This window comes from Tetrao urogallus (assembly GCF_951394365.1).
Source record: "Tetrao urogallus genome assembly, chromosome: 4".
Lineage (NCBI taxonomy): Eukaryota > Metazoa > Chordata > Aves > Galliformes > Phasianidae > Tetrao > Tetrao urogallus.
The window spans coordinates 13,722,997-13,776,348 of NC_136817.1; the positions used below are offsets into that span (position 1 = coordinate 13,722,997).

A 53,352-nucleotide genomic window follows, 5' to 3' on the forward strand; every position below is an offset into this window, starting at 1 on the left:
AGCAAAATGTATTGGGTTCTCTGTGTACTATGATGCATGAGTATGGGTGTTGGCGGTAGGTTATTGCTGCTTGTTGGTAGGTTGTTTTTTTTTTTGTTTTTTTTTGTTTTTTAAACACTATTGTGCAGTATAGAATATGTTGATGAAAGGTTTGGTCAATACAAATCAGAGCAATTGATCTTTTGTTTACCACCTATAGTTTTTCTTGAATTCTCTTTAGAATAAGTAGGATAAAAGCCATTCCTTTGTTTTCCTTGGATTCCGCTGTTTCCATCTCCTGCCTGTTAATGCTTTTCTGATGAACTTTCCTGCTGTTCTGCAGGAAAGATACCCAGTGGAATTAGGTGGAAAAAATCTGAGATTACTTCTGGCTGGACTAGTCCTTTAAGCACCTCTTTTAATTTTACCCATCTCTATTTTCCTATTTTATTTCTATAATTCACATCGTCCATTGAGCAAGATGGCAGGTTATCTGCAGCGCATTAGCTGACACCAAATGACTGCACAAATAAAAGCATTATTCTAGATGTGCAGGAATTATTGTAAGAAAAGTGTCCTGATCATTTTTGTAGCTAGTTTTGAAAGAGTGGGAGGAATGCGTAGGCACAAGTAAAGCATGACTCAGCTATGTGCAGGGAATGTCTGCAGCGGTAAGGCTGCTTAGTGAGTCAGGGCAGGATGTCTGGCACTTAGAGAACATGCCAGAGACACCTCACTGTGGGGGGGCGGGGTGGAAGGGAAGAGGACATAGTTCATTGCTCTGGGGTGTTGTTGCGCTGCACGAAGTGGGAAAATGCTTTCTTCCTTTTAAATACTCGGCCTTGAGCTGAAACTGCAGGTTTTGCTCTACCTCTTCAACTTCTCTGCGGTGTTTAAAAGCAGCTGGCAGTGCAACAGCGTGGCTTAACTTAGCTGATGGTTAAGTCTATAAAGGGTTGCTTTTGTTCTCGGCTGTTGGTGGAGGAGAGTATAACAAAGGAGGAGTTTTTCTTGGGAAATGAAAAAAGAAACAGCTGTCACTTCCCAGTGTAACTGCAGATTCTTTGCATTGGTTGTTTCATGTGGACTTTGGTTATTCATCTGATCTCTTAGGATGTTCTTGTAAGTAACATTTAGGTGCTGCAACACCTAGAAAGCAAATGAGATTCTCTGTATCAGATCTTAGCTCTTGTCCAAAGCAATTCTTCAGCGAAGTGTTCTGCATAAGTGAAGTTTTGGTGCTGCCACTTGAAATTAAGCAGTTAGAGGGCTGAGACATGGAAAAGATTGGAAAACTCTTGAGTTTTGTTTTTTCATTCTGTCCTTTGACTCTCTCTTCACCCCAATGCATAAAGTCTTTGAAGCTCCCCACGTTCAAGGACCATTTCAGTCTTCTTGAGTTTTGCAGTGGGTGAGAGCAAGTCTCTAATGAGGCGAATGTATGAGAAAGTAACATAATGCACTGCAGGATTCTTGAATGTGCTAGAAGTGAAAACACTGATGTAATATGCTCTGTTTTTACAGTCAGTGTTAACAAAGTGCCACTGAGGTAGTAACTGCAGCACTGGAAATTAGATGTGCTACTATTACCTTTAATGCCAATTGTGTCTTTGTGAGTTAGGCTACTTGCTGCTTGTTAACCTTATTACGTGAAACTTCTTTAGAGCTGCCACTCAATTTCTATGCTTTCTTTACAGCAAGTTTTAAATTTAATTGAGCCAGAGAGAGAGTGTCATTTTACCTTTTTGTTCTTTTTCTCAGGGTACTTTCTATGCTCTCCAAATATGGTGCACACATGGGCATGTACAACTGTAGTAGAGGATGACTCAGTAATACACTGCAGGCCTAAATTTGCTTTACTGAATAGTTTACAAAAAAGAATTTTTAGTTGCCCAGCTTAATGGGGATGTGCTTGACAGGTCTGTTTGCAATCTGGATGCAAAATTCTTCATAGTGAATTAAATGTGATTGTGTATGCAGAGGGAAGAAAAATAATCCTGTTTGGAGTTGTCTTTTATATATACAAGTTTTTTTCTTTCAAATCTTCTTTTAAAGATAAGTAATATCAAGATTTCATGCTTTGCTTTTTTTTTCTGAACCTGTAACTGTGTACAGATTTAGGGATTTCATGCAGTTGTTTTATTTGGTCACCTGAAAAAGCCTATAAGAAATCTTGCTAATTTTGCAGTTTGTTTCATGTTTGGTCACAATTTGTGCAGTGCAGACTTTGTGTGTAATATGTGTTGAACATAAAAATGTAGAGTCAATTCACAATTATATATATTCAGATGATCTGGGCTGTGGAATATTTGTACTGTAGAACCAAAAATAACTTAGGTATGCTAGAGGGGGTGTGGCGTGGCTCAGCACTGCAGAAAATCCTGCTTTAATGTTTCCAGAGTCAGTTTGTGTCTGGTAATAGTACAAACAGTTCTACATGAAACAGAGCCAAAATGAACAACCAGTTGCTGTCTCTGTGTGCAGCCACCTTGTACGTGTGTTCCTGGAAGAGGAAGCAACTGGGAGGTTCCGTGCTGCGATGGCTGCTGTGCCTGAAGTTAGCTCAACTTCACCCATTGTCACTGGTAGCCCTCATTCTGCTGAACCTGCTCGAACAGCTGGTGTGCTGTAAAGCTACTTGATCACACTTGCTTAAATTATTTGAAATAAGAAAAGCAGACTCTTGCTATTAAGCAGTAGTCTCGCTGGAGAGCAGCGTAGCCCAAACACTGCAATATTTCAAGGAGCTGATTTCTCAAGGTTAATTTCTACATGACTCTCTGTTACAGTAATCTACAGTTTTGAGGTTGGCTATGGTTATTGCCAGTACTATAAAAATGTCGTGTAAGAAGGGCTTACTCAGTGCCACTTCCATGCAAGTGAGTAATAACACAAGCATGAGGGTGGAGAAGGGTGTATGCCAGATTTTTTTTCCATTAAAAAAAAAAAAAAATAGTAGAAGAAATTATTCAGAGCTTTCTCTTGCATTGAAATTCTTTAAGTGGAGCCTGTGAAGAATTAAAAAGAACTGGAGAACAGGAACTGGTTAGAGCAGGGCTGGGTTAGGTTTGTACTTAGGTCTTCCTTTTGAGTTCCAAGATGGATGTGTGAATACACAACTTGTGCCCAACAGAAAAAGGGCTCACAGCAGCCAGAAGTGAGGGAGAAATCCACCTGGTCATAACAGCTGTTCGACCCAATCTGTCCCTTCTTTTACCTGTCCTGTCTCTGAGTCTGCTGTTGGATGCGATTAGGGAAAATATTGAGAGTGCGGAAGTTCCTGTAACTTAGGTTAGGGATAGCAACTGGCACAAACCACTCTGATCCCTGCCATCGTTGCCACCTGGAGTACATGGCAGGCTGTCACCCAGAATATTGCTCTTCTCTTATAATGGTAAATATATTGACTGTTGAAGGCTATGGATTTCTGTGTGAGTGTCATAGTTACTGATGCTTAATATTTCAAGTGCGCCACCTCTTGTAATCCCACAACATAGAACACTGATTTGGGAATGGAGAATGCATGTTAAATTAATTGAATGGTTATTAAAAAAATATAATGCAGGAAGCAATGCATTTTGTTCTGGCCAGAGCACATCTCTTAAGTGGGATTATGTTTTGCCCCACTTGGTAGGGGAAAGAGGGTGTGGGCATGCTTTTTAATGAAGCTTTTCAGAATGTGTCATTCTGCTACAGGCTGTAGCCTCCTTGCTTCTCTGTATTTTGTTCTGTACTTATGCTGTTGCTGTTTTCCTGGCCACAGATATAGCTGTGTAACATTTGGTTTTTCAGCACCTACTCTACTGTTAATGAATGTGATCATTTACACAGTGTCGCTGTAGTATTGGCACGCTAAATAATTTAGTGAGCTGTGGCAGGTAGATAGCTCTGTAGTGTCTATGTTACTATGGCAATATATTTGCTTAATGTAAATATTAGTCATTCTGACCATATGAATCTCAGCTTCTGACATTATTAGCTGTATTTGGGAGGTAGGAATCTGTGTATCTGGAAGAAAGGTTGTTCTGGAAATAGTAATAGTTTTAAAGATTATTTGTTCATAATTCCTTCTGCTCTCTGACTGAACTACATCATCTATTGACTGTAATGAGCAGAGCAGAACATTTCTCCTATTTCTTTATAATAGAGCTGTATTGCAACCACGATCAAGAAATATTTAACTGTATTCTGATTCCCTAAAAATTCAGCTAACTGAAATGAACAGAAATAGGATCATGAGGTCCATTAACTTTGTTTTTGGTCACAGAGTCACAGTGGTTCTAGAAGCACAAGACCTTAAAATCAGACCTGGAAGGAAAATTCCCTCAGGTACTGCATCTAGTGCTGTGGCTTGAAAACAAAGCTAGGTATGAAGGGCTCTTCTGTTACCTTTACAGATAACGTCAGATGTAGAATTATTCAATAAATCTCTCATTTGGTAGAAAATTTACATAAGCAATGTGTTAATGAAGTTTACATTTCTTAATTTCTTAATGCGCATGCGTTTTTTTGTCCCATTTTGTGGATGATTTCCAGGGAAATATAACTACTTTCTGCAGAGTCTTGTCCTGAAAGCCAATTCATTCCTGATTCTATGAATTACTCTGTAATGAACTGCCAGCACTTTTAAGTCAATAAGTAAGAGTGATTTAAAAATATATTTATATCTTTCTGCTAATGTTCTTTTTTTATCTTTTGTGTTTTATACTGCACAATACAGGCACGCAGTTTGTTACTTGGCAATCTATATAAGACTTCCACCACTTCAAACCACAGATAATAAATGATACTGAATATAAGCCTGTAATAGTCATAATATTATTTGTACTGTTTTAGAAGCTTATTTGATCAGTGTTGAAAGGAAGAGTTGGCTTGAGTGCACCCACCCCTTGTTTAGAATTTTGTGCATGTATATATGTAAATAAATTTATATGTATTTGTATATGTGTATATATATACACACAGATATATGCTTTAGATGCTCTGCTGTTTATAGGTGCAGGAAAATACTGAAGCATTTAGATTCAGTATACTTACTAAGTATTACACAGTCAAAAGAGTAATTGGAGTGGCTTCTCTGATTATTCTTTTAGTAAACAAACCGTAGTCATAAAATGGCTTGGGAAAAGCCACATCTTCTGTAATGTGTTGAAAGAAAAGGACTGCAGAGCTGTTTTCTCCCTTGTGGGAAAATAACTGTGTAGAGAGGGAAGAAATCTTGTGGGATTACTCCGACAGGATTTTTCATTAGAGAAAGAAGCTTCTGCATTTCTGAAGGTTCTGCATTTCGATGGACAAAGGAAAGGCAGCTGATGTCATCTGCCTGGACTTGCGGAAGGCCTTTGACATGGTCCTGCACCACATGCTTATCTCTAAATTGGAGAGAGATGGATTTGAAGGCTAGACTATTAGGTGGATAAAGAATTGATTGGATGGTTGTAGCCAGAGGTTTGTTATCAACAAGTCTGTGTCCAGCTGGAGGCCAATCAAAAGTGGTGTTGCCAAGAGGTCCATCTTGGGACTAATTCTCGTCAACGTCTTTATCAGTGACTTAAGTCTTTTAGGTCCCATGCAACCGAAGCCGTTCTGTTATTTATTTTGTGATTTCCAAAGAGATTATTATCTGTTCTTGAGCCAGGTTGTTGGAAATGATCCTTTGGGCACCCAGCACTCTTTTCCGAGCACCTCTGCTGATGCTGGGCTTCAGGACCTACACATACTGCCAGGAGCTGGAAGAGGCTGGTGGAGCTCCCCTGGCTTGGCTGTTCTGTAGCACTATAGCTGTGCTGATTTGTTGCAAAGAAGCATTCCTGTGGATGGGGAAAAGAGCCAGTGCTGAAGTGGCCTGTTCTCATCTTTTGAGCTTGGCTGTACCAAGGACTTGAATACACATCAGTTTTTACTTGTGGATTCCTATCAGCAGAGATGCAGAGGAATGCTTTATGTCATGCCATATTCCTAATCTCGTAATTCTGAGCTACGCTGCATTTCTTTGCTTGTATTGTTGAAATATGGTATGCTTGTACTTTAAAGCAAGGCTGAGGAAAGTGAAATGGTTGGTATTAGAAGCTGAATGTTTAAAGCAGCTGAAAAATTGAAAGGAACAAAAGCATGTTCCGAAAAGCAGTTGCATTTAAGACTTTACGTATGATTTGCTGAGCTAATTTCTTTTATTGTCATTCTAAGTGCCTTTTCACTTTTCTCTAGAGAAGTAAAAATTCTGGTAGTTCTTCCGTGCCTTTTGTGAGCATAATGAATATTTGCTTTTACATATTACCTTACAAATAAGAAGTGGAACTGTTTCATCTGCAGTGTTCTTATTCCTTTCTTATCTTTCTTTTTTTTACGTTTCACTTTGAAAAGATACTGATGGCTTCTTGTGTGAAGAATGTCGGTCACGTTCTTGGTTTAGGATGAGGAGCCCCCAGAGGACCTGTGCTTCTTAACCGTGTCCTTTTGAACTGGCAGTAGTGAGTCCTGGTGCTTTTACTGTTGGCCTGTGGATAGCTGGCAGTTAATTATCCCATCTGTCCTTCTTTCTATTGCTGTCACAGGACAGACTCATTGTGGAAGTTAATATGGAAGGAATGTTATGGCCCTTGTGATCTTACGTTGTCTTTCAGTATGATAGCTGTCCATTTAAGCGCTCAAGATACAGCATAAAAAATATACAGGATAGTGTAAGGCCTAAAGTATACTTTTGGTATCCTTTTCAGTAAATGGTGAGTGTTTCATGGTAGAAAACATACATATGACGGAATACCGTGAAAAAGATAATTTAAAAATAAACCTACAGCCTCCAAATTTCTGCTGTTAATTTTGCCAGTACCCCACTGCTTTTTTTTTTGCTGGGGATTAGAGAGCATAAGCCAAGTGTCATACAATACATTGTAGGTACAAAAATACTTGTCACTTAATCCTCATTGTTACTGCAGGAAAATGGACAGATGGTACTGAAATCATAGTAACAAGTAATGTTTACCTGCCAGCTGCATGGTTAGAACATGTCTTTGGGCTTTTGGAATAGTAAGGAGAATGACACAGAAGGGTTGTGCTTCTAACAGCATTAGCTCTACAGGTGTATATTTCCAGGTGCAGAAAACTTCAGAGCTACAGTACTGTTTTAGAGTATAGTTCTAATAGGCTGCTTGGTTATTTCAGTTCAATGGCATTCAATGGTATAATTATCTTTTCTAGACATTAATAAGTAGGTTTAATATTCAAACCATGGTATTAGAGATAAGTGTGCCAATGAACCTTATCAGTGGAGCAAAATGTAAATTTTAACATGTTTATCTCATTAGTCTTTAATAAGACTGTGCTTTGCAAATCATTGCTGCATCATCTACTGATTATATCCTCTAATCTCCAAAGCAAAATGGCACTCAAATAATAGCCATACATTGCTTGAAATCCTCCCATCCATTTTCTGGGATACTTAATGTATTTTTTTCCCTTCATTTAGAGGGCTTTGTGTCATCTTTTCTGTGCGATGCCAAAATACAGAAATAAAGGTAAGATGAGAATTCATTACTTGTAGACCTTGAGCTTAGAAACTTTTCCCAAACAGGGGTTTCCCAAAGCTCTGGTTTTTAGACCAGAGTTCTGAATATGATTTTGTGTGCTGGGTAAGGACTCAGAGAGCTCTCTGCGTAGTTGGAGCTGCCAGACTGTCAACTGAGTAACAGTGACTTGTTAAGTTAACAATAATTGAAGCCTACCCAAAGTCTGTTTCTCCTATGATACAGGAGAATCTGAGCTGAATGATTTGCCTTAGGCTCACATTGAACTCTTGCATGTAGGCTGGTTCTTCTGTGGCCTTTTGCATCAATTTTTTTGGACAGTTGTGTCTCCAGTATGCTACTCGGAGCAAGTAAGAGGAAATTTAAGAGAGATGTGAGAATTCTTCTGGCAAGTCCACTTAATATTTTCTCATCAAAGTGCTCATGCAAAATTGTCAGATTCCAGTGGAGTTTGTCAAGCCCATCTTGAAACTTTCAAGGCTTGAGGGTTTCCCAGGAGATGCAAGGTTTGGTAACTGTGGCAGCACGCTTCACATTTAATTCTGTGAAGTCTTTGTTTTGAAAGTTTTATTCTAATCTTCTCAGGTTGGTTTCTTTAATGATTATACCAGTTTGTAGAAAAATATTAGAATTATGCTTCATATTTCTCTGAAATGCTCCATTGTGATTGGATCTGTTGTTTAAATGGTTGCTGGAAGTGCAAGATTTATTTCTTTCTTTACCACCTTGTGTGAAATTGGTGCTTAAAAACCCATTGTAGTACTCTGAGGGATGTGAGATGGGACAACTGGTGTGGTGCTGGGTTTTAACTGGAGTAGCTACAGCCCTCGGGGGTCCACAAAATCAATTTGCTGCTTCTGGTAGTAGGTTTACAATGCTAGCAGTCGTACATCATAGTACCGTGTTGTATTTTTTTTTGCATTCATCTTCTTGATGGTTGCATTGGCAGACAGGTACATTGTTACAGGGAGAACTCAATTTTTCCCATTAGGAAAAATGAATCTTGGCTCCCAGTGCTGCTGAGTTACAGGTTGTGGTGGCATTGTAGCAACTCCACCTATAATTGTTGAGTCCACCTGTTGTGAATTTTCAAGTGTTGGCAACTGTGGTACTCGTTCTTTCCAGTTAGCTTGATTGCTGTGGCATGTGTAATTAATTGCAGGTGGATGTACTTTTAGTACCTGCACTTGTGAAGAGAGTTTTCTACCATCTTTCATTAATTTGTCATTAGACATATATAGTTGGCTCAGTGCTGACTCAGAAGTAACACAGTTTAATTTTAGTTAATTTTTCAGACTGGGCACTTGATTGTATGCAGATTGTCCTTTGAAGTCATTGCAGCGACTTGGACATTGCCTCCTCGGACAGTCAGCGACTCTCTAGTACTGGAGGTTAATGTTATTCGGAGTGCAATATGTTTGAGAGCAGCAGAGGTACCCAAGTGCTGGCTAGTGGAGAGATGTTCAGAAACAGTTCTGAAGTGCGTCGTCACTGGAGTGCCCATGGCGTGAGTTATGATGCAAGTAATGTGGTGTCTGGGGAGAGAGGGATTTGAAGATAAAACAGTAAGATGTGGAAAAAACAGAGAGCAGAGATGGCGGTGGCTGTTGTAATGGCTGTGCACTTAGTTTCAGCAGAGGTAAGTGGTAAATGATGATAGTTTTCCATATACTACTACTGTCCATAGTTGATGTATCAAATGAAAAAAAAAGATTTGACGTGCTTTCTAGTTCTTAAAGCCTATTTACTCTTGGAAATCAGAGAGTAGAAAAAGATTGTAATCTAATTTCAAGAAGTGTGTGCTCAGGAATAAAGCTGGAGTCATACTTTGGAAGATGTTGTGGTTATGGTTGACTAACATTGAAGGCATGTGCGTACCGACCAACTGTTGTGTACCTTTTCTCACTGTTTCTGCCTTCAACTTGTACTTGGAGCTCTGAGGATTGTTATGTCATATGTAACTTTGCCTCAGGCGACTTCAGAGAACATGCAGACTGCAGTTTTTCAGGAAAATGAGAAAGATGCGTTGAAAAAATTGGGCCAAGGGGAAGTGAGATGGGAAAGGCACTAGATCTCAGGTATAGAAGATAAGAGTACTACTCAACTACTTATAAAAACAAGAACTGAAGAAGTGTTGGTGTGACTGTAACTTCTACAGCTCCAAAAGCCTCAGAAGGACGGATGGCAGCAGGAGAGAAAATCAGCAGCGTTCCTGGAGATGTGCTCAGACGTTTCCCACTTTCGGAGGCGTGCCCACAGGGATACAAACAGTGTATCGCAGGTGGGACTTATGCTTTCCCACGCCTGTAGTTGTGTTCTTAGGTGTTACAAAATCAGATGGGAGAGGTTGTGGTTCGACTTCATTATCTGTCCAGTGAAGCATTCCTGCTGGAGCTGGCATCCGGCTGTTTTCATTACTCAGCTATCGGTTTTGAGCATTTCAAGTGTTAGAAAGTTTAAATAGTAAATGAATTCTATTTTCCATGATTTATGATGTTAACTCCACCTTTTGGTAGATGCCATCTCCTTGCAAAATCTGCAAGGCTCTTTGTTTTTTCAGAGCACTCTCTTTTTCAGATGTGTCGTCCTCATTTGCAATTCAGAAAGGGCTATTACTTACCCTCTTTTGTGCTCTAGGGTGTGGAGGTTGCTAATTTATCTTCATTCCTCACTGGACCAGAAAGATGTCTGTAATTCTGTTCACATTTATACAAAGATTCAAAGGTGAGACTGAAAAATTATACCAAATTGTCATGACAGTGTTAGATTTCTGTAATTCTTTAGTTGTTCCTTCACTTAATTGATTTTATCTTAAAGCTAGAAATATGCTGGAGACAAGTACTGTAGAGAAGTGCCATAGCGACAGTTCTTTTTTTGCCAGTGCTATCATATGGCTTTCTCATTATTCTGACAGAGATGGACACAAGAATGGAAGATGCTGGAATTGCTTTCAGTTTCCGGATAGGTTGTAACATACTCTCATAACAGAGTGGACTAATGCTATGAAATCAGAGATGAAGGATTAATTTTTACTCTGCATAATGGACATCTTAACGCTGTTTACACTTAAACAAATACTTTTACTCCTGGGAAAGCTTGAGAAACAAGAAAAACACCTGCCACCTGCATAACATACAATGAAACTGAGCAGAAATGGAAATGTAAATTCAATAACAGGATTTTTCTTTGATGTGAATTTTTATGCTCTAATAAGAATGCCAACAATCTTCTTTGGATTTTGCTATTCAACAGCACATGCGTTAAAAGCAGAAAATTCCAAGTATGTAGAGAAAGCCAAAATCTGCCCAAATCCACTCAGCTTGCAGATTTGTACTGGAATTTTTAAATAAGTGCACTGCTGCAGGAGCAGAGGAAGGTTTTTTGTGAAGCTGTGCTTGGAGATAGGGGAAGTGTTACTTTATGGAAATTTTTGACTTTGCAGTAGGAATTTATGTGACATGAAACTTCAACTTTCCGTGTATTCTCTGAGCTGGAGTAGAAGGTGAGAGGGAAAACAGCATTTCTGTGTGATTTCCTATGAGACCAAATACCTGGGGTTTCAGTATTAGGTAGCTGGTGAATTAGGATTTCCTAAGAAGCACTTGTTCTGCCTTTGCTTTTCTTTCTCTTTCTCATCCTTGTTCTTCAGTGAACAGTGTGCCATAGTGATTTGTGCATCTCATCTTAAGCAATAACGTTTATTCAGTTGTTATCCCCAAATTAGGCAATTGATAGTCATAAAAAGGAAATGAAAAAGGGTTTGCAATTGCTTTCCTCTTTGCCAAGCATGGAATGTAATTTAGGACAAAGAGAGTTCACTAGCTTCTGGAGCTTTCTCCAAGCTAAATTGCAAATGCCTGATACAAACAATGGGTGGTTACACGATGGTCTGTTCTTTCCGTTTTTCCTTTTATTTTTCTAAAAGAAAAAAGTGTAAATCCACTGGATATAATATTTTATTACAACTGTCTACCTAATGTCAGGTGATGCATAGTACATAATATGAGGTATGGAAATGGCCTTTCAGGTTTTAGTAGCTTATAAAGCGTAGTTGGCTTGCTGGTTAATTTGTGACAGGCATGTGCCATCCTACAACGTACTGAAGCAGTTGTCCTGAAGCTGTGCAGCGATGTGCTTTTGGCCACCCCTTCATCCATTAGTTCATCCTGGCACTAGCAGGTTATCGCTTCAGAGCGTAGGAAAAAATTTTGACTTGGCTGGTAGTCATCTTGAGTGGAAATTCTCTCTGAAATGAGTACTTTCAGGTAATCATGTGCAGAAAGACAAATGAGGATTTTAAGTCATCTAGTCAATTATTATAGTCCGTGTACTATAATGAATATACTGAGAGAGTGGGAGGTTTTTACTGTGTAATAGCTAGCTGCCTAAATTTATACACAGTTGTAAAAATATTTTTTCCTAGGAAAAAAACAACTTACTATTGCAAATGAATTCCTGAGAGGAGAGAGAAATGTGCTTTGAGAGTAAGTAGTATGTTAACAACCGTGCAATATTCATTCCATGCCTAGCAGTTTAGATTTAAGGGCGTCTTATATCCTATTCCTGGGCTTTTCATTTGAGAGAGGCAGGTAAAGAGAAGAAGTAACACGTGCAAGTGCATGAGAGAGGGGAATTCCATGTGCAAAGTGGAAGTTCTTCTCAGTGAAATCTTGATAACAATCCTGTGGGGAAGCTGACTGGCTTGTTGATTTATTGATCAAGTAATCAGGGTGACCTTTTAGTGGTGGTCAGATGTTAACTCTTGTGCTTGGGCTATATTTAGAATCTGTTGAATTGTGAGATTTTGGAAGGAAAACAGTGTTTGTGACTTCTTTATCATGAAGTAGAGATACGCAGAAGGTTACAGCAAATATCTGCATTTGATGGTGGATGAGTGCTGAAAGCGTGCGCATCATCTTTAACGTCCCTTTCTATACTTGGGAACATCAGTCTTGGACGGCTTACGCTTATTATACAGACTAGTTTGACATGTTATGCAAATCACTAGAAATACTGTTTACATAGTGCTAAAAGAAACTAAATGGTCATTATGAGCATTTCAACTCAGGCCATTCTATGATTTTATGATTCTGTAACTTGACAAGGGATTCTCTGCTGGGCTGTTCTTACAGTGTACTTTTCAATAAAATAAGTACTTCTGTTGTTTGGGGAGTTGAGCCCTATAATCAGCTGCGGAAAGAGGGTTGAAGATTTACAGACTTGTGAAGGAAAATTGAAATTGGCTGTCCACTGCCCGTCCAGTGGCTGGGTTTCAGTCTCATCATTAATCTAAAACTACTCAGTTCAACTCTGAACTGATAAAAAATGATTAAAATAAACCGTTATTTTTGTTTTTAGTGATGCCCGAATTCATACCAATCTCTTCTTCTATGTTTGGCATTTGATAATTTTTTTTTTTTTTCATTTTCCCTAATTTTTATGCAGTATTATCAGGCCGTTTGTCCTCCCCTCCTTAATCAGAGTTAGCTTTAGTTTGCAAGGAATAATTCAACATTGCCATTACTGCAGCAGTTTGGCCTTGCAAAATAATCAGGAAAACCTGCTAATCTAGTGGAAAATAAATCTGCTTACAGTGAATACAATGAATATATTATTTGTAGTACTGCTAAAACAAGAGCATAGGAACTGTAGGTAGATGTGTATCTTGAAATACACTATCTCTTCCAAATAAGTTTCCTTTTTCAAGCATGTACCCTGCTTTCAGGATTTACTTTGTTGCCACTTAAGTTGATACAGTTGTGTATACTTTTTGGAACAGTGCTTCAGACTCTTAAGTCTGAAGCTCACACAATCTATTACTGTTTTGTAGGCTACAAAGTCCTGACATTTTAAGATGGTTTCCAGGTTGGAAATATTTGCTTCCTTGAGGGAATTGATTTGATTTTAAAGAATTTAGTGATGTTGCAGTCTTGTTTGTTGCTGTCTAGTTAATTTTAAAATTAAGGTGATTAAAGGCTGTAGTCTTTGCCACTGCGAAGGGAAGATCTGCGCTTTCTAAGTTTCTATTCTGATAGCTGGGCTAGGTGCAAGTGAACCTAATGTTTGCTAGAGACAAGTTGTTTTGTTTTCAGCTAATAATATAAACTGGGTAGTTATGCTCTTTGTTCCAACCTTCAGTCATTTTTATCAGCATTAATGAAGAAAGCCTCCCTTATTGCTCTTTGCTAGCTTAAATAGTTGGCCAGAAGTTTGTGATTTGACTTTCTGTATCATTTTTTGATGACTATTTCCCATGTGATATCTAGATGTGTAATACCACATTCTTTTATTTAAATAAACTCTTACACAGCATGCAGACTCTACCTTGAAACAACCTCTAAGTTGAAAAGTCAAACAACTCAAAACTAGTAAATTCCAGAAACAAGCTTGTCTCTGCATTGTTAATTAAGTTCTCTCGCTGCACCTTATGATACCATCTTTAATTACATGATCACATTAGTTTTTCCAAAGCTGCTTCCTTCATTTCATGCACAGGACAGATCTGCTCAAGGGGTGAATTGGGGTTGTACAGCAAAGGGCACTTCTGCCTGCAGGGGTCTGCTCAGCTGCTATGGAAATGGGAAGATTTCTGCTTAGAGGAGAGGGCTGATGAAGGGTAAACTGATCTGCAGCGGACAGGTGATGTAAATAATGGGAATTAAACATTCCTTTGGATTGTTAGATATTATATTAGGCAAACTACTTGGAGCAGGCTTTTTCTGGTGCTCCTAGGAGATGTCACCAGAAAGTATGTATGTGTTGAACACACAGTATTGTTTTGCAAGCAGTGTTACTCAGAGAGATAAATGATCCCCAGATTTATGCTGTGCCCTTCATGCAAGGAATTGTTTTTTCTTCAGAAGGGGTAAACTCTATCATGTTAATTGTATTGGATGGGTGGGAGTGTTTAGGAAATATGTCATATGCATCTTGCATGCAAGGGCTGGGGGTTAGAGGGAAGTTCCTAGTATGCAATTGAATCTTGAACATGTGAATATACAGAGAAACAAGATGACATTTCATTAGAAACTTCTGTTTTTTTTTTTGTTGTTTTTTTTTTTTTGTTTCTTTTGGTTTTTTTTGTTTTTGTTTCAGAACTACTAATATTGTAGCCTGGAGTTTTTTGGGCTATTTTAAACACTGCAAAATTTGCTGTTGCTTTTGTGGCAGTCTCTCTGTTTTGCTGTTTTGAGAAGATATGCTCTACAGAGCATACCTGCAAAGAGCAGAGGTGTCTGCTGCAGGGTGAAGATAACTATCTTGTAGGATACATGCATAGGAATATCTACTATATAAGCAAAGAATTGCTTTACAAAGTGTGGCATCGTATGTTACAGAAAACCCCATGATGTATTTAACTAAGCCAGAGAATATCCAGGTCTTCTGAGATCTAATGGAGAGGGAGGAAAGCAGAAAGTTTCAAAATGCACTCTAATAAAAACAATTTCTCTATAATATACATAAGCTGTAGGAACATGTTCTGCACTTATTGTCTTCCTAAACTCTGGAGGTTTTTTTTTTTTTTTTTTTTGCTCTTACATCAAATTAAATTCGTCACCTAGTTGGTTTGCAAAGAAGAAAAGGGTATGAGTATAAAGCTGATGGAAGGACAAAAAAAAAGTGGAAACTGCAACTAGAGCAGAAATTGGCTCTTGAAGTAATAATATGTTCTCTTAAGCCTCATAAATATCTGGAAGATATCAGTCTTCATTTCATTTTAAATTTCTCTTGCAGATTTGAAACTGCTTTGATACTCAGATAGCTAGGATATTAAATAATGGATGAAAAGAAAGTGCCGATGTTTGGTCTTATTCTGATATTCCTTTAAAAATGACGTCTCAATTTATTTGATCTTGAATATGTGAAGGGTTTTTTATGTCCTTTTTTCTTATTATTGTTCTGTGGTGTAGATAGAAGTACATGTTTCTATCTGCATATGATATTCAACAGTTATTTCCAACTCTTTATGGTGTGCTCTCTGACAGAAGCATTTAAATATTTGCAGTTGTATCTATTCTTCTGATACTGTTTTTAAAAATGTGGAACTAACTTGTGCTTTTTTACTGAAGTAGTCTATTTAACATTGGTTATTAAGGCACTCTGAACACAGTTGTGCTTACATGACAGAAACATAATAGAAACAAAACTGTATTGCAAACCTACAATGCTTACTGCATGAGCTTGACGTGTATTTGAGTAGCGCCTTTGTTCAAAAGACCTGCTTCAGGATTGAAAACTATTGTATGAGGAAAAATCTAAGGTGGTGGTCACATGTAGCGTGCTTACAAATTTCCATCCTCCAGTTGAATTGAAATGAAAAAGGGTTTTAGTGGTATCTTGAAGTAGATTTTTGTGTGCATGTATGTGTGTGTATATAGATATGTGTATATAGACACTCATAAAATTTATGTGTGAAGATGTGTTTTGTTTCGTGTTTTTTCTTAAACAGAGTCCTGTGGATACCGAAGCTCAAAACGGGATATTGATCTCTTCATGATGCTTGGACACCTTTCACTACCAACAGGATTTTCCAAGGAAATTCAGCATGGCCTAGTGGGTTGACCTTTGGAAACATTATAATGTCCTCTGGAACTAGTATCAGAAAAAATCAGCAGGGTCTGAGCCTGCAGGGGGTTGACCCAGAAACCTGTATGATAGTGTTTACAACACACTGGGCACAGGTAATGCTACTGAGTTTTATTGATTTGAAGTAGGTTGTATTAATGAGAGTTTGCTTTATTCTTACTTCTGGGGTTACCCTGAGTTTCTGAGGAATGCACATCTTTCGTGCAGAACATGATGTTGAACTGACTGCTGCAGAAAGGGGCAGTAGTGTTTCTGAGATAATTCCAGTGTTGAAGAGGTGCTGTTCAAGAGCCATCTTTTGCCACTTAACTGCAGTTAAGCTCTCATGTTGGGGCAGGAGCTGTTGTTCCATTGTGGTTTTGTTGCAGTTATCCTCCACAAAAGGACTAAATGCAGTGGCTTTTTCACTGATAATGAGCTTCATTGATTGCATGCAGAACGGAATATAATGCAGGGGTTTGAATGCTGGAATAATTATTACTCAGTCTTGAAATGTATATTGAATGTTGCAAGAGTTTTGGGGCAGTGGTGACCATTAGATATCACTGAAGATGTGGCAAAGAGGGAATAGCTATGTGGACTTCTTTACTGCTGTGAACCACCTTGCGGCATTGATGTCCTTGAGCTCAGTTACTCAGCATGAAGGGCCCTGTGATTTTTAGTCCTCTCTGACAGAGAAGCTTATTGCAAATATTAAAACTCAATTTCTGAAGTCTTAACCTAGTTTTTTAATGCTTAAGAGAAGTCCAAGTTCTCAGCAGCGAGACAAGTGGCAAATTCAGGTCCTTATAAAAATGGGGAAAGAAAACAACTAAATTTCAGTCTAGGATATCCAAAACATTTATGTGTAGAAGGTTTGACTGACAGAAACTGCAAGTGTAAATACAAAGTATATCATTTTGTTTTAAGTTCTGTGTTACAAATTTTGAGGTCTTTTTTCCCCTTATGTTTATACGTAAGTGAATATTTTTAAATGTATGCTCAAATGATTGATCTGCTTTTGTTTATTTTTAGGTTCTAAAAATCTTAGAGAAACATGATCCTTTGAAAAATACTCAGGCCAAGTATGGTGCAGTTTCACCCGATGAAGCCAGCACTGTTCAGAATTATGTGGAGCACATGCTTTTCTTACTCATTGAGGAGCAAGCAAAGGATGCTTCCATGGGACCCATTCTAGAGTTTGTGGTCTCAGAAAACATAATGGAGAAGCTTTTTCTTTGGAGCCTGCGGCGAGAGTTCACTGATGAGACAAAAATTGAGCAACTCAAAATGTATGAAATGCTGGTAACCCAGTCTCATCAGCCTTTGCTACATCACAAGCCCATCTTGAAGCCTTTGATGATGTTGCTGAGTTCTTGCTCAGGAACAGCTACTCCAACAGTGGAAACAGAGTTAGTTGTCCTCCTGAATCAGCTCTGTTCTATAATAGCCAAGGATCCTTCCATTCTAGAACTGTTTTTCCACACCAGTGAGGACCAAGGAGCTGCCAATTTTCTCATATTTTCCCTCCTGATTCCCTTCATTCATCGAGAAGGAAGAGTAGGCCAACAGGCTCGTGATGCACTGCTCTTCATTATGTCCCTGTCAGCAGAAAACAACGTTGTTGCAAACCACATAGCAGAAAACACTTATTTTTGCCCAGTAAGTTGTTCTTGCTTGATCTTCAGTGTTAAACTAATCATCTTTATTCTTCTTGTCCTGTTCTGTCTTTTCTGATAAAGATGTGTTGTAACGTATTACTTCTTCTATTTCTGCTAACAACTGTTTCACAAACATAGTGCTGTTTAAGCCAGGCCTGACTCCAGATGCAGTCCTGCTGCTTGTTTCCATACCAATGCAGTTCCTTTCCTTTGGGTCCATGCAAATAGGCCCATTTATTTATTTATTTGCAGTCTAACAGTGAGTATCATTGGAAAACTAATAGGAGTAGAGCAGAACTCTTCAGAGAAGGAATCTGATCTAGCTCACCCTAAGAACCCTGTAAAATTTTTGGGAGTGAAGGGATTCTCAGGTTACTGATTCTGGTGGCGAAAATTGTTTACACCAGTTCTGTATACCATACTGTAATACCAGTTGAACAGTCCTGTAAATGGGAGACTTGCTCTTTGTCAAGGATCATGAGGTTCCAATGGCTGTCTTGGCCATAACACCATCATGCTATGTAGTCTATTACAAAACTTGGTAGTAATGTTGCGTTATTAGATCTGGCAAATCAGTTGTACTTCGTGAACAGAATATCTTAGTGATTAAAAAAATAAATTATCTAACAGCTTTGTACTATTGCACCTGCTTCTTCATGCTTGCTCACAAAAAGTGCTTTGAGATCTGCAATGGATGGATTCAAAGCCAAGTATCATTCTGCAGAGAAGATGTTCTTCTGCATTAGTTTTTGGCCTGCCCTTCCACCTCAACATTTGTACAGCGGTTATTCCAGCCACAGGTCCCTATTTACTCTCACATTACTATCTTCCTTGAGAGTTGTGCAGGCTTACAGTCTGGAGGAAGCCTATAAGTTCCAAAATGAAACTTGTAAATGGCTTCCTTTGTCAGTTGTAAATATTGCATCAGGCGTCTTGTGCTGAGAGACTCCATTTGACCCTATTTAATGGATACTGCTAAAAATATGAACTTGGTACTTAGATTGTCCCTGAGACAATCCTGAGATAAAATTATTGGATTCACGCTATAACTTTCATAATTACATCTTCCAATTAATTAAAAAAGAAAAATCCTTTTTACACTGAAGATAAAAGCCAGCTATATTAACCTTCAAACAGCAGGGAGCCATGATTGACAATCATTCTAATTAAGATGGCCTCTTGTCAAAATGTGCTAAAATCGGACTTGTCTGAACTGTAATGAGGCTGGCCTAAGTCTGTAATAAAACTTTAATGCAGTGCTATAGAATTAGCTTGCTGGCACAAAATCTTTTTTGTGTTTGAGTGTGATGGGCTCAAGTGCTGGTTTGTTCTGGTGAACAGCAGTGACGTTGCTGTGTATCGCTGAAATCATAGTAGGTGAGCCCACATCTGCACCACAAAACAGGTAGCACGGTCCTTTGCTGCTATGGATTGCATTTGAGTATGATTGTAGTGAGGATGTCTCAGATTCCTTGGCTAATTGGTTGCTAATACACTGATTTTTCTATACTGCCCCTTACTGTGTAGTGTAAACATGCCTCAGAGGTGAAGTGAGGTAAGGACACTTCACTAAAAAATGTTTTTAACATGGAATGTGCAGACAAAATGTTAGGCAAAGTTATCACAGGTTTTTTTCTGTATCTTTGGTCAAATTGTTTTATGATGTTTTGACCTACAGGTTTCCGAAGTCTGTGATATAAGGTGTTATGTGTTTGTTATTATGATAGGAAAACAGCGTTTACGTAGAATTTTGAGCAGGATAGCATCTCACAGCTTCTCCATAACACTTTGTCTTTGTAAATACACCACAAATTGGTAAAGTAGATATTAAAGCAGAAAGAAGCGTGGCTGCAATGAACTTGAGAAGTTCAGGCTATACAGATACAGAACTACAGGTGTAGGAGGAAAAAGAAATATTAAAGGCAAGATATTGATATAAATGTGTAAATAAGATGGCTGGGTAGCAATTGATGACATATTAACAACACAGCATGTTGTTTATGTAATGTGTCTGAGACAAATCACAGTCAGTCACACAATGTCTTCCATGAACCAAGACAAAGATCCTAGTTGAGGAGATTGTTCGTAAAGCAGAAAGATTCATGACCCAGTGGTGAAAAAGGAGCTATTGGAAAGGTTTGTAAAAGTAGGACTGTAGGACTGCTGTGACAATTCGAAAATAAAATATCTAAAATCTAGAAATTGGAAAGAATGCTGTCTAAAGTAAAACAAACAAACAAAAAAAAAAAACAAAACCCATCCTTACACTCCTGGGATGTGAACTCATTCATTTCTTTCCCTTTATAATGATTTTCATTGATGATTGTCATCTTCTGTTAAAACTCCATGTAGCCTGTATTTGTGTATTATTTAGTATGCCTTCTTATAAAACATGGAGAGTTCTGCTAATAATTTCAAACAGTAGTTGTATTTATACCATATTTTTCTAGGAAAATTTTCAAATGCTTTTTCTCTAAATAGAGGAAGCCATGTTCCTCAGTGCTTTAGAAATGTTATTTCACATAGAGCCATTTGCTACTTCATAACAAAAGTAATCTGTCACTTGTTACTTCAGTAGGTCAGACAAACTAAAGAATTTCTCACCTGGAGACGTGGAGTGATTGTGAGCTTGCTGCTTTAGTTGCAAGTAGTGTAGTTTGTCCAGAGTCAGTATCGTGCTTCAGAACTAAAATTCCATGTCAAGGAGAAACGCATCTGGAATGCTGTTCTGAAAATCAGGTTGCTTTCTGTGAGTGTGTGTTTATGAATAGCAATTGAGTTCTAAGCAGACAGTGGAAAACCAAGTTTGCATTAATTAACTAATAGCAATACAAACGAAACTCAAATTCTCCTTTCAGAATTTCTTCCTTCCTAGAATTTTCTGAAGTCTGGGTTTGTGAGTACAAGTGTGAAGGGCACTACATATATTTTAATAGGTCTGCTGAGATTGTCGTGTCTTCCAGCTTTGAGTTCTTCTACCAACGCTGTAGAAAAAAGCTTTTTGATTCAGAAGAATGTGATTAAACAAGTAAAGCTTGTGCTCAGTGGCTTTAGATTTTTGGTTTCTTAGTATATTTCCTGCAACCTTTTATTGTATTTATTTATATATATATGTAAACACAAACACATAAATACAACATAAGTGTTTTACATATATCTGTTTGTGGAAAAAGTAGTTTTTTTCATGATATTTGCTTAATTATGCCAGAAGAAATCCTTCAATTTACGTGACTTTAGGAATAGATAAGGTTTAGAAGGACTGCTTTTGTCCAACTAAGTGAGTTAGCATATGTAATTGGTTACACTTGCATGTTATCAGGACCTAAATCCCCTTGGTTGTTGAGCTGTACTTTGTCAACGGTTTGCTTTCTAATAGATGAAACGTTTGTGTTTCCTCTGGGCTTTAAGTTTATATCCATGTAGACATCAAGTAGCTGTTTCTCAAAAGAGGAAAAATTCCTGCAAGAGTCTACTGTATGACAGCTAAGAAGATTTCCATCAGGTTGTGTCTTTATGTCCTTAAAATTAGGATCATCTTAAATGTGTCCTGAAGTTGTAGAAAATTATGTCACAAGGGTAAAAATTGTAAATAATATTTTAAAAATTTCCAGCTTCAAGTAATAATAATAATAATTGAAAGCTTGTTCTGAAACTGCCAATACTCAAAATATATTCAGTACCGTGTAAAAAGCTTGTTGGAAATTTGCCTTTTGAATTGTAACTAAAACTTATAACTGATGTGCATGTATCAGCTATAAGCCTTAATAGCACTGGAAACTATGTCTGCATAGTTACTTATTTCAAGTTTTTATTTCTTCTCTTTTCTTCCAAGTGAATAAGGAAAGGTCGATGAAAAATTACATGTACTGAGTATTTTCTTTTTTGTGACGTGGACTCAACTGAATACCAGTGTCTGTGAATAAAAGTCAACATGTATCTGTGGCTACAGTGAGGCTGAACTTTTGTTGATGGGAATGCTTTCCCCACCATTTCTATCTTCTCTTATTTCCTACTGAAAAAACTTCATGGGTGCATAAGTAGATGGTAACATGCAAATCACCCCCATGTAACAGACTATAGAATATGACAGTGATTGCTTCTTCTGGAAGAGGTTGAAAGGACATGTAAAATCACTTCATAACCATTTAAAAAAGAAATTGTCATTTCTGATAAAGAATGTAAGACAACCTGCTCTTTCCCATCTCTTTCTCCCAGATACCAGCTCCTGGAAGAATTATATTATATAGAAGACTCTTTAAAATACTCATGTTTTTCTGCCACATAACTCTTTCAAGAGGAAACTGAATTAATCATAACACTCTCTCATGCTACTAAAACCAGCAAGACAAATGATTTGTTGTGTGGCAATGCTGTTGAAACAGATGAACGTTTGGGAAGCTAACTTATTTCTCTTCTGTTTTTGAAATACAGGTGCTGGCAACAGGGCTAAGTGGCCTCTATTCATCTTTGCCTACAAAGTTGGAAGAAAAAGGAGAAGAGTGGCACTGCCTGCTGAAAGATGACTGGCTCTTGTCACCTGCCCTTGTGCAATTCATGAATTCTCTTGAATTTTGCAATGCTGTGATACAGGTAATGGAGCAAAGTTGGAACAGTGGTTTTATAAACTCTGCAGTTGTTTTTTTTTTTTTTTTTTTGTGGAATTAGAGAATTTATTTTCATTTATTAGTTATGCCAATAGACGTTATTTATGAAGGGAAGGCTTTGTGCTGCTTGTCCCAATTATAAGGATAAATTAATATGTTTTTGGTTTTCAGATGACAGATGTCGATGAATTCAGCATAGCTGATCAGACTCTTGATATTTTATCACATAATTGGGAACATCTTCTGTATTTTCTGTTGACATGGAAAATAAATCGAATGCTTTTAAATATGGGGGGGAAATAGTCTTTATCCATTTAAGCATTAAAAAACCTCTTTCTCTATATTTAAACTCTCACAATAGTATATAAAAGAAAATAGTCTGTTTCACCTTGCAGTGCGCACTGCATTAAGAAGAATGAAGCCAAACACCTTCTTAAGCAGAATTTAGCTATCTTTCTAGGAATATAATGTCATTGTAGATTGGCCTGCGTAGAATCCACTCTCTGTTCGTAATGATTATTTCTTGATTAGTTTTTATTTTTTCTCCCTCTTTTTCTGTCTTTAATACCTTACTTGGTATTGCTTTTAAGTATATAGAGCCTTATAGAGCCCTAATCCAGAATTTTATTTAAATACATTGTAACTTCTATGCAAATGGTGGACATTTGTGTTACTTGAAGAAATAGCTGAGTAGGATTGAAAATTGAGTCACATTTACTTTTAAGTAAAAGATACATTTTAGTGAGATGCTTGCAAAGTATAATTGCTGCTGGGAAAGTAATCCCTCCTGTTTCTCTGTGTGGGCCTACCGTGTCAGAGATGGATGTTGGTGCTACAGCAGTTGAGGTTGAAGCTTCCTGCTAAGGTTCTGTTGTATTTTGTTGCCATGGTGGGTGGTGTGTTTATTCTTATCCCGATAGCTAGAGAATACTTGTATTTATTTACTATTGAAACACAGGTAAACAGCTGTCCTGTTTTTTCTTGTTATAAAAGGACAAATTAATGATGGCAAATCCACCTTCAAGTGACCCTGACAAGGTTGCAAGAATTAAATTTAGAATCTCAAGTCTTTCCTTGATGCATGGGCATGCAGTCTTTACTGTTGGTCTGTTCATCTTTGTCAACCTGCAGGGAAATCGAGAAGTCCTTTTCTCTAACTTTGGCAGGCTTACTCTGAGTAAACATCCTTGCTGTATTTTCCTGGAAGAACAAAGCATCTTTAAAAATTCACATCATAGAAAATGTTTGAGTGATGGATAAATGACATGTGTTTTTTAAATGGGAAAATGTTTTGGTAATGGACAGAAGTATTATCTTCCTTGTCTTGTTTGTAGTCTCACTGCTATTGTTCTCTGTCTTTCTCTTCCATCTCTCTTCCCCTTAGGTGGCGCATCCCTTGATACGTAACCAGCTGGTGAATTACATTTACAATGGATTTTTAGTGCCAGTAATGGCTCCTGCACTCCATAAGGTCAGTGGTGAATGCAAGCACAACCTGAATTAACAACAGGCAAAAGCACTGTGGATAATGCCCGTGTAAAGACACTATCGAATACAGTATCAGTAGTGAGTTCTATATAAATGAGCGAATGCTTTCTTTCCGTACTGTTTGTTTACATTATACCAGGTATTAAGCAAGAAGTGGATAAAAAGCATTTAAGATTCTCTTAAGAATCTTAAGAAGAAATGAAGTAAAATATTTTTGTTGTGCTAAGTTGACATGCCATCAAAATCGATGAACTTTTAGACAGAACTTCATGATGGCAGACATATTTCCAGGAGAATTTTTTCCCAAAAGGGAAATGTTCAGTTAGGAAAAAATCCTCCTGGAACTCAAGAAGTTTTACACTAATTATATCTAAGATGGTAGTGGTTTTTGTGCTTCCTTCTTGCAGTTGGTAAAAGTATTATCATCAAGTTCAGAAGAAATGGATTTGATGTCAGTTTTCTAATGTATTACAGTGCAGTTTATATTGCTTAGAAGAAAAAAACACTCTTCTGACTTTTAGGGATTATACTTCACAAAATATTCCACTCATACTGGTGAGTGTGTGTGTGAGTGTGTTAGGTAGGAAATTGGAGCATGTCATTAGCAGTTGTCTTTTTCCTGAAAAAAAAAAGAATATCTTGTTTGAGGAGAGAAAGCAGGGGTTGCTGAGAATAAAAATGAAGACTTTTTTGGCTATCCACCAGAAGTTGCTACGAGAAGAGAACTTAGTTTTTAAATGTCTACTAATTTTTCCTAAGCCTGCCAAGCAGAAAGCAGTACACTTGTTCAGTTTATCAGAGGCCAGTGGAATGCCTTTCTAGCGTAGGACTCATCTTGGCAGTAAGTAATAAGCAGTATAGAACTGTTGATAATTCAGCAGACTTCATCCGTTTGGGAACTTGAAAAGAACTGACATAAAATCTGGCTGCAATCCAGATGAAATTTGTAGTTGGCCATGGAGATAATTCACCCCCCTATCTGGAAGTGGTTTTTTTATTTATTTTTGCATCTTGACTTTATTCTGTACCAGCTCTGCAGAGTACAGTCAGAAGTGAAAAGGTTGCCACTTTTAGGTTACGGATTGCAAGTAAGATGTCAGAATGCAGCCATGGGATTCTGGATTTAGTGAGTATTGTGTTTGCTTGTAAAGCATTCAAGACAAATTTTAGGGTTTTCGATTACTGCAGCTGAATGCTATCCTTCTTGGTCAGTAAAAATGCTAACTTCCTATTATTTTAGGTATTCTCCTTCTGATGCTATTTAAGACCTTTAAAATACACTGTGCAGATTTGGGTTTTTTTTTTTTTTTTCATGTAATGGAAATTTTGTTGAACTTCATTTATATATTCTGAAATTGGGTGAAGTCATACTTCCCTTGAAAGTGGAAGTGCTGGCTGCTAACATATGTAAGCTTCAATCCTAGGTCTTTCCTAAGCCATTACATTCTGTTGGTTCTTTTTATCTTTCAGTAATGAACCTTTTCTTTATTGGCATAAAGTTTGACCTTCTTATCATAAAAAATTAACTATTTTATGTACTTAAATGCTGAACACTTTCAATGAAGAAGATGGATTGCACCATCTAGTGGATTTGATACAAGGATCTCATGTCTGCGTGACCAAAAACCCATAGGAAAGGGAAATGTGTGAAGAGAGGCACCTTTGATCTCTTCAGTCTTCTTTTAATTTAAGACAAAATAAATATTTTACATATTTACTTTTGGGACAGATCTCTCTGGACCAAGACAGGTGCTGTTATAGCTCTTTTATATACTTTAGTCATTTGTAGTTGCCATTCAAAAAGTCCTTGCTGAGCTGAGGAGTAAGCAAGTGTCATTTGTTTGGGGACTGTGGTGTTACAATTAACCTTTTGGTTTTACTCTTTTAGTAAAACATAGTAAAAATTCTCTTGGGCCAAAATGAGAGAGAGGCCAGGCGCATCATGGTGTTTTTAAAAACAGAAATACTTTCATTAAACACAAGAATGAAAATGCATCTTGATTTGATTTAATTATTTTTGACTTGATAAAATTTGTTTGGTATCCTAGAATATGGTATCCCTGAGTTGTTCTAACTCATTCTGGCTTATGAGTTCAAATATAGCGAATATAGGAACATGGCATAAAAGCCTTATTTGGAAGACAGATCTGTGGAAGGTTAAAGAGGGATTAAGAAGATGGAGAATTATTGGTGCTTCTTCCTGTTCATGTAAATCTTATTAGTAGAATTTAATTGGTATGAAACAGCTGCTTCTGATTGATAACTCTCAGTGATAAGCATGGAAGGAAGGAAGGAAGGAAAGGAGTCCAGACTTCATTTGGCATGCAAGCCCTAACATCCCACACCCAATCTGTGTTAGAGCCTGTGGTTCTAACTTAAAGCAGAATGCAGAAAGGACATGAGCTTTTGGCTCTGGCATACTACTTCAGACTTGTTCTCTATGTATTCTAATTTTCCTTCAAGATGTACATTTTTTGAGTACAACATGTCTCTGCAGCAAGATGCACTTGAATTTGTTCTTTTTGAAAAGGCATCTCCCAGTTAGAAATGTATACATCTAGGAAAGACATCTTCAATGTTTTGTGTTCTCACTGTGATGAAATTTGATTTCTGTTTAAAACATCAGCAACATGAACAAATCACACTAATGTGACTTCCTGCCTGATTCGCAAATCTAATTTAGGTGATTCAAGTACATAAAATAACCCAAGCAGGCGTACAAGCAGCATTTGATAAATTGTGTAGCAAATAGCCTCATTATGTTTTAATCCCTCTTGGAGCAATAGCAACATCAGTTTGCCTCTGCAACTGATGTAGTCAGATAAGAGGAGTATGTCTGGTACAAGGACAGTTACTCTGTTTTAGATTGAAGCAGAGATTCCTCTGTTGTACTGGCCAGACTCTCATTCTTCTCTCTTTACAGAACCGCAGCGTGGCGGAGACTGGCAGGCACCTCTGGAGGTCGTCCTGTCTAACCTTCTTGCTCTAACAGGATCAGCCAGAGCAGGTTGCTCAGAGAAGCGTGCTTTCTGTTTGCTTGCTTCTGGTTGGTTTTTGTTGTTGTTGTTGCTTTTTTAATGTCAAATTGGAATTTCCTGGATTTCATTTATTGTCATATGGCTTTTTGTTCTTTCAGTATGTGTCACTGAGAAAAGTTCTGCTTACTTATTTTTGCTCCTCCCGTCTTTTATTTGCTCATGATGTTAATATCCTGCTGAGCCTTCTGTTCTCCCAGCTGAGCAATCCCAGGTCTCTTAGGATCCCCTTGTATGATAGATGCTCCCATACGATAATCACCTTTGTCACCTCCAGCTTGTCTGTGCATTTCTTGTCCTGGTTATACCAGCACACTAGATGCGTCTTACCAGTGCTGGGTAAAGAGGAAGGATGCCCTCCAGCCAATCTTTTAGGAATGCTTCTCCTGATGCAGCCTAGAGGGCTGTCATTCACCTTTGCTGCAAAAATGCATTATTTACTCATAGCCAGTTTTTTTGTCCACAAGGACTTGCACATTCTTTCCTGAAAAGCTGCTTTCCAGCCAGTCGGTTTCCAGTGTACAGTTGTCTTAGAATTATTCCTCCCCAGGTACAGGGATCTGCATTTGTATTACTGAACTTCTGTTTGCCTGCTTCTTCAGGCTGTCAAGGTTCTTCTGGCAGCACAGCCATCCATCAACATCTCTGCCTCCTTTTGTAACATCTACAAACTTACAGAAGGATACACTTCATCTCATCATGGGAGTCATTACTGATGGTACTAAACTGCACTGGCCTCAGTGTAGACTGCTCATCACCAGCCTTCCGCTGGGTTTTGCACTGCAGACAGATTGCAATCCTTTGAGCCAAGCAGTACAGTCCACCCACTGTTTTATCTACCCATCATTTCGTCTGTGAGGATGTTGTGTAAGGGATGGTGTCAGAAGCCTTTTAAGACAGACTTCAACTGCTCTGCATTTATCCATCAGGCAGATCATCTCACTGTAGAAGGTCTGATTTCCACTTTGTAAATTTGTGCTGACTGTTTCCAATCACCTTCTTATCCTTAATGTGTTTTGAAATGGCCTTCTCCCAGCCTGAAGCAATGGGCAATTAAACAATATTTTCGTTGAAAGTATCATGGCTTTTCAAAATTTCAGTATGCAGTTCAATGCTTTGAGATTTGTGTACTTATGGTCTGTAACATTTATGGAGTAAAGCAGTTAGCTCTGCTCATTGTCTGCAACTTCTTAAGTGCTACAGATTGTCCTCATACATAGTTGCTATGCACGTGGTTCACTAAGTGATAGAAGCAGTATGAGAGTGTTGAGGATAGTGATGCATTTCTATGAGTAAGTCGGGTGGGGAGACAACTGTCAACACCACCACCATACACCTCTGACATTGAAGGCCAACATAATAAAAGAGGAAACATTACTTTCAGATCAACCTAGTGTGATTTTAGGGCTTAATTCAGCTTGAAAATAAAATAATAGCTAGTTCTTGGGGTTTTGTTGTTTTTCTGTTTTTTTTTTTTCTTCAGGTTAAGAAAGTTTCAGATTTATTTGACTAGGTACCTAGCTTAAAATAGTCTGTTTTTCACAGCGAACTCTCCGAAGGTTATTTAGGTAGCAGATCAACTGCAGTGTGCTTGGAAAAAAAACCAACAAACATAATGTAAGTTTATGACTCCATAATTTCATTTCTCAGAGAGGTGTCCTGTATATAGCATGTTTTTGTAGCCTAAGTTCATACTTGTTCTGTACTTGTCTGTTGCCACTTCATGTGTATTATCCTAGCCACCCCCATAATGAGCATTTCACAATTATGTTCTTACCCTAGAAGCTGCACTTTCCAGAGTGGGTAGACAGCTTACATTTGTGTTGTGAAAGTAGGAATATGCATTAGATGGCTACAGTGAATAGCCCTGCCTTATCCTTCGTTTGGTGTTTATTGTACTTCATACCAGGGAGTTACCTCCCTTGCTGCTGTCATCTGACTCTTGAGAAATGGAAGCAAGTGATTCAGTTACCTTGTGGGGTCTGTGTGAGTGTTCATTGTGGAAGGTCACAAATTCCCTCTTTTTGTTCAGCCAAAAAGAATGAAATACTTTGCCTGAAAAAGTGCAGAGATAAAGGCAAGGTTAATTTGATAGTTTTCATTTTGTAGTAACAGCCCATGATTTTGATTTTTGCTCAAACCATCTTTTATTCTTTTTAATGTGTGGAATTTAAGAAAAGTAAGACTTTCTGGTAGAATTGGCTCATAATTTAAAACTGGTGTTTTTTGACAGAATGTCAGTTACAACTTGAAATTATGCTATTCTGCACATTCCTCCCCAGGTTTTGGTACTTAGAGAATATCTGTGAGAAGGTGTAATTCTGCTCATGAACTGAGCCATGCCATTAAATTTCTGTGATTTATCTCACTGACTGTTTCTCACTTTGTTTCCAAAGCTAACTTTTTTGGAGCTCTGTCTTGGGCCAAACTTTGCAATGGTCCAAGCAAATAAGATTATTTACTCTTCAGTTAAACTCTAGTTGAAATCCCAGCATGAATCCAGAATAAAGCCACTGAAGTCTAAGAAATATTGAAGGTTTTGTCAGAGGCCTTGTTGCCTTATTTTACTCTCTGTGTATTTGGTAGTAGAAAATGCCTATTCATCTTATTTTTTTAGGTAGTTGTGGTACTTTAGCAGAAATCTGATCCATTTATTCCTTTGTGGGAGCTCTAATAGATTAAAGTGTGTTGCCATCAAAACCACAGATAATTAGCAGCCCCGCTGTGGTGTATCTAGAGTAATGTGCTACGTTTGCTACGTGGGATTGGCTATGTATATCTTTTCCCTGTAAGCTCATAATGTCACATCCAGAGAATTTGGGTGGTGAAGAAATCTGTCCTGATCATCTCGAGTGTTTATGTAATTTGTGTAATTTCATTTTATTGAAGACAGTGCTAAAACTTTGTCAATGTGTATGATTAAAACAAAATTTTAATTTCTTAGCACTTACCATCACGCTACATGGCATTTAATTGCTAACTACGACATAATTAATTCTGTACTTGGAAGGCTTGTTTTAATCTGAATAATGGAAAATTGTACCAGCTTTTTAGTGTGGAACATTGCTGTTGGCCAGGCAAACAGAAGCGCTTTGTGGAAGCGCTGGCACGGTCCTGTCAAATAAACTTGGTTAGATGGACCACAGCTATTGTGCACAAACCCATCTACAGGAAAACCTCTAACGTGGTATGCTACTGTGATAATTCAATAATACTGGCTTGATGATTACACAGCCCAGCGAGGGGGAAATGACCTGTAAATTATACTGTACTGATCAGAAGTAACATCTTGATAAATATCCTGAAAGAATGTCAGTTTTCATTTGAAAATAATCCCATCTCTCACCTTACTGGACGGTGTTTGAACACATGCAGTAAAAAAAGGTTTGAGTCCAGTGTTGTTGGAAAACTCTTATTAGTGTTATGCTTGGGGAAGCCCATCAGTAGCTACAGAACTTCATCTTGCCCACTGCAAAGTGGACACGTGTTAAAGGTGCCCTTCACTTTGTACATCAAACAGTGCACTTGAGTTAGATTTTAACCTGATACAAACTGAAACTGCTTATAAACTTAAGCTGAAAGAAGTCAGAGAAGTTCTGGTTTCCTGGTTCCTCCTTACATTCAAACTTCCTGTCCCTGCTCCCACCTGTCCCCCACCTCCCTTCTGCCAGGACAGACAGACATATGAGAAACCCATAGATTGAGGATAGAAGTCACCTGCATTTCCTTGATAGCTTTGTCCTGAATCAGTTCCCTGAGCCCATTTGCTGTGCAGTGAAGGATGATCACTTCTGCCTGTTAAAGCGGGGAACAAGTAGAAAATGAACAGAAAGTAGAAGAGGATGGAAATGGTTTGTGTCTTTTTATATACATATATCTATATATACATGTATGTGAGGGAGATAAGTTTATTCAGGTTTAAACTGCTCATGGATCTCGAGGATAAGTTCTAATGAGAGCATTCATGGTCTCTTCATAGGCAATATTAAATGCTCATAAGAAGGAAAGCGTGAAGGGAGAGGAGGAATCATGATAGCCATATTCTCACAGGAGGGCACAGAGCTGTAAATTAGAAAGTATATTGTGCAGATCCCAAGGGAGAAAAGCCAGTAATAAAGAATCAGTGCAATTGGTCTAACGCAGCGAGTGTCATATATTAAACTGAACTCGCTGTGACAGTAATTTCTGGCTCTCTGCTATCACTTGGCACTGTGACTTGTGAAAGCTGGATCTCTTTACAGTGTTCTGTCTTACCATCTAATCAGTCATCAAAAGAGGCAAGAAAAGATTTGCTAAAAATTATTACATAATTAGGGAAGGGTAATAGAATGCTAAAAGAGGCCTTCTGTTTTCACTTATCTCTGATCAAATATCTGCCTGGCTGTGAAGATTCTTGTGTAGTCCATCTGCAAAAATATCTTCAACAACTGGTTGTTGTAAAGAAAAACATGTGGATGAGGTTTCTAAATGGTATCTGAAGACATATGCTTTGTATGTATATTTTTTTTCAATTCCAGCAAGTTTTCATCAGTACGCTATAGATAATAAATAGGAATGGTAGAATTCTTGTCTGAGTAATGTAATGGACATAGATTTTTATCATTTTTCATTTTTAAATCTACAAGAGGAGAGAGATATCTGCTCTTTGCCATTCCCAAGCAATTTCAGTGGAAGGTATGCTGCTGGTGGGTTTTAATTTTAGCAATTGTGATGGGGAAGGATTTTAATATTGCTGAAATATCTTTTCAGAAGCATACCCTGAAATTCAGTTACTTAACAAAGGATTTTATGTCTTGATTTTCTTCATCTCCTTCTGTAGTGGTATCTTTCTTTATACTCAAATTATCGGAGATGAAGAATTTCCAGATGAAATGTCACACTTGGGGAGATGTCAAAGTTGTTTCTTGTCCTTTCGACAACGTCTACATAAATTCAATGTGAGGGCTAGCTGGGGCAAATTGCACTGAAATCAATGTTTACAATACAAGTTTTTTGTAAGCCGCCTCGGGTTTTGTTTGTAGCAGACATTCTTGATGTGTACAGTAATGTTTTGTTCTCTGGGAACATTTGTTCTTTTGTTGTTTACCTAAGCACCGATTTGGATTTATTAGAAAGGATTTTCCTACTTTCTGTAAAGCTGTCTCACAAGACATTATTGTAAGGAGAGACAACAGCAGGGGTAGTCTGAAGGAAGCTTAATACCCTGGGTTTGGTGTTTTAGAAAACAGATCTTCAATAATAACTGCACAAATTGGTCAAGCCTTGCTTTCAACCCTGAATGTATTATGTATAATGTGATCTGTAGAACAGGTTTACAGAGTTAAAAGGGTCTTCGCCAAGGCTGGTTTTTGCTTAATGTGACTGATTTCTCCCAAGTCATTCCTCAGTTAATCGCAAAGGAAAGTGAGGTCTCGAGAGGCTTGCTCAAGGCAGGTAACGTACACCATTGAGTAAAATGCAAACTGGCCTCATGGAGCTAAAATTAGCCTTCTTGAACACTTCTCTTGGTGCCTCAAGTAGTCAGAAACTTTGCTTACTGTCAGGAGTAGCACAAAGGAGAAGCGTGCCAAAATGTAAGATGAGGAAAATATGATAGGACTCTAAAAGTGCATTTCTGCTTGCATCTTAATTGATCCAGAGCTGTATACTTGGTTTCAAATGCCAAAACGTGCTGTATTCTGCTTGATTTGCTCTTGTGAGCAAGCAGAAGGACCGGCTCTGGGCTCATTCTTACAGACAACTGCGTGAAGGTGCACTGAGAGGGCTCTTAAGAGCATGGTAGTGTTAATGGTACTGGAAGAACCTTGGCTTGCCTGCTTTGTGTGAGGTGTGGCATGCTGCAGAATAGAATGTGTCAAATTTTGAAAGGGTGTTTTGAATAAGGCAATGCATTTTCATTGGAAAATCCAATAATCCATAAGATTCTTATGAAGCCATTTTAAATCTTGCAAAAACTCTTTCCCCTCTGTCTCAGAAAATAGATAGGCAGATTTGACAACATCTTTTCCAAGAAGAATAAAACATGAAGTGTGATGTAGCACTCTGCACAGAAAGCCTCAATTCAAACAATTGAGATTTACCAAAGCTTTAAGTTAATTTTTTGTGAGCCATCTGAGCTTCTTCAGTAACTTCTTGGTGCTTTTAGCTCTATTTAGCGGTATCAGTGAGATGTTGGCTACAATAAACAGGATTTCTTTTTCACTTAGTCCCTGAGCAGCGAGGAGCACTGAGCACACTCTCAGAAGTGAAGGGTTCTCTTCTGCAGGAGTCTCTCACTGGCTTTCTTCTGCCCTTTGTGGTTCATTCGTGATACAGCTCTGAAAAGCTTGTGGCTTTCTCTTGGTGATAGCAGTGTAGCGCGTATTGCCCAAAGAGCATTGATTTCAGAAAAAGGTCACTGCCCTTGTGAATCTGCTGGCTTTGTTGCCTTCATTTATAGTTTCAGATTTTCTCCGTACACAGAGGGCCATTCCTCTGCTGTCAGCAAACATCTGTGAAACCCGCAGGCCAAATACGTGCTTCATTTTCACTGAAGAGAATGGAGGAGTGACAGAGACATAACAATGTATTACTTCTGTCTGGCCTTTTCTTGGCAGAGGTTTTAAACTCTTCACTGAACTCTATGCTATCATTATGATGTCATATGATGGATTTCTTGGGTTTGCTTTTTACAGTTTGCTGCTTTAAAAAAAAAAAAAAAAAAAAAAAAAAGCCAATGCCAGTTCTCAGGACAGCAGGCAGCAGCTCCAATCAGAAAGCTGCTCTTTTCTTACCCCGCAAGTTCCTATGCCTTTTGACTGTTGAAAAAAAAATATCTATCTCCACTCCAGCCAGAAACCATTTTCTCTGTTGCACAACCCCGACTCAGTTCCTGAGTATGTTTGATGCTGGTTTAGATGTGGCAGGGAATGCGTCTGTGTGTGCACAAGAAGAAAGCATTTCATCATAATACTTAAAATAATGCAGGCATTGAACCAGAGCTGTAGCCACAACATTAATTCAGGTAATTTGTGAAGTTGAGGTGCTTGACCTAGCAACTTTTTTTACCCCACTTCATGTTTGTAGGGGGAGGAGGAAAAGGAATTAATCCATGAACAGTATTCCATTTTAAAGTAGAAGTTAATAGATATTTTTTCATGAAAGACCTATATTCAAGACAGGGGTCCACTGCTTGTTGTTAAGGAGCTTAGTGTTAAAGTATCAAAAACTGAATTGACGGCTGTAACTTCAGCACTCCCTGGAAGCTGCTCTCCTTGTCAGTGCCCCTCTCCATAAAGTCTGTGGGCTGCATGCAGCATTCCTATGTTCTGTGTAACTGGCCAGAAGCAGCTTGTGATCTTAAAAGCTTTAAAGGGAACATTTGCTGCATGACATTACTGTGAGTGTAGCTAACGTGCAGCACAACGGATCAGGGATTTTATTATTTACGGTGTGTTACGTAAGTGCTGCCCTTCTGAGTACTTTCTAAATCCTCTTAGTTCTTAAGTGTCAGCTTTGATATTTTTTTTTATTTTATTTTTTTTTTTTAATAAAATCAGTCCTTTCATTTATCTGGCTAAGTTTGATAAACAAAAGATGTTTAATACTTCCTTTCATATAGACAGATTCTTGTATTTAAGGGTTTATCTTTGTACACTTAAGCTTATTAGGCTCCTGGGTAACTATTTTTAAGAAGCTGACTTTGCAACAGCAGTGTGTGGTACAGAGGCAGCCTTTGGAACTTACTGTGCCTTGCCAGTGCATACTGTCAATAGCTAAGCTCCAAAAGGATTGCTTGAATCAGAATAATACAGGTTAACCAACTGGTATGGATAGCTGAATTGTATTCTGATAAACAAATAGGCAATAGCAGAGGCTTTTGTCTTTGGTTTATATGTGTGTGGACATAGATCATGTACCTTTTTGTACAATCAATGAATATACAGATGATATAATATATTTGAGAGCTTGGCTTATGTAATTATTATACTAGAGCAGAAAAGGACACTCACCCTCTCCTGGGGTCACGTAGGAAACTCTGGTGAAGTGGATCTCCTGGAGAGATCCTTCCCCATTGGCAGTCAGCTCTTAAATGGCTCTAGGAGAGGTGCAGCCTGGCTGTACCCCTTCCAGCAGCACAGGTGAGTTGCCTTCACCTGTGCTCCCAGGGCTGACTCATTGCTCGCCTCAGGTGATCAATCAGAGGTTCAGGCCATGATTCAGTAGTTCCCATACACTTTTAAAACCTGAGATGAGGGAAAATAAAAAGAAGGAAAATAGGGGTAAAATTCTGGGTAGATATACTTTTCATATATATTCTTTTAAAACTCTGGAACTGTGAGTTTGTACTGTGCTTTGATTTTGCTCTGTTGTCATTTATTTTTAATAACGCAGTAGATGTATGTATTCACAACATTTGAGAACACTTCTAAGGAATGAGAAGTGTGAGTTAAAACTGCTGACGTGGCAGAAAAGTGGTGGGGAACTTCTGGAAGGATTTAGTTCTTTGTATTTCAACATTGTGAGATTTGGGCTGTTGGTTAGAGGTTTGTTTTTTTGTTTTTTTTTCTGGGAAAGCAAGACAGGTAGGAAATGGGCTCAAAATGTTTGTGAACAAGTAAGAAGCATACTACTTGTAAAAAGTAAATATCTGAATGGTTTTGTGGCTGTATGATGCGTGGGAAGCTTTGGGTAGGTGCTAGGTATCGTGCTGCTGCAAGGGACAGACGGACGTTTTGTGTGTGCAGTATGTTCCCATTGACCGTATTTTTCCCTGTAGGTGACGGTGGAAGAAGTGATGGCCACTACTGCGTATCTGGATCTCTTTCTGCGTAGCGTTTCAGAGCCAGCCCTCCTTAAGATTTTCCTCCGTTTTATTCTGCTGCACCGACATGAGAACGTGCACATCCTAGATACACTTACTAGCCGAATCAACACGCCATTCCGGGTAAGATAAGCAGGAAACAAGTTCAGTTTTTCACGTGGGTTTAGGTAAACTAATTAAACAGGAAAGGGAAGTTCCTGTTTAGTTAGTTTTCTCCCCCATCCTAATGTGTACCTTTTGATTTTTAATACTTTGTTTGCGTTCTGGTGTCTAGCTGTAGCCGTGCTAAGAAGTTGATAAATGTGTGAAGTGGTTTTACGTGTACCGGAAATGGGGTAAAGGTAGATGAGGGCCTTTGGAGGTCTAAATTCTGTCTGAGAAGTAAAAGTAAACTTGGAAGCATTTATATTCTGGGTAATGGTGAATTAGTGCTGCCAAGACAACGCATCCCTAGGACTTCAGAACGTAACCAAGGCTAGTAACGCTTTCTATCTTTGCAGTTCTGCCAAGCAATAGGTATTTGCAAATGATCTTTGTAGGAGACAGTGGGAGCTCCACAAGGATGTCTTCAAATTGCTTAAGTTGAGAACTGCAGTATTGCCAGTGGAGTTCTCAGGAACCAAGTGTGCATTGCTCTAGCATGTTTGCTTAACTGTTATACTGCCAGCTTTCTTGTTTCATTAAAGCAAGGCACTTTCTTGCTCAAGTGATCAGATTGCTCCTTCCTTTTGTTTCTTCACTCCTCTGTGCAGTAAGGTTTATCTCAAATTTGCAGTGAGCCCCTTCTCAGTATAGGCGTAATGTACCACAGTGACTGCGAGTTAGCTGAGGTAACAGTTTGATCTTCTGGCACAGCAAGTGAATACTTGTTGCACTGGATGACCCTTTGGAGCTTTGTTTGGCTGGCAGCCTTGGCTGAATCCTGCACGATGCACGGCTTCGTGGATAAAATACAGTATAATGTTTTGGGGCATGAGAAGCCAGAACACCAGCATGTGCATTGAATTTGTGCATTAGAGACATTGTCTGAAATTTGTTCTGAAATGTGGGTGCGATGCAAATATGGATATATGCTGCTGTTACTGCATCCCTAAGATGGATTAAATCTGAAAACCGAAACAGCTTCTGTCGACAAAAATGCAAATGCTGTTGTCTCTGATAATCATTAATTACTGCTCCATAGGCAAACAAGATTGGAATTGTAAAGAATCCTTCTGCTGAGTAACTCAGGATCCCAGCCAAAATGGTTCTGTGATACTAAATGAGTTTGCCGCAGTATAGCTTGGCCAAGTGCAGAAGCCAGAACTGCAGCCTTCTGTTTGGTTTTTGTAGCACAGAAACTGTATATGTTATCTCTTGAAAATACTTCTTAATAATTCACCCAGGATTAAGCTTACATACAGACAGGTGGCCAAAAAGCACTTGTGAAGTCCTGCACTTTTTATCTCCTGGTAGTACATGGAATCGTTTCTTCTTATGAGGCAAAAAAATTGACTAGCTTTTCTTCTTTGAAAGATTCTTGATTTCTCATTTCTCTTTGCAACCATATTGCAAATGGTTTCCTATAAGCTGCAATTTTTTAAATGCTGGAAAATTTAAGGAATTAGCAGGTTTTGAACATTCACACTATGAAGAACAGTTAGACTTGGTTCTCAGTTTCACAGAGGAAATAAGAATTCCCATTTTACCCCCACGAAACTACAGCTTTTGTATAAGGATCTCACTTCTTCGTCAAGCTTGCTCTGCTGCTCTTCAACTTCTACCTTCTATATTTCCATTAAGAACTGGAGTTCAGCTTTTTTCTTTCTTTCTTTACTGCTCTTTTACTTTCTCTTGCTATTTTTGTAGGCATGAGATCTTGGACTAGCAAGGACTTTCCTGTTGATTTCTGTTACGAGCTTTGGACAATGCTGGCAGGGCAATGGATTTGAGCTCTGCTTTGCCTCACAGCAGGCCAGCTCATAAGCTTTCTCTGGCCGTCTTCTTTCAGTGCCTGGCTGTGCTTTATTACCTACGTGCGTGTCCACATCCCAGCTTGCTTTTTGAGTGTGGGGCTTATTCGCTCTCTTGTTTTTCTCAGGGTGTTAGTTTAATGACCAAACTAGAAAAGGTGATCAAAGAAACTTTTGCTTTTCAGAGGCTATCAAGTAGGGCTTATTTAAAATTTAGCATTTAATTGTTCCACAGAGATGGAAACCAAGTAAGGGAAAATATACATATGCTAATATATAGTCTAAAAGAAGTCTGTGCATTCCTCTGGTCATGCTCAGTGTGGACAGCTGATCATCCTGTAGGGGAGCTGAGTCACTGGGCTGAAAAAGAGAATGGAAATAGCGAAACAAAGTGCCTTTTAAGTTGACTTTCTTGTGAAATCATGGGCTGGAGAGGAACAGCAATGTGCTGTTGCAGTTAGTACAGAGAATTTTAACAGCGGGAGGAAGAAGAGTGACTGCAGAGGAAAGGAGGAAATTCCACAGTTGGGAAGAGAAGCCATGCCTGGGAATGATGTGAGATTTAATCCTGAATGAATTACAAAGGACATTCGCTGACTGAAAAGAGGCAGAGAAATATCTATAGCTTTTTCTTTATCTTTATCTGGTTCCTTTTTAGCTACTGAAAAGTGCAGTTTACTTCATGTACTAATAATTTGAGTTTACATTACTAGTATAATGAGAGGCAAGAATAAAACACCAACTTGAAACTCTAGGAAGTCAATTTATGCTAAAAAATTCTCACAAGAGTCAGCCTAGCCCTGAATCTAAGCCAGCTGCAAGATGCTATTTCCAGGAAAGAGCAGCACGGGAGTAAATGCCCAAGGAAAAATGCATTAAAAGGCAGTGAAATAATGATTCTGTGGTTCGTGAGAATCGATGAAAGCTTAGAGATCATTCTTCTACTGTATTGGACACATTTCTACAAGCAAGCTTATAGAAATACACTGTATGATAGTTTTGAAAGATTTGTGTCTTAAGTAGAGACCAGAAAACCTGTGAATCCAAGTTTTTAGTCTGTTGTAAGACTAGTGTGGAAGTGGGGTGCCTGTCACAGAATGAATATGATTTTTGCCTCTGCTGCGTGTGACTGCTGAAGTACTTGCTGATGAGTATATTGGTCAGACCTTTCCCAAAGAAGACACACATGCAATTCCAGTGAGCAGTACTGTTTTTCTTTCTTTTCTTCTGGTCTCACAGAAAGGATCTTCATGCCACAGCTCCCAGCTGTCCAGGTGGCCTCTAATGTGGGGATGGAGAGTGATCCATATGGAGTAGATTCTGATAAAAATGACTTGTGTAGTCCTGATCTACTTCAGTAAATTCAGCAATAGGTATAAAGGCACTGAGGTATAGGAGCATTCAGCTTCTTAATGTGCACAACACTCGTCATTCTTAATATGTTAAGCAGGAACTTTTAAGTAGTTTTGAATATTTTTTTTTGTTTTCAGAAAAACCTCTTGTTGATTCAAATTCTGTGTTAGCAGTAAAACCTAATACTTAGCTTAGAAGTTACAGGGTTCCCTTCATGCTGGGTTAAACTAATAAATTTAGAAAAAAAAAAGTAATTGAAAAGACTGGAAAATTATTGCTTTCACGTTCTAGATAAGTTAATGCAAATACCTTGTAGAGAATACTTTAAGTAATTTTTTTTTTGAAGGAAAATTTGGAATCATACATGACTAAAATGTCAAATGTTATGTGTGTAGCTGTTGGCAACAAAATCCTGTAGGGGTGCTGGCAAATTGAAGTAGCATACTAACAGTTTCTTGAAGTGGTACGTTCTGGTGGAGTCATTCTGTTAGACAGAATGCAAGAAAGATTGGAAAGGTACTATTTCCAGATTGAAATCTGATGACATTTATCATTTTTCAGCTCTGTGTGGTCTCCTTAGCATTGTTCAGAACGCTCATTGGCTTGCACTGTGAAGATGTGATGTTGCAGCTAGTTTTAAGGTAAAGCCCAAACTTCTTTTTCAACTTTGTCCTAATTCTGGGACACAGAGACTCAGACGATAGGCACAGAGCTAGATGGACATTCTCCAAGAGAGCAGAAATTCAAGGAGCTACAGAGATAAGAATATTTATGATTCTGGCAAAAGCATGCTAGGCCTGTAGGAGCGTGATTTATGTTCTGTGATCTTCAGGAATAAGAGATTCTTCTTGTGATTTATTTCTATAAACATGAGAGAAGAAAAGCTGAGAATGTATTTATCACCCTCAAACTGCTTATTTCCTGCTTTTAAACATATAATTTTTCTCTCCAGCATGTTTTCTTTAGTTGATTATATATGCACTGCCTTACAAGGAACTTATGTAGATGCTTCCAGCCTTCACCTCTGTTTTTCCTCTTTCCCAAAGAATACTTCAGCTTCCTGAACTGTTGTTCATGGATCGCTATATAATGTACTGAATGCATTGATTATTTTTGTATTTATCTGATTGTCCCATAAGCTGCTGCTGAACACACAATTGTAATTCTGGTGGGTGGATTAGATAAGAGTTGATGATTTCTGTGGAAGTACTGGTGTAGCTTAATCAGGCTTTTAACACGGTGGAAGGCATCAGTGTTTCAGTCCCTCCACTGATAGGCATTAAGGTGAAATTCCCTGAGTGCTTGGGAGTGGTGCTAGGACATCTGTGAACTCAAGTTATGTTGGGACTCCCCTACTAACCAGCGGTACAGTTGTATTCAGTCTGTTGTTTATTTATTTAGGGAATCCTTTAAAATTTGGTTTCCTTTTAAAATGGTAAAACATCAGCACAGTTAACACTGTAAGGATCTTAATAGAGTGCTCTTAAAATATTAAACAAAAGTGCTCTAAAAATATTAAACATGACAATGTGCTTCCTCTGTCCCTTGTTTTCCCCGTAGCTTTTTTCCTCTTGCCCAAGATCTCTTGATTTAGAGCAGAGAAACACCTTGATGACCTTTCCTGCTGGCTGCTTGCCTGGCACATGTAAACTGACTCGTCTCTATTTCCTTGGAAAACAAATAAATTAAAGATTCTGAGACAGAACTCATTCATACTGGGACCAAACCACACCGCTAGCCTTTGACTTCTGCCCACCCTATGCTTCCTTCATCCCTTCCTACAGCAGGCTTGCTCTGACCTGTGAAGGGCTGCTCATTCCCCCATTCTGATGCAACTGATCTCCCATCTCTGCTTGTCCTGACAGTTCCTCATTGAACTGTAGCTTCACAATGCAAAGAGTTGGGGTTTCGTGCTCTTGAGAGATTTAGAATATAGATCACTGTCAAGGTTACTGTTATTCTACTTTGAAGAAGGAAGGAAGGTGTGAAGGGACTTTTGTATGTTTTTGTTTTCTCTCGCGTGGAAGGATGTAGTAATGCTAGGCTGCTGTTTCAGGTATCTGATCCCATGTAACCACATGATGTTGAGCCAGCGAAGGGCTGTGAAAGAGAGAGATTGTTACTCCGTATCTGCTGCAAAACTGCTTGCCCTGACACCGGTCTGCTGCTCCACTGGGATCACCTTGGCTCTAGAAAGCCAAGGAAAGGATTATATTCTCTGGACAAAAGCAGCTCAAACTAAAGGTAATTGGTGCTCAAGGGAAGACCAGATCATGAACTGAATTGAGTTTGGTAGTAGCTCAGGCGGAACAAAAATGGTTGGCAACAACAAACTGGGCGGTTAGGCTGCACTGGAAAGCTTATTTAATTCCTTCCATGGGTCCAGGTGTATTGAAACCTTATTCAACTTGGGTAGCTGTTAAAATATTCATTCACAGAAATAATGTACAGGTACTTGACAATGGCACTTGCAGGTTCAGAGCGCTCGCTGTTGTTTTACAGATTGGGAGTGAGCTGATTTCTCAGAAAATGGGTTACAGTGCTCACTTGGCAGTAGGAACAACTCCAGTGCATTCATATCTCTAAATTGAGTTCTTCCTGCCTTATTGGATGATTGGGGATAAAGATTCCACCTGCCATGTTAGTAACTGCCTTGCTAGAGAACTTGGGGGCTTTTTTATTGTGTCGTGGTATGAGTAATCTTCTTTACTTTCAGGTTCTGTTAGAGGCATTTCTGAATCCGCCTGCATAGTGGAATTTGGAAGAGCTGTGGATATCAGCTACCTGCAGTACCTGGGAGAAGCTCAAGAAGCCATCCTCCAGTGTCTGAAAGACTGTAAGGTCTGGTCTGCTTTATATGATGGAGTAAATCCTGATCCCGAGACCTTTATCCAAGCGCTTGCTGAGGAGAACAGTACAGATGTGGAACACCCCATGTTTTGTCTCCAGCAAAGGACACCCAGCTTGTGTAGCTCCTCTCAAACAGCACCAGCGGGCGAGAAGATGCAGTTGGAGCTGGAATGGGATGATAGCTATGACACAGGGATTTCTCCTGGCTCTGATGTGAGCTCGCTCCAGCAGTATGATGATCTGGGAAATACAGAGACGCAGATGCCCGCAGTGCCACCGAAACATATTCAGGAGATGAAAAAAAATGCTATCATGCTTGTCAAAGGTTCTTACATAGAGGATTCAGACTTTCAGGATGATGTTATGGTTTACAGATTATGTGCCCAGAAGGATATACAGGATGATGACAACTCCAAGGAGAAAACTTCAAATGCGTCCAGAGAACATCAGGTCCTAAGCCAGACTGTTGTCAATGGGCCTCTCTCTAACAGCCAGCTGGAAGTGGGCGTGGATGAGCAGAGTGAAAAAAAATCAAGCTTGACTCAAAGTGTAACGAAAGAACAAATAAACCAGAAAATGGTGGAGACTGATCCACAGCCTGACTTAGAGTTGAAGCTTCAGGAGGCAGATAATTGCTTAAGCTCACAAATGCTGAGCACAGATGGTGAGGATTTCATTGCACAGTATGACAAAATTATTAAGGAACTGGATCCAAACAATGCAAGCGTGGAGGAGCAAAAGGTAGACACTCCAGACCCCGTGTCTCCTGCAGAAGAGGAGGAGGACTTTGAGAATTTCTCAGCAGATACCCCTTCTGCAGAGAGCGCATCATCTCCCTTTGGACCAAAGGAGGATGCATCTCCCAAGCGCGCTGCGAGGAGTCAGAGTGCTCCATTCACAGGTGGAATGTCCTGTTAGTTACATACCTAGCAAATACAGGAAGGCATGGCGATCACAGGTGGCCAAGTGTAATTGCAGTGCACAGCACCAGCATTGAGCTGGGAGCAGCCCTGACACTAAAGAGGGTATGCCCAAATAGCTGAGGCTGGCCCAAGGAGAATCAAAGAGATTCAGCTTGGAAGTAGAGCAGAGCCAGTGTCAGTGTAGTGACAACAAATGGTGGTTGTTCTGTTCTTTTCTGGCTACTTTAAAAAACAAAAACAAAAAAAAAACACAAACAAATCTTGGGATTATGTTTCTTGTGTGTCACAGCACTAGCGTCCTAGGATAAACTTCTTCAATTGAAAGTGGAGTGTAGTAACGGTTCTAATATATAGAGCCCAGGTAAATAATTTGTCTTTCCGGTGGCTGGCACCTCTCATGCTGTAGCTGTGATGTCACGTTGCCTTTTTCACCCCTTCTGCTAATTCACATTTTAGCACGAGGTGGCAGCACTGGTGCCACATCTGCCCGTGCCTCTCTGTGGGAACTGTCCTGGCGCCTTGGTCCTCAAACGCCCCAGCAGCCTTCGCAGTGGGTAGAGACTTTTCTGTCTTGTGCCAGACAGCAAGTTAAGTTTGTTCTCTAGAGACTGCCCAAGCAGGAATGAAATTGCTACGGGAGGGTAGAGTGTGCTTTTGATCTGTGTTTGTGCAGCTCCTTGCGTTGCAGGCTCCTGATCTTTAATTAGGTCTCCTGGATACCACAGTAATGCAAATAATAATAAAAAAAATAACAATAGCTTGTCTAGGTTTTCTCATCCAAAAGAAGACCTCTGTAATCTGGCTTCTTGTTCATTTGGAAGGAGGGGGGAAAGCATTCATTTGTATACATTGAATTGCAGACCTTTCCTGGTCAGCTGTGGCCAGCCTGCCTGGCACTGTCTCTTAATTGAAAGCCTCAGCCTGTTTATCCAGTCCGTTTACTGTTTTTACTGCAGTGGTCATTTCCTCGTACCACAGACTAATCACGTTCAAACCTTTCCATTTCCCATTATCTGCTGTCAAATGTAACTCAAAAAATGTCATCCCTGTCTCTTCATCCAGTCCCTCTTGCTTTAAAGAAAACAGCTAAACAATGCCCAACCAATGCAAAAACCCGCTTTCTGTTTCCAGTCCACAACATTTTTTACTCTTCGGGTATTCACCTTGCTGTAGTGATTGCCTTGTAGCTCTTAGTGATTGCAGGTAAGGAGTTGCTCGTAAAAATGCCTCAGAAATGGGAAATTGCATTGCCTTTCAAATATAATGCTGTTCTACTTAATTTGAAATGCTATATTATGTATGTGATAAAGGGGGGGCTTCTTGCTACAGAATCAGATAACCAGAGGTTACCACACTCAGTGACTCGGCAGTACAGAGATACTCTCCTTGGGCTCACAGATCTGTGAAGAAAATGTCCCATTGGTGTCTGTGTCCAATTTGAGGGCATTATCACAGTCATCCATGTTTTCTTCTGAGTAAGAATGAATGTGATGTGCTTGACTTCATGGCTACAAGGAGATGAAGTCAGGAAAGGAATACTTTTTTGTCTTCTCTCTAGTTAATACTGTTTCTTCCCAGACTTGCAAACTCTGCTCACTTCCTCTGTTTTTTATTCTAATGATTTATTGAAAACTAAGAATTTTGTATTGGGAAGTTCAAGAGAAGTGGCATACCTTTGTTCGAATTGTCTAACTTCAGCTTTATCTACTCAGATTTGGAATTTGACTTGCATGAGAGAAACCGCGATCTACCTCTGCTGCTACTGCAACCCCTGCTGTCCCAAGGGAGCTCCCTTTGCACTGTGGTCCTCAGGGGCTCTTTGCAATTGTCCCCTGCTGTCCCAAGGGAGCTCCCTTTGCACTGTGGTCCTCAGGGGCTCTTTGCAATTGTCCCCATGGACACAGGAGGAGGGAGCAGTAGGTTCTGTAGGGGTATGAGAAACTGTCTCAGCCAAGGGGCTTTGAGGCTGCTCCACTGTGTGCCTGGGCAGGAGGGTTTATGGACTTGCATTGTCAGTGCTTCTGTATTTTAGTGGTTGCCCTGCAACATGAAGGCACAAACTAAAACTATTGTTTATTGCTGACATTTACATGACAAAGAGTACACTTACAAATAATTTTGCTTATAAGTCTGTTTTCATGTTTTTCCTGCTTTGTGTGACTGCACTATTGAAAATGTGTTTCCTTGTGATGTGGCTATCACAGCTTTTGATTTTTTTTGTTTAGAGTAGCGTTTTTGTGGTTGCTTTACAACACCTCATTATTTTGGTGAGACAAGAAGTCTAAGCTATAAGGGTACTTCACCAGTCCTTCTGTGGAAATAAGGCACAGTGCCAGTGGACAGGTTCTGGTGGAGTGTGAGGAGGGCCACAAAAATGATCCAAGGGATGGAACACCTCTCCTACAAGGACTGGCTGGGAGAGCTGGGGCTGTTCAGCCTGGAGAGAGAAGAGACTGGGGAGACCTGAGAGCAGCCTTTCAGTATCTGAAGGGGAACTACATGAAAGAAGGGGATGGACTATTAGCAGGGTCTGTGGTGACAGAACAAGGACAAATGGTTTCAAGCTCATAGAGGGTTGATTTAGGTTAGATTTAAAGAAAAGTCATGTACAGTAAGGATGGTGAGGCACTGGAACAGGTTGCCTAGTGATGTGGTGGACGCCCCATCTGTGGAGACTTTCAAGTCCAGGCTGGATCAGGCTTTGGACAACCTGATCTGGTTGTGGTGTCCCTGTGCATTGCAGGGGAGTTGGACTAGATGACTTTTAAAGGTCCTAGCTAACTCTAAGGATGCTATGATTCTTCAGTGGTACTATTCTGATTAACTTCAAAAGGAATGAAATAATAGACCATAACGCATGAGGCTAAATCCTTATTGGCACACGTAAAGTAGAGTAATTATGTACATTGAATATGCCATTAACGTAACTAGCTTGCTAGTCAAATTGCTTCTACTTATGAAAGCTTTTAACATCCCTGTTAAGTCTATTTTGTCTGTTCAGATAAGTTTTGTTTTTCCTCCTTGCTGGCTTTAATTAGCATGTAGGAGGTTTGATTTGGTTGGTTATGATGATCAAAATTTCTTTCACATGCTTATTTCCCCCCCTGGATCTCACAGTTTTTCTTCTGTGAAAACAGAAGCATTGGTTCCTTCTCTCTTCTTTGCAGGACCATTTATCAGCGTGGTGTTGTCCAAGCTGGAGAACATGCTGGAGAACTCCTTGCATGTGAATTTGCTGCTTATTGGGATTATTACTCAGCTAGCAAGTTACCCCCAGCCTCTTCTTCGCTCCTTTCTGCTCAACACCAACATGGTGTTTCAGCCCAGCGTACGGTCACTTTATCAGGTATTTGCCCACAAGCCTTAGTTCTGCCTACCGGAATGGTATTTTTGGTGTCTCGTTAATTTTTCAGCTCTTTCCAGTTTCACCTGTTGCTTTCCCTCCCATCTGAGAGCCTCGCATCTTATTTCAGTATTTTAATGATATTTGTGCAAAGAGCTGAAAATTCTGTATGACCATAACTTTTATTGTTAAGTCTTCTTTAATGCAGCTGGAGAGCCTGAGTGTTCAGTCAGTGGCAGCACTGGGAGCAAGGGAGGAAGAAGTAATTGTTACTGTTGTTTTGGCAGGTGCTGGCATCTGTGAAAAATAAAATTGAACATTTCGCTTCTATGGAAAAAGACTTCCCAGATCTTCTCCTGGAGGCCCAACAGTACTTAGTTTTTCGTGTGGACATGTCTGATGCCGCTGAAGAACTGCTAACCAAAGGTAAATGTTAACTGCACTCAGAGGAGTGCTGGGTGGAATGAATCACCAGTTACCTTTCTCATTTGCTACAGCATGATTAAAAGTAGGTGTGGTGCATTATACATATCATTAACCAGATGTAGCCTTCTGGCTTTAAACTGATGATCCTCAGTAGGCCGCAGTATATGGATCTATCTGGATATGCTTTGCTCTTTAGAAGCTTTTATTGTCTTTGCTACAGAGAATGTCTGTTCAAAGGAGTAACAAAATCAGCTCTTGCTTGGCTTACTGTTGCTTTGGTTGTAAACAAACTTGCTTTCAAGGCATGAGGTGAGATGGTGTATTGCGTGATTTTATTTTATTTTTAGCCTGACTTTCAGCTAGTCGTTAGTTCTGGTGTTTTTTGTTGGTGGTGGTCGTTCTGTGGGGTTGTTTTTTTTTTTGGTTTTTTTTTTTTTTTTTTGTGTGTGTTAGAGAGGACAGAAATCCAGAATGAGTTGGTTTCTGCAACGACTGAATAAGGCTCATATAATCGTTTGGGCTTTTACTGACGGAGGTGGGTATGAGCCAGAGAACTTCACATGTGCTTTCTGGAATGAAAGCATGAAACAGAAAAATAAATGGGTGTTATAAGTCAGGACATTTCAAAAACAATGGGGAGTTAAGCAGGTATCACCTCAGCTTTCCAGGGGACTTGTGTTGTGTCGTCTGGTTCTCAAAGACAGTGTGCTACACCTGGTGAAGAATCTTACATTCTCACTGAGAAATCTCCCAAAGCAGCGGGGTGATGGGGGTATCGCTGGCACCCTGCCCTGAGGATGTATCAATTCTCAGCTTGTCGCTAAGCAAGCAGCATTGGGTGCAGGTTTCCTTTAAAAACAATTTCCCGTGTGATAGGAATGCACAGAATTTGCTGAGAGCTGTGACCACAGGGATTGAGGGCTCAGAATCAGGGTTCAAGAGAGGCTGCATTCAGAGATGTGTTCTCATGCATCATTTGGAATTGTTAACAATCATCCTGCTTCGCCTTTACCACTGCAAAGTTAGTAGTATTTTTCTTGGATTTCCAAAGGTGTAGAAAGCAGGGCTTTTTATGCATCTTCTTAATTGTGTTTTCATTTAGCAAGGCTCTGAATAGTAATTTACCTAGCTTCTAGTCAGCGTGGTGTGCATCTCTGAGGTTTGCAGCGCATCTAGTCAGCAAAAATTACCATCTCACTAAGAATTAGTCTGTGAAAGATGCATGCTGTAAGTGAGCCGTGTATTGCAAACATCTGCAGGGCGTTAGGCTCCACATCCTGGTACCACATGTGAGGAAGCCTTACAGTTACATGATACTGTAGCTGGTGTATGCGACAAGATCAGGAGGCAACATTTGGTGTCCTTTTCCAGGTGCTGGCAGTACAAACTTCTTTAGAATGCATTCCGAATGGAAATTCATCTAGCTGAATAAACTTGCAAGCCTTACACTTCAATGTTTTTAGTGCCTAGTAGTTGTACCTCAGTTAAATAGTAATTTTTGGAATTTATTTGTGCTTCTTATTTTATGTCAGTTTTCTTTTGTGGGCTTTAGAAATTGCCAGACTGACTCATGCGGATCATTAATTAGGATCTCAAAACAAGGCTGCTTAGTCAGACTGTCGGTACATTTTCTTCAGTCTTGTGGCAACCCCTGTAAAGAAGGTATCTCTTGACAAATAGATGGAGAGGATATAAATGTCTGGGGAACTGCACATTTGGTTCCCAGCAAGTCTGGTGATGCAAACAGTCCAACTGTACTTCTTAGGGCAAGCTGGCTCACTAATCCTTTAGCACGTTGCAGGTCACTGCATTGATTCCTACAGAATTCCTACAGAATTCACATCTGAAAAAGAGAAGCCAGATGCAGTGGGGAACAAAAATGTAAAAATGAAGTACTCCAGAGCACATTTGCCTTCCCTTGGTAGTGACAGTCTTCAAAAGCATTCAAACAGAAAATGCCAGTCAGTTATTTTCTGCTTGCAGCACTGTGTGTTTTGCTCACATGGCAGTTTGGGTTAGGGTTAGATATGAACAACTGTTGTGATCCCATATGCAATGCTGCCCGTCTTTCAGCACTCTGGTAACTATCTCAGAGCACTCACTTTTGCAATTGCACCCTGACTGCAGAAGGAAGCAGACAATCTTGATTGAAGAAAAACCAAATCTCTGGTCCCTTGACCATCTTTCTCTGCTTTTATATATATATATATATATTATATATTTATATATATATATATATATGTTTAAATAAAACAAAATCACAGTGGTTTTGGTTGAACTGCGTCAATTTTGGTGCTTTATGAAGGGAACAGTTTAAAAACATGCAAGCTTTGGCAGCTTACTAGCATTCTGAATGTGTTGGCTAAACTATTTAAAATACTTGCAGTGTTTAGGAAACGTTCTGAGATTGTAAGAGAATCTCTCAAAGTAAATCTTCAAAGGAAGCTCAGAACTTCCTCTTTTGATTGTAATTCATAATTTAGGTTGTTTTTCCTCCTGTATTCAGAATTTTCCACAGAACTGATGTTCCCGTACTGTGTCTCCGGTAGATAAAAACTTGCAGAATAACAGCATGAATGATTGAAAAGTCTGGAGCTGGAAAGGTTTTTTGGAACTCGAGAAAAGTACAGTTCTGTTAGATGATTAAGATTAAAATTTCTCTTGAGGAGTTGAAAGTCCACTATGCTGGAGGAGAACTCCAGGCAAGAAACCAGAGTGCAGAGCTGGTGAGCAGAGGGATCCTCTGCCACGTGGAGAGAGGCACCCAGCTGGGGGTACCCCATCCGCTTCTTGCAGAGCTTTCAAAAAAAGCTTCACATAACCACGGACTGAGTGGGTCTCACACCAACTGAGTGGCTTTAAGGGAAACCTCTGAAGGCAGTGATGTGGTATTTGGCTTATCTGCAGAGTGAGACTTAATATGATAGGGTTTTTTTTGGTCTGGTTTTATTTTTGTGGGTGTGCACTTCAATGATATGCAGCTCATGAGAACACCCACTTGTAAGTCAGACAGGATGCTATCTGGCTGCGATTCCAGGCCTTGTGACATCTGGTAGCAGTGAGTACTGCAATTTATTTTTTTCTTCCTATTTCTTTCCACCAGTTTTAGCTTTTGTCACCGTTTTAGTTTCATTGAACAGCATTTAATGAAAGCGCATTCTACTTCAGGTTGAATCAAGGAGCGGCTGATTGACATTTAAGTGCTGCAGTCTCTGTAATTCCATGCGTCCTGATGCTTGAGCCCTGATCCTCTGAACTCTGGTACCAGAGATCATATAGCTCTCAATGCTGTGCTGACCACGTAGTGGTTTTAATTTGTTCTTTTTAAAAAATTATTACTTTTAAATATTTAGCTTCTTTACAGGGAGCAGAAGTGTAGTTGGCTGAGGCTAAAAAATGAATTTTCAAAAGTTTTTTCTTTCAGTTTTCAGCTTGCTTCAAACTCCCATGGCAATTTTGATAGCTCGGCTTCAAGCCCACTTGCACAATGATTCATGGGGGAGGAGAGAGAAGTGAAGTCAGAGTGATATTTTGATCCGGGGGAGGGCTAGAGTATAGGATCATTTTAAATTGAGAAAGCCATGCTGGGACTAATGGTAGATATTATCTGTTATTTCATAAGGTAAATCCATATTATTCTTTCCCTTGACTCCTTTCCTGCCCACATATTTTTCTCATCAGAGCTGCAACTGAATAATACATAACCCGGGGAAAGATGGCTAATAAAAAATGCAACAGAAGCAGGCCATGTAGGACTTAAAGCTGTCGGATTAGTGGAGTATCTGCCAGCACAGTCTGAGTACTGCGAACTACAGCTCTGAACACAATCCCTGAAAACTGCATCTAGTTGCTGGACAAATACTTTGTGTGTTCGATATAATGAGTGTTGTTTGTTGGTTTTTTTTTCCTTCTTTTCCTTCCTGGCCTTAGGTAACGTCCTGCATGGCAGCAGCGTGGGGAGAGGAAGGAGCCTCTCAGAAGCCCCCCCGGCCATGCTCCAGCCTTTCCTGGGACACAAGGGAAAGAGGAGCCTGGCTCACCCCAGCCTTCCCGTGCACGTGAGGAATGCTGTGCTCGCAGCTGCCCTTTTCCCAGAGTTCCTGAAGGAGCTGGCAGCTCTTGCACAGGAACACTCCATTTTATATTACAAAGTACCGGGGGACTTTGAGGATTATTATTAGTGGGTTTTTCTAAAGTAGGTTGGTTTATTTTTTTGAAGAAAAAAAACTGTCAGAGTTTGAACTGATTATTTTTTACTAGTGCAAAGCTGCTTACGAAAGAAAGTTCTACTTCACTATTTCCTGAAAATACTTGATTTGAGAGGGAAGGAAGAGGCAGGATGCTATTCCACATTACTTTATATTGGGCCTTACAACTTTCCTCTGTGCTACATGACTTATTTGAAAGATTTCTCACATTGCTGTTAGAGCAGCTCCCTGAGCTCACCTCCTTGTTACACAGGTGCCCCTCTTTACTGCCACTGTCTCCTGTTGAATTTTCAGGCACTTAAATAAGGTGGACTAAGAGGGGGCAAATGTTCCAGCTTTTTTTACTTCAGAAATACTCTTCTCAAAAGCCTGTTGTTAGAACGCAGTTGGTCTGGAAAAGCACTGCCCCAGGGAGAAAGTTTGGGGAAAAGAAACGCGTGCAAAATGTGCACAAAACCCTTTTCTGTGAAGGGCTGTGCTTCTCCATGGCTTTGTCCTCCTCCCTGCTCCCCTTCCCTGGGACGGGGTTCATGCCAGCACACCACTGAGAAGCCCTCCTTAGCCAGTAGCTCAGGTTTGTGAATTCAAGTGATCTTATGTGTGTTAAACCCATGACTAGCTGCAAGCAGGTGCTGGGCTCTACACATACCGCACTGCCTTATGTTGCAGACAGATCTGCAGCTATCAGCTGTTGGTCTTTGAAGTCAGATGAACTGTGTAAGTGGATGTGGACTGCAGACTGCCTGGAATTTTCCTTGCAGTTTCTCAGCGTTCTTTAATATCTACTGCACTGCTACCTAAACTCTCAAGCATGCCTTATTTAGTAAGATTTGCACAAAGTACAAAACAAAGTGTGTCTATGCAAATGGTAATTAATTTGTTGTTTGTTTTTTATGCTTATTTTAATAAGCTAAGGAACGGCATTCAGTTTCTTTCAGTAGTATTAAAAGGACAGCAGGCTGTTTTTGTCAATCATTTCTTCCCCCCATATTTTAATGGAAAACGTTTGCACTCTCCTGAAAGCTGTTCTCTCTTATTGCTCTTTTGTGGGGGGGTTATGGGGAAAAGTTGAATACTGTTTGTTTACTTTTCATTTAGGGGTTGACTTTTCCTAGTATTGCACTTTTGGGATAGTGAGGGGAGGAGCGGGCTATTCACCAGCTGCAGAATAGGAAGCAGCAATAGGGAGAGCTGTCTGCTAGTGACTAACTGCTTGAGAAAATTCTCGTCTGTGAGTAATGGGCTTCATTAGAAGAACCCAAGCATGATGAATTGGCGCATCACTACTGCATTTCGTCTTATCTTAGTAGCATAATTGTGCTTCCAGGGTGCTGTGGTTGGCTCCATAAAGAGGAGTTTCATTCAAGAAAGCCTTACATCCACTTCTTCCAGGAAAAAAATTTAACAGCCACTCCAGGAAATTTAAAGAAATGGAAATAAAAAATAACATTTGTGTGAATAAATTCTGCTGACTGTAATTCCATTATTCTGGAAAATTCCAAAATCACATCCCAATTTTCAAATATGCTTTCTCAGAGATAGCAAGGGAAAAGCTTAGGATCTAAAGTATACTTAGTTAAAGAACAAAACACATTAAGAAACAAAAAACAGCAAAAACACCCCCAGAAGAGTCCAATTAATTACAGGTCAGTTCTTGTGGACCCTGCAGTGCAATTTAAACTCCAAAAGTCTTTCGATGCCTCTGAAAAATGCTACCTTTCATGTGCAAGCTGTGAGAAGCATTCATTGTCAGACTGCTGTAGGCTATTTCAGGGAAGAAAATCCCGAAGTGTACGTCTAACAAGATCACCTCAACAACTTCTCTGGATCTGCTTCCACTTGTTTGCTGTACAGTCATCACGTCCACCATGGTGGAAGGGTCACACTGCTTCTCAACTGACACTAGTGTGCTTGCACTTAGAACTTGATGGCTTTGTTATTTTGTGTGTGTGGTTTTTTTTTCCTTTTTAAACAGCATTGCATCACCATCCTGTAAGTCACCTCTGACCTTCACATGACTATTTCGCCTCACAAGCTTCCTTGCAAGCTGGAGCCAAAGCTGTGGGGTTTTTTTCTTGAACCTTGGTTATCCATGTTCAGGAGAGCTCTTTTTTCTTTCTTTTTCTTTTTTTTATTTTTTTCCTACGATGCTGTTATAGACAAGATATAACTCATAAATACTTCACTGCAGCCAGATGAAATCATGGGTCCTTCCCCTACTCTCACTTCTACCCACATGCATTGCTGTCCTTCACGCTGGACTCATCAACCTACTGAAGGGGTTCAGTGGCATTGTATGTGGAAAGTGCTCTGGCTCTGTGAGTGTAAAGCCAGGGTGTGCTGCACTCCTCTCCTGCTGGGTACTTTGTAAGCAAAAGCAGTGAATCTGTGTGATAAGCTAACTTCTAGCAGTTCAGAATCAACCGCTAAATTGCAGTAGTAATCACGTGTGTTTTTTAAAGAAATCTTTTATTTATTTAAAAAAAAAAAAAAGGAAAAAAAGAATTCTGCAGACCATTGCTTAAGGCAGTAAGCTTACTATGTGAACCATTTTGTTTCTGTTCTGAAATAAAAATCTTTGTTTGCTGAGTGGGAGTGATTTCTTCTGAGATTGTTCATTTTACCTGGTGTTATCAACA

The 53,352-nt window shown here is 39.3% G+C and overlaps 1 protein-coding gene across 1 annotated transcript; it reads left to right on the top strand.

Annotated features, from left to right (window-relative positions):
- Positions 1–16,081: 16,081 nt before the first annotated feature.
- Positions 16,082–50,686, top strand: FHIP1A (FHF complex subunit HOOK interacting protein 1A; the record flags this gene model as incomplete). Its single annotated transcript, XM_079534360.1, has 11 exons — positions 16,082–16,183; positions 17,103–17,729; positions 22,160–22,318; positions 23,717–23,803; positions 35,614–35,781; positions 39,525–39,604; positions 41,020–41,207; positions 41,680–42,714; positions 45,904–46,082; positions 46,367–46,505; positions 50,436–50,686. 11 exons carry the CDS (start codon positions 16,082–16,084, stop codon positions 50,684–50,686), a joined length of 3,015 nt encoding a protein of 1,004 aa, XP_079390486.1.
- Between the last annotated feature and the right edge of the window lie 2,666 nt (positions 50,687–53,352).